The sequence below is a fragment of the Rosa rugosa genome, chromosome 2 (assembly GCF_958449725.1).
Source record: "Rosa rugosa chromosome 2, drRosRugo1.1, whole genome shotgun sequence".
NCBI classification, from domain to species: Eukaryota; Viridiplantae; Streptophyta; class Magnoliopsida; order Rosales; family Rosaceae; genus Rosa; species Rosa rugosa.
The window spans coordinates 23,649,287-23,720,237 of record NC_084821.1 but is presented as its reverse complement, the minus strand read 5'-3'; the positions used below and the strand labels follow the sequence as shown (position 1 = coordinate 23,720,237).

Below are 70,951 nucleotides of genomic sequence, written 5' to 3'. Positions count from 1 at the left end.
ATATTACTCAGGCTAGAAAGGACCATTACATATCCTCCCTCTACCATCTCTGGGCAGATAAAGAGTTTGTGGAAAAACCACAGCGATACATAGATTAGGTCCGATCATTTGACGGTACCCATGCTCACTTATTCAAAGAAAGCCTATAAACTATGTTACCAATGACCAGTAAATAGGCAGTGTTCAAATGGAAATAAAAAAACTAAATTTTCTCCTTGCCCTTAACACTAGGGCTTGGAGGTTTGCTAGGGCAGATGACACTCAGCACATCTTCAGCAGTCACTTTCTTACTCTTGGAGGGGTTCTTGTTTTTCGACCCTAGAGGCCTTCCTTTCTTCTTCTTGATCAGCTGCATGTCTTCTTTTTGGATAGGTCCTTCCTTAGGAATCAAGATTCCTCCTGGAGCCTCAATCAGGCCAAGAGACTTGGCAGAGAATTTGGTGTGGAATTTCGGCACCTTCAGCTTCTTTTGGAGCATAGATGGGCTTGTAGCCTGACTACTTTCTCCAAAAAGAATTTTCATCTTTGTAAGGGATGTGAATGGTGAGGATGGATGTCCTTTCTTGACCCCAGCTTGGTCTGTTTCAATAGGAGGTAAAGCTAGCATAGTATTTGCCGCTTCAGGCTTGACATCTTCATTCCTAATGACAATTGGACATCGAGGTTTGTGTGCAGAGGGAGCACCAAACAGATTTCGAGCAATAGATGGCAGTATGGGGGCCTGAACTCCATGGAACCGAAAGGTCCCATTTTGAAAGCGAAGATCAGATAGGCCTGGAAAGTGAGACGCTAGAGAGGTCCCAATTGCAACCTGTGCTTCAGTGTTAGTCTGCTACTTTGGTGTAGCCCCAAGAGGGCATTCATCCTATTCGTGAATAATCAGATTACAATCCCTGCACTTTCCATCCAAATTCTCAAAGAAATATATTATTTCCTTCACCACACCAGGAATCAGTTTCAGCGTACGTTTCAGAAAGAAGGGTTGGGATATAACATGTGCTACATGAACCCTAATCAGGCCTTTGTGATCAAATAGCTTCTGATCAAAATCCAGATACTTGCCTGCAATTGAAGCGACATTCATAATAATTTTCCTATTCTCTAGGGCAGGCGGAATACCTGAAATCTTTACCCAGAAGAAGAGATGATTCATGGATACCTCCAGCGAATTCGCAAGCCCATCGTATTGTTACAGCAGCACAAGAGATCGGCTAAAGTACCATGGTCCTCCCTTGATAACTTTGTTTCGATCTCTCTTCAGGTCAAAGGTGAAAACAAACCTGCCCTGCATGCTGGCTTGCACTTTGAATGTGATGCCCCGGAAATTCGTTATTATTTTCTGAGGATTTTTCGGAATCTAATTTGTGATTATTGGACGGTTTCATGGATCGTGGACGGAGCGGAAGTGTTTCGGACGAATTTTTATTCGAAAAGTGTGGATTTAGGGGGGGCGCAAAGGTTGACTTTTGATACGTTGGGATTCTCCGAAAACTTCCTTCATGAAAGTTGTAGAGCGCGTCGATACGAGTTCGTGGACATGTGGAACGCGAGAATCGGAGTTCGTATGAGAAAGTTATAAGCGATTGAAAATTGGGAAAATTTTATAAATATGAGAAAATTCCGGAAATTTGCAAAGAAGGACAGAATTTTCCAAAACCAGAAAACTGACCATCTCTCTCTCCCGAGTCCAGATTTCTTCCTCTCTGGTTTTCCGGCCATATCTTCCTCATCCGGCCACCGATTGACGTGAAACAAAGTGGGCTTTTCTCGTCTCGACCCCCTTTACGAGTTTGTAGAAGAAATCGAAGTGAAATACGAGCTGTAGGAGGCGCTACAAGGCCGAGAAGAGAACCTCGTCGGGGACGAAATCGCCTCCATCGGTTCTTCTTTTTCCGGCCACCTTTGCCGGTGATTCTTGAGGGCTTTTGAAGCCCATAGGACGTTTCACTTGTGGAGGACGAATCGAAGCTTTGAAATTCTAGGGTTCATCGAATTTCAGATATTGCGACGTAAATTCCGGCCAAACGGCTATGATTTAGACTTTGTGTTAGTTATGAAAGTTTAAATTGGAGTTGAGATGAAGAACTTTGGTGTTGGGAGTTTTGTCAAATTCCGACTTTAGGCCGGCGGCGGCGCCGCCACTGTGGTGGTGTTTTCCGGCAGTTTCCGGCCACCTCAGGGATAGTTTCTGTTCTTGAGTTCGATCTACTCGTCGATACGAGCATTTCGATATATAATACATAATTTTTGGAGATCGTATGAATATGTTGTGATTTTTACGGTTTCGGACCGTTCGATGATTCGATCCGTGAGGATTCGAGCGTCCGATCGACTTGTGGTTAGGACATATCGATCGTATAAGTATTCCGGAGACATTGGGTGGTCTCGGATGTGGTTTCACCTCATTTGGCGTCACTTTGGGAATTTTGGTTCGATTTAGAGTTTCAAACGTTATTCTTTGTGATTCATTAACTAAATCAGAGCTGTAATTCCTTAGGTACGTGACGAGGTATTCTTTGGACAGCTAAATTGGGTGGTTTGGCTGCCTTGTTCTGTATTGAAGACGCAGCGGGAGTTTCGAGGTGAGTAAATCTCGCGATATGTGTTATGAGCCTAGTTACCATATTGTCTTGGAGTTATGGGATTAACTGTGACTATAGATGGTATTAGTGGCATTTCTGAATGGATGACTATGTGTGTGTATATATATCTTATGGGGTGTATATATATATACATATGTATTCATGTATTAGTGGCATTTCTAAGTGGATGACTACGTGTGTATATATATATATTATGGGGTATATATATATACATATGTATTCATGTATTAGTGGCTTCGTGATGAATCTTTGTGATGATTGTAATGTAAAGCTTGTGTAGAAATATTTGTGTAGCTTGTGTAGGAATATTTGTGTGATGATTGCTATCTGTGTGATGACTAGCAATGAATCTAGGTGATGATCGCTATCTATGTGATGACTGGCGATATCTGTGTGATGACTATTTGGATGATCGCGTTCTGTGTGATGACTGGCGATATCTGCGTGATGATTAGTTGGATGATCGCTATCTGTGTGATGACTGGCGATATCTGTGTGATGATTAGTTGGATGATCGCGTGTGATGACTGGCGACACCTGTGTGATGATCAGTAGGATGATGGCTATATGTGTGATGATCGGTGAAATCTGTGTGATGATCAGTGTGATGACAGCTCGGTAGCGGAGCTGAATTGTTATTAAGTTAACAATAATCGAGAAGACTGCTGTGATGGTCGGGGCTACCTACAGACGTCAGCGTGTGGGATTACGATGACTACTTTGACTTGAATTGCTTGACTTAATGTGACCTCCTAAACTAAATTATATGCAGGGGTTACTATGAATTGTTTTGCTTGTTTTGAATTGTGATTGCCTTGTTTTCTTCTTGATTTGATTGATTTTTGGTTTGATTTATCTTGAAGACCATAGTGGTGACGATTGTGCTCTGTGTGAGGATAGAAAGGTGATTCATTGTTTTCACCTTTGATGTCATGTTGATGACAAAGGCTCCTAGTGGGGAGGAAATGAGCGTGGTTTGGGATTCGTCGTAGGGCGTTAGAATGACATCAAACATTGCTTGAGGAAGTCTTGTTTGATTGAATTTGTGTAATGGGACGCTAGTTGAGAATCTAAGCATGAGGCTGTAGTCACCAGTTGACTTATGTAGGCACAATATAGAAGATTTTGGAATTGATGGCCGTAGGTGTGAGCTATGTGTATATCGTGTCTAGGTTGAGGTGACTTAAGAAATGTGTTTTGCTTTGTGGTTTTGAGTTTACTCATACGAGCTTCATAAGCTTACCGGGTTTGTTGTGTGGCAACCCGGTGCACTATTCAATGGAATTGTGTAGGGTTTAATCCTGCAGGTCAGGGAAATCGTGGCTGAAGCTGAGGTGGCGTGCTGGCAGCATTTCGGTAGGAAGCCTATTTTGTGACTTTACCGTGTTTTGACTTTCGCTTGTAGCAAAACTCTGAGGAGCATTTACGTTTTATTTTGTGATGGCAATTTAATTCGTAAGCTTATGTAATATATGACTCTGTGGGTGGGTCAATATTGATATAGTGGGTTCAGGGCATCAATATGTATGTTGTATAAGGGAAAAAGTTTTCCAGGTATTTGGTATTGATGGCTGAACGTTCACGCATGTATAATTATGGGGTTATATATCGATTTTTATTTGTGTTAAAAATCAGGGGCGTGACATTGAAGCCTCCATCAAGGACCCAAATTCGCCGAAAGTGGTGTTGAAGGTCCACAACTTCATGCATGTTTCTTCTTCGCCAAAGGCTTGGCTAGAAGAAAAGCTTGGGTGTTGGATCTGTTGCCTCCATCATTTAGGTGAGAGATGTCGACAACGTCAGAGCCCGCAAGAGCGAGCGAAGCAGCAAAGCTTGTCTTAACATCCTCGATGGATGACATGCTTGCAGTGAGGAAGGTTGAGATGCCGTGAAGAGAAGGCTAGGGTTTTTGGGAGCGGCTAGGGTTTTTTATTTTTTTGAGAATGTATAAGTTAATGTCATATCTGTACTTTAATTAGTAAAAGTGCGTTATTGAAAATTAAAATTTTATATTTCATTCTTATAACTTACCAAACACTACATTAGGAATGAAAAATTAATTCCATAATTTAATTTTCAATAATGTTCCAAACACCCACATGGAAATACCAAAACATATTCCATTCCACATCGGTTTGGAAAGGAAAATAAATCATTTTCCTATTTTGACATTCCTGCTAATCAAACGGGGCCAAAAAGAAAAGAAAAATTAAATCAGTGTTTGTTGGTGAGGTTTCTCTATCTTTGGCCACGAAGCTTGCCCGAACTCCCATCTCCCATCTCCCATTTCATGATTTGAAACTAGTTCCATCACTTCCATGCTTCTGGTGATCAAAAGCTTTCCGGTGCTCATCCTCTATGCTTGGTGTGTGTGACACATTTTTCTCTTCATTCAATCCCCACAGACAAGCTTGCCATCATCATGCACGAAGTTGTAATCCAACTTGGACTATAATATTATCCGAGATGAAGATTATTACTTGACGTTGCCCAAAAAAAAAAAAATTCTCCACTGAACCAAAATAAGTATTAACATCCTACAGCTCTGTAAACTATTGTCTATAGGGTAAAACCATACAACTATGCTCACAATAATAAATATACATGCTTGATAATATCAGAACAAGGATCAAGGCTTACCTTATACAACAATAGGTATGACCTCCATCTTTGCAGCACTGCAACATCACAATCAACTGGATATGGCCTTCTGCTAATCACGAAGCTCAGCTTCTCAATGGACAGAACTAATGTTGTATGTCGCGGTGATAACATGGACCAATACCATCAATTTATATAGGGTAGCTTAACCTTAAAGTCCTTCCATAAAGGTGATTTTTTAGGAATAAGTCCCTTACTTAGATTCCTAATGTATTACAGACTTATAGCCTTTCTTGTAGACTAAGCAATGGATTTCTATCCTTAATGAATAGATACACAGTTTCATTAAGTTACTAGATTTGATGTACAATTTGTATCTATGTTAAAGTAGGTTTAGCATTTTGTAATACCCTGAATTTTCGTTATTAATTTCTAATGATTTCCAAAAATTAATAAGTTGTTGATTTGTGTGATTAATTGTTTTGGGTTCTTTTCGTTGGTTTTGTAGTGTAGTGAAAGTGTTTCGGACGAATAATTACTTGAAACGTTTTATTTTCGAGGAGTCAAGAGTTGATTTTTTATTTGTTAGATTTCTCTGAAAAATTCCTTTAAGAAATCGTAGAGCGCGTCAATACGAGTTCGTGGACATACGGCACGTAAAAATCGAAGTTTGTATGAAAAAGTTGTGATCTGCGGAATTTATTTCCTATTATGGAAATTTTAGTATAAATAGGGAAAATTAGAAGGAGAAAAAATATCAGGTTTCCAATTTCATAAATGAAAATTCCAAAAAATTTCGGAAACTCTCTCAAAGAAACCCCCGACCAGACCCGGCCGGAACTCCTTCCTTCTGCGTTCTTCGGCTTCGCCACAGGCTCAGATTGAAAGCAAGTGTTGTGACTGATCTTGAGTGTGTAGTAACTTCGGTTTTGATGAAACCCAAGTACCTATACATTTATTTCTTACACAAACTCAAAGAACTATGTACAAGTTATTAAAAACCAAGCTAAAACTAGAGAAAAGAGAGATTTTTATGCTGCAAAGTGGGAGAGCCAAGGGTATGAATCGTTTTGGGGGAGAGGACGACCTATTTAAAGGCCAAGGCAATTCATATGAAGGGTGGAGATCAAAAGAAATGAAGGATTAAATGTAATGGACAGATGTGTAAGCATAAAATGTGGATATTTCTTTTGACATGGATTTCCAATTACCTAAAAGCCCTAAGATATTTTTATAGAAATGGAAAAGTAAGGGCAAATGTTTAATTGGCTAAGGAGACAAGGTCAACAACTCAACATTAAGGGGATAAAAGGTGAAGATGTCCCTTTCACTTGTCTTATTCCCATTTGAATTTGAATTACGGTTTCACTCTTTCCCTCCTTTGCCTTTTGACTTGTTGACCAACAACCATCACATTGACCTCCGTCCAACACCTTGCCAGCCACCATGTGGCCGGAATTGCCGAATTCCGGTAGTACGAATTTTTGTCTATTTGCTCAGTTTTCTTCTTCTTTCTTTCTTCAATCGTATCTCCACCAAGAATTTAGAATTAGCCTTCGATCTCTTCATACCAAATCTTCCTTAATGAGTGTAGATCATTCTGGTAAAATTTCAGGGCTTAGTTCACCGTGGTTTGGCCGGGAACTCTGCCAGAATCCATATAGGTCGGTTTTGCAGTTTTTGTCTTCTAGTGCAGAAATTTGCACTGATCTTTTGAAGGCCTTTTACTCTGAACTAGCTCTTATACTCATCATAAGAATTATTCTCAAGATGTCTAAAATTCCTCTGTAAAATTTCAGCTTATTTGGAGTTCTTTTCGTCAGGCTGCCGCCCCTCCATCTATGTCTGACTTGATTTCTCCTAGCCGGAGTAGGAAAAGGTGATAAGATTGACTTTTTAGTGCATTTCCAAGCTTCTCCATCAGTTCCTAGTGAAACATAATAAATATATATAAATAAACACAAAGATTAAACATAAGTCTAAGATGAGGGAAATAATACTAGGTAATTATGGACTTAACAATAGGGCTTGAAATCGGTTGGGTTTCAAAGCTCTCCTCATGCTGATTCAATCCATACCAACTTTGCAACCTGATTTGAAGTGTAGTGATCGGAATTTTGATTTGTCCAGTCAAAATTGAAAACTTTCGAATGTGAGCTAGCTCTATCTAGGCCGAATTGGCCTTAGCTCTAGGTATAAAAGTTGCTTCTCTCACCATGATCTCCACTTTGACCTGTTGGATCATCCTAGTTTTCGCTATATTCTTCAAAGTTGTGAAAGTGGGTTGTTCAAAGGGGATCTACAAGCTGTATGAGTTCAGAATCTAGCGAAGTCAAGTTTGGAATGGAAGTCTATCTAATATAAATAGACTAGCTCACCCGCGAAGAAGAATGCTACCATCCTACCACTCTGAGCCTAAAGAGAAGAGAGTTCAGTCTACAAGAAGCTGGCAGAACTTTAGCCATTGGACCTACGAGGTTGATGTGGCGGCATGTGGAGCCCACACACAGCTGCTTGTGGTGACCCGTGGTGGTGCGTCCAGACTCCTTTGGGGCTGTTGTTTTTTCATTTATCTTCTACTCGTTGATACAAGCATGTTGATATATTGTGCCATGTTGTGATCATTTGAAGCATGTTAGGTTTAATGTAGTTTCTGTTTTCGATCCGTGAGGATCTGACCTTTGGGTGGTTTTATAGCTTTGACAAATTAATCCTAGAAGTGTTCCGGAGACCTTGATTAATCTCGGATGAAGTTTCCTCTCAATTAACGTAACTTTCAGTTTTTAGTTGTCACGCCCCTGATTTTTAACACAATTAAAAAATCGATATATAACCCCATAATTATACATGCGTGAACGTTCAGCCATCAATACCAAATACCTGGAAAACTTTTTCCCTTTATACAATATACATATTTATGCCCTGAACGCACTATGTCAATATTGATCCGCCCACAGAGTCATATATTACATAAGCTTACGAATTAAATTGTCAACAACAACATAAAACGTAAAAGCTCCTCAGAGTTTACTACAAAGCGGAAGTCATAACAATGGCAAAGCAAATCAAATTGCTTCCTACCAGTTCTGCTGCCAACAAGATACCTCAGCTTCAGCCACGATTTCCCTGACCTGCAAGATTAACCCCTACACCGTTTGAATAGTGCACCGGGTTGTCACACAACAAACCCGGTAAGCTTTTGCAAGCCCGTATGAGTAACTCAAAACAACTCACAACAAATTACGGGATAAAAGCCCGCACAACTCACGCCAAACACGAGGAAAACCTTTCGACTCGAGAATAAGGAAAACATACCATGCTTCCCAAAACAATACTCTTTTCCCAAAAAGGAAATCACAAAAGTCACACTGTGACAAAATCATATAAATCGTTAACCTAACAATTCAAATATGATTGATCGATCCAACCTGGATAAAACACATACGCACATCAATCATACCTATCGTTAACCTAACAAATAGCATATGATTCTTAGTCCAACCTGGACAAAATACGTACCCAAGAGTCATAAGTAACCTACTTAGATCCATGAGGTACCATGGCAGACATACTAGCGCTCTAGCTTATCGTAACCACTCGCACGGCTAACTGCGTGATTCCTTATTTCTTGCCTTGGTCGCTATCAGCGACCTGTCACCATCTGTGACATATGATCTTCAGACCCCATCAAATCTCGGAATCAACCATTGGTCACCATCTGCGACCTATCACCATCTGTGACATATGATCTTCAGACCTCATCTGGTCTCAGATCAACCATTAGTCACCATCTGCGACTTGTCACCATCTGTGACATATAGAATATGATTCACAAGTTCTCCCAGGACATTTAAAAGAAAGAATCCCCGAAACTCTCTTTTAAAAACACGTACTCATGAGCATCAGATAGCTCCCCACGAACCCCATGATGTACCAACAACAAATCAGTCTAACCTAGACACACAACACATCAACACAGATTCACCACGAAGCCACTAATACATGAATACGTATGTATATATATATATATATATATATCCCATAATATATATATATTTACACACATAGTCATTCACTCAGAAATGCCACCAATACATGAATACATATGTATATATATATATATCCCATAATATATATATGTACACACATAATCATTCACTCAGAAATGCCACCAATACATGAATACATATGTATATATATATAGCCCATAATATATATATGTACACACATAATCATTCACTCAGAAATACCACTAATACCATCTAGTCACAGTTAATTTCATAACTCCAAGACAATATGGTAACTAGGCTCATAACACAGATAAATCATTGGTCACCATCTGCAACCTATCATCGTCTGTGACTCTTGGTTTTCATACCCCGTCTGGTCTTAGAACCAACCGTTGGTCACCATCTGCGACCCATGCTTTTCAGACCCCATCTGGTCTCAAGTCAACGTTAAGTAAGTCACACCTGACCTAAAAACGTTACGACCATCTAGTTCCGGCTTTCCCCATCCCTGCTCACCATCTGTGACCCTTGGTACAAGGACCAATACATTTAAAATGAGTCACGCTTGACTCCAAAATGTAACATCAAACTCAATACTTTTCAAACAATAGAAAACATCTTTTTCCACAATATTGTTTCAATGAAAAGTCGCATTCAACAATAATATGAACACCATCATGCATATTATTCATCACACATCATCCACAAGAATATATATATTTCACGTAAATATATATATACGTAGTCATTCGCTCAGGAATGCCTACTAATACCAACTATAGTTTGCAGTTAAATAATTAACGCCAAAACAATAATGGTAATTCCGTTCATAATGAACCTTGTGAGATTACTCACCTCGAAACTCCCGCTGCGTCTTCACACCACTAGACTGCTTACAGAACGTCCTCTGTCAAGCACCTAAGGAAGTACAGCCTTGATTCAGTCAATGAAACACAAGGAATAACATTTGAAAACCCTAAATCGAACCAAAATTCCCAAAGTAACGCCAATCGAGGCGAAACCACATCCGAGACCACCAAATGTCTCCGGAATACTTCCACGATCGATATATCAAATTCACAAGTCGATCGGACGCTCAATTCCTCACGGATCGAATCATCGAACGGTCCGAAACCGTAAAAATCACAACATACTCATACGATCTCGAAAAATTACAAACAATATATCGAAATGCTCGTATCGACGAGTAGATCGAACTCAAGAACAGAAACTATCCCTGAGGTGGCCGGAAACCGCCGGAAAACACCACCACAGTGGCGGCGCCGCCGCCGGCCCAAAGTCGGAATTTGACAAAACTCCCAACACCAAAGTTCTTCATCTCAACCCCAATTTCAACTTTCATAACTACAACAAAGTCCAGTTATGAACCAATCGATCGAATTTTACCTTAGAACAAAACAGCTCGATTGAAACCCTAGAATTTCAATTCCAAAATTCGACATCCACGAGTTGAATCGATGCAAGCCACCTTGTGGGAAGCATCAACGTCCTCCAAGCTCCAAAAGCTCTCAAGAATCACCGGAAAAGGTGGTCGAAATCGGAAGTTCACACCTGGGTCCGACGCAGCTCCGCCGCCAAACTTCTCGGCCTTGCACCGCCCTCCACAGCTCGTTTCATGCTCCAATTCTTCCACAGACCTCAAGAGGGGATTGAGGCGAAGAGAACCCACTTTGAATCGCATCCTATGGTGGCCGGAGGAGGGAGAACGACGTCGGCGAAGTGGAGAGGCGACTCGGGCTCGGGGAGAGAGAAAACAGAGCTGGATTTCCATTTTTGGAAATCTGGCCTTTTTTGCAATTTCCGGAAATTTCGTCCTTTTATACCAAAATGGAAAGTTTTTCCGAAGCCCATAACTTCTTCATACGAACTCCGATTCTCGTGTTCCGCATGTCTACGAACTCATATCGACACGCTCTACAACTTTCGTGAAGGAAGTTTTCAGAGAATCTCAACGTATCAAAAGTCAACCTTGAAACCCCCCCTAATTCCACACTTTACGAATAAAAATTCGTCCGAAACACTTCCGCTCCGTCCACGAGCCACGAAACCATCCAATAACCACAATTTAAATTCCGGAAAATCCTCGAAAAATAAATACGAATTTCCGGAGCATCACATTAGTTCAAATGCAGGATTCCAACTTTAAATCGCTTTGTGTGTCGATGTACTGAGTTGTGACCTTATTTTTCTTAGGTGCTTGACAGAGTGTGTTCTCTAAATTATCTCGTTCTGTGTGTGAAAACACAGCTGGATTTGGAGGTGAGTAAATCTCACAAGATTCATTTATGAACGGAGTTACCTTATTGTTTTGGATTTATTTGCTAAATTGTGAAATCGTTTTCAAAAATAAATATTCGTTTTGAATTATATGAACTTGATCGTCTATAGTTCATGGGTAAGTTAAAATGAAGTTTTGTTATAAAAATGATTTTCTCTGATTCTGTAATTTGTGAACTTTAGTTGGTATTAGTGGCATTCCTGAGAGGATAACTACATATGTCTATATATACACACACACAAACACACACGAAATATATATCTTGGTGGTGTGGTATTGTGGTGAGGATACTATTTGTGATTTTATTCATGATATTGTTTTGAGACCTTACTCGTTGTGGGAAACAATATATTATGAGAAGGGTCCGGATCATGGGACACTATATTTTACACAATTTTTAACACATCTTGTAGCCATTAGATTTAAAAAGGTTCAATGGTTTAGATTTGTTGTTTGAATGATGTCAACACAACACCAAGTGATGTGGAAAATGACATGGCATTACATTTCATAAAAAATTATAATTAGATTAAACTTTAGTTTACTAAAAGAAAAAATAAAATCAAAATTTGGAAAAATACTATTCTTATCACAATTGTACACAATTAAAAAAAAATGATGCCAAATGCCATGGGATTTGAATGCTGAAGTGATGGATAGAGATGAAGACTAACCAGACTCTGGTGTCACCAATTTTTTAAGGCAATTTGATCCCAACTGACCAAGAATTGTTAGGATATTACCTTCGCCACAAGATTTTCAGAGATCCATTCATGCATGAGACACAAATCAAAAGCTTTGATCTCTGTGGCCAGACAGAGCGGCAGAGCCATGGGACAAATGTAGGAACCGAGCTAGACGAAAGTGAAGACCTCTATTTTTTCACCAAACTAAAGGAGGAATGACTCAGCATCTATATATGCTTGAAAATCAGGTTCTGGGACGTGGAAAGGTAAGTACATAGGAGTCATAATTTATGATTCCAAAAATAAGACGAAGGTTTAGGGACACGCAAACTGTTTCAGTATGAAAATAATGAAACAGATCAAAACCGTTGTTAGATCATGCATGAGTATAGGCATTCCTTCTTCAAAGACTAGCAATCTTCCTCATGAATATGTGCTCTGCCGAATCCGAATCAATTAATGTGGATATAAATATAGAAGGAGAAATATGGTTGCATCCAAAATCATGGGATTTGGATCAAAATATCATGGCGTTTGGTGTCCTTGTTTTTCTTCTTTTTTATGAACTGTAATTTCCAAAATTTTGATTTTGTTTTTTCTTGTAATAAAATAAAGTTTAATTTAATAATTTTTTTTTTATGAGAATATGTAATGCCATGTATTTTCCACATCACTTGGTATTGTATTGACATCATTCAAACAACAAATCTCAACCATTAAACCTTTTTAAATCTAATGGCTCATAAGATGTGTAAAAAATTATGTAAAATATAGAGTCCCATGTGTTAGGCCATGTCATTTTTCAAATCACTTGGTATTGTGTTGGCATCATTCAAACAACGAATTTCAACCATTAAACCTTTTTAAATCCAATGGCTCATAAGATGTGTAAAAAGTTATGTAAAATATAGTCCTTGATCTAGACCCTATGAGAATGTTGATTTATGTTGTTTGGCAAGAGTGCTTTAAGTTGTTGTGTAACATTTAATCTGGTAGCTCGATACAGGCCGAATCGGACTAAGTGACAGGTATTAAAGTTTCTCTCCTTTGTGTGATTTACAACTTACAAGTTGAAAGGTTCTGATCTTGTTGTTTGTGACTTTCATAGGTGGGGCATGAGGCCCACGCAGCCTTTTGTGGAGGCGTACAATGGCGCATCCGACCACCTTCGGACTTAAGACAATCTATAATTAGCATTGGAAGTACTACTAAAAATTGTCGACGATCAAAATGTATCTTCAATGCTTAGTTGCACTCCTTGATCTCTAAACTAATGATGTAGAATTTGAATAAAATAGGGCGCGGCTATTGCCACCGTATCATTTTCTTTGCTCACCCTACTTGCTCATTATACCCTGCATTTCAATTTCAATTATTATATTTACTTATCTAGCCAATTTCTCTTTCCAGAAATATCCTTATATGACATATCCAATTAAAGAATTTTTTTAACGAAAATCTCTCATTTAATAATTCAAATTTGGGTGGAGAAGATGAAAACTAATGTTATCCAATGAAAAATTAAGTAGTCTTTGTATTTGATTAATTAGTTATTGTTTAAGGATATCTCTATTTGTGTTTGGCCCAAACTCTAGGTTACTTGACCTAGTGGTAATAGTGTTTAATTAGAAGAATCTAGAGATTATCTTTCCTTGTATGATTCTTACTCTATGCATTGTAATCCTCTATATAAAGAGGCCCCTATTATCAATGAGAATACACAGCGAATTTCTCTCAATTTCTGATTTCCTAAAACACGTTATCAGCACGAAGCCCTAACCCTGAAACCCTAAAATCGTAGCCTTCAAAACCTAGCAACTACCGACCCCCATATTGAAGCTCTCAATCTCAGGAGCCCGAAACCGCCAGCGTCGTCACCTGAACCGGCCGGAAGAGCACCGAACCGGCCCCCTGAAAAAATAAAGAATTTCTGCCCGGTTCACCACCTTCCATACCGCCATCTACCATAATATTTGACCACCACCTGCATCCTGACTGCAGAATTCGTGAACCGGTGTCAGACCTCCAAGAACCTGCCGGAAAGCAACCGGACCGGCCTCAAAGAAGTCTGCACGCCCTTGAACCGCCGGGCACCCCTGAAGCAGTCTACAACACCTGCACGTCGTCCTCCACTTAGCCCAGCCCAGTGCAGCTATCATCCACAAAGGCCCACACGTTTTGAGTCAAAGCAGCAAAGAAAGAAAAAGAAGGGAGCGGGCCCCAGACTACAAGAAAGAAAAAAAGAAAAAAAAAAAAGGAGTAAGCCCACGTGAGCTAGCAGAAGAAGAAAGGAAGAAGAAGAAAAAGGGGAAGCGGCCCCACTGCCAAAAGAATAAAAGAATAAAAGGAAGAAGAAGAAAAAGGTCACGCGGCCCACCTGCCAGAAGAGGAAGAAAAGAAAGAAAGAAAAAAGAGGCCTGCGGCCCACTGACAGAAGAAGAAGAAAAGAAAGAAAGAAAAAAAAAAGTGGCCTGCGGCCCACTGAGAGAAGAAGAAGCAGCCCACCAGCCAACTCCGGCCACCGGCGATTTTTCCGGCGACTTTTTCCAACCAAATTCCGGTAATTTTCTACACTTTTCGAAGGCATGTTTTAAAGGTTCCTTTAGTTCCCGTTTTTGAAGTTTTTATTATTTTTCTCTTCTTTTTCTCGGGGACTTGCAACCTCCCTCCATCTACCCCCCTTTCTTCATCATAGGGGAGACCTAATTAAGCCGACCTGTGGGGGTTCGTGCTCACTCCAAGCTTGAAGCTTGTTGAGATCTCCAAACTTAGAGTTTGTAGAGAATTTATGATCGACCACTTACGTCATTGTTTCGGTCTAATCCAATATCTCTTGGAATTGAATTTCTTGGAAGCGATTACGCTCAGAAATCCCTAATTTCTTGGAAGTGATTACGCTCAGGAATTTTATATGTTTTCGTGGTAGCTTTTTCGCTCCGAAACTAACCCTTTTTCTTGTTCTCTTTCAGGATGAGTAACCTGAACAAATTAGACTTTGCTCCATTGGGAACAACTGGCTCTGGATATCACAGGTGGGTTCGTGATGTCCGCCAGCATCTCAAGGCCGATGGAATCCTGGATACGATTCTCGAGCCTACCTAGGACGTGCTAACTGTTGAGCAAGCTCAAGCTTTGGAAGCAAATAGAGCAGCCTTAGAGGCAAATAAGGCGAAAGCCATCATCCTAATGACTCGTCATATGGATGATTCGCTCCAGTACGAGTGTATGAATGAAGAAGACCCCAGAAGGTTGTGGGTCTCACTCGAAGAAAGATTTGGCAACGTCTGTGACTCCCTGCTTCCTGACCTAGAATTGAGATGGCATAGCCTCCGCTTCTGTGATTTCAAGTCAGTTCTTGACTACAACTCGGAAGCACTTCGCATTAAATCCTTAATGGAATTCTGTGGTAAAGAGATCACACATGCGATGTTGATTGAGAAGACTCTCTCTACTTTCCCCGTCTCTGCATTGATGGTTACTAAGATCTATCAAATCGATGTTAATGCAAGACGAATCACAAGGTTTCATGAGCTCATTGGAGCTATGAATGTCGCTGAAAAGCATGACAACATCCTTGTGAAGAACTATAATTCGAGATCCGTGAGAACAGAGCATATTCCGGAATCCAATTATAGTCGCGCCCCAAAGAGAGGGCGCCAAGAGCGAAACCCTAATCTTAGGGATACTTCTAGACGTTCTGGTCCATATAATCGCTCTACTTGGGAAGGTAATCTCCAAAATAGTCGAACACGGAACCGAAGAGGTCAACGTGGAAAGAGAGAGGGAGGCAACGCCTCTGGCCATGTTGGTGGCGCCACCAACACTAAGAGCCATCTAAATGACGCTTTCAAAGCGCCTCAATCAATGGAGTTTGAGCAAAGAGATGTATGTTCTCGATGTGGAGTGTCTGATCATTGGACACACATTTGTAGAGCTCGTGAAGAAATTGTCACCGCCTACAAAGCATATTGTGAAGCAAGAGAAACTCACTATGTGGAACAAGAAGATCAAGAAGATGATCTAGAATGAAGGGTTGAAGACTACAAATCTGGCTGGGATCGATAGATCGCCAATTCTGTTTAAGTCTTTATTTTTCCAAGAGATGTAATAGGCAATTTCCATACTTTGTAGTAAATGTCATTGGTTTAGTTTTTCTTCACATAGGCTCATCCAAAATGAGTGTGATGTCTAGGAAGGGTTTGAGATAAGTGGTACTTAAGCGAGCTTTGCTCCACCGACATCTCTCTACTCACCTGGTCATATTTATTTTGGAGTTACCGAAAGAAGTCAAACGACTACCTTTGTTTTGCATTAGCTAGTATTTGGATTAGATTCTCCTAATGGTTAAGAGACAATGATGTACTCCGTTGGCTTATGAATAAAATTCCGAGTTCTTTTCATTATGACTCAACTTTGATTTTGAGCATATTACTTTGTGACTACGATGGTTGGGCCATCAATATTAATTCAAGGACATGGAATAGCCCAAGTTCCCATTGCCAAATGGCACCTTGATTACTGTCACAGAAACTCTCTACGCTCTTAGGGCAAATTGCCCTATGAATAGCCAACGGTTTTCGCATGTAGAGAACGGAGATGAGTTACTTTGCAATACCTCTAACGATTGCGAACAAAGTCGCATCTTAGAGAAGTTTATATGTCTCTCTAGTGGACTCTATGTCACTATTTGAGCTATTAAATCCAATAAAGCTATGAGAGAAGATCTCTTGGATTTAGACACATATTGGCTTTGTCACGACAGGATAGATCATCCTAGTCATGACATGATGATCCGTCTACTGAAGACTTCACACGGACATCCATCCTTTTGAGCAAAACGAAGCAAGAATCTAATGACGCCATAAAAGGCGCCAACCATGAGCATAACGCCATGGTTGTTCCTCCTAGTGGCCATGACGCCATACATGCTAATTTCCATGGCTCCATCGCCATGATGGGAGATGTAGTCACACATTTTGCTTCTAAAAGCGTTACAGACGCTCAGGCCCAACCAAAATCCTCATTGGTTGCTTCTAAGGCCTCTCGCTCATTTTGCAAAGCCAGTTCCTTCGGGAAACTAGGACCGAGACCGTCCTATGCAAAGCATATGAAAATACTCATTCTGTTCTTACATCAAATCCATGGGGATTCTATGGACTGATTCAACCAACTTGCGGACGTTTAAATATCTCATGATGTTGGTTGACACACAAACACGCTGGTCACGTGTTGTGCCATTGTCCACTTGTAATGCTGCTTATGCTACACTCCTAGCACATATCATATGACAACGGGCTCACTCCCCGAATCATCATATTCAGTCAATTGGATTTGACTATGCTGGAGAGTTTACATCGAAGACTTTCGATGGTTATTGCATTGGGACTGATGTTGGACATCATATTCCCATGTACACACCCAATTGGTCTCGCGGAAACGACTACAATGATAGTCCGGACATTGGTAATGCGCACCACTCTCCTTATATCCGCTTGAGGTGATGCAATATCGCATGCAGCTATGCTAATTCGTCTACGACCTACCGCCACTCAATGTACCTCTGCGTTACAGCTAGTGACTGGGTATAAGTATTTTGTACTTACGCGCATTTGAGTGAGCCATTTATGTGCCCATTGTGCCACCACAGCGCACTATGATAGGTCCTTACAGACGAATGGGCAACTCAGTTGGATTTGAGACTCCAACAATCGTCCGCCACTTAATGCCTTTGCAAGGCGATCTCCTTACCGCTAGGTTTGCAGATGTCACTTTGATGAAACAGTCTTCCCGTCGTTAGGGGGAGATAAGAACACAGATGTTCAGCAGGAACGACAGGAATTGTCGTGGTCTGTCCCCACTATGTCTCATCTTGATCCCTATTAAAGTGACGAGATCACACAAATATGCTGCAAACATTCCTGCAAGGAAGGACGTCCCTACGAGAGGACGTAGCGCCACCCTACACGGAGGTAGGCATGGCGCCAACGCCAAAGAGAGTGGCACTCTGGCATTACAGGTCATGGCCCCAGCTAGGATGCGTGGGAGACCCGTGGGTTCGAAGGATACCTTGGCACAAACCAATCCTTAGATCATCGACACTCAAAATATGTCTCATGAGTATCTTCCGGGTTATGGTTATCGTTGGGGGACGCCTCAACGTCAGAACCTATTCCTGAGAATATAGAGCTCTATGAAACTTACACTAGTGTACATGAGACGTGGGATAGAAACTCCATCATAATTAATGATGTAGTCGCGCATTTCGTTGCGCATGAGTTTGTTGAGTCCGATGATATCGAACCACACTCCGTTGATGAATGAATGCCAACGTAGAGAGATTTGGCCTAAATGGAAAGATGCGATCCAGGTTAAGTTGGATTCTCTAACGAAGAGGAAGGTTTTTGAGCCAATGATGCCAACACTTCCTAACATAAAACCTCTTGACTAATGGGTCTTCGTTAGAAAGCGTAGTGAGAAAAAGAGATGGCAATCTCGCCTTATGGCGCAAGGCTTCTCACAAAACGCCCTGGAATCGACTACGATGAGACATATTCTCTCGTAATGGATGTCATTGCACTCCACTACCTTGTCAGTTTGGTAGTTTCAGAATAACTGATCATGCAGCTTACAAATGTGGTCACTACGTATCTCTATGGGGATCTAGATACGAAATATACATGAAGGTTCATGGTGAACTTCATCTACCCAAGTCAAGTGGCTCTAGACCACGGAGCGCGTTTACAATAAGATTGAAACGCTCACTAAAGTGACTACTTGATTGGGAAGGGATATGCCCACGCGTTTCTATAACAAGTTTTGGATTCTATCGCGGTTCATGTTGGACATGATCTTCATTAGAAGCCCTTAAAGAGTTAAGGGAAACCGCTGAACACTTGAAATCCGAGTTTGAGATGAAGGATTTTGGGAGAACACGATTATGTCTCAGTTTGGAACTTGAGCATCGTGTTGATAGATGCTTAGGCATTTTGACAAGGTCAAGCCTTCAAGCACCTCCATGATCGTCCGTAGTCTTGATCCTGAAGAGGATCCTCTTTGTCCAAAGGATGATGACGAAGATGTGCTAGACACAAAAATGTCTTACCTAAGTGCAATAGGCGCATTATTGTACTTAGCTCAATGCACAAGACCGGACATCTCATATGTTGTGAACTTGTTAGCTAAGATATAGCTCTACGTCAACGCGACGCCATTAGGATTGGTGTAAAATATATCTTTCAGTACTTGAGATGTACGATTGATATGGGCTTGTTCTATCCCTACAGAAAGATGATAGATTCGGACCCATCACACACCAGGAACGCCGCCAACACTGGCTTGCGTTCTCTATCCCCATCCCAAAACGATATAAGTGTTTTGGAAGGTTTTGCTGATGTTGGGTATCTCTCTGACCCACACAAAGGTCATTCCCAAACTGGTTAAGTGTTCGCCATGGGAAAAGACCGTGACATCTTGGAGGTCTACATAATAGACCCTAGTCGCTATATCTTCGAACAATGCAGAGATCATTGCTATTCACGAAGTGGTTCGTGAATGTATATGGATTGGATCCATAATTACGCATGTTCGAACAATTGTGGTTTGAAGTCTACCACAGATGAGCCTACGAGCATTTAGGATAATGCTGCTTGTTTTGAACAAATGAGGCAAGGCTACATCAAAAGCGATAACACCAAGCATAATCAGCAACAACAGACTCTCCTCGAGATCAAAGTGAACTAGGTTCGATCTGAGGACAGTGAAGCAGACTTGTTTACTAAGTCATTGCCTAAATCCACGTTCGAGAAACATGTGGCAAGAATTGACTTGCGGAAATTATCTGAACTCCCATGATCGTAGTCATCAGGGGGAGGCGCAGACATCAGGGGGAGATGTCTACATGTTCACCTCGAAACGTGAAGGGTGTGTTGTGCTCTGTTTCCCCTTCGACCGAGATTATTTTTGTCCCACTGGGTTTTTGTTACTCGGCAAGGTTTTTAACGAGGCAACGAGAGAAGCACCGCGTTTGGACAACACAAGGGGGAGTGTTTAAGGATATCTCTATTTGTGTTTGGCCCAAACTCTAGGTTACTTGACCTAGTGGTAATAGGGTTTAATTAGAAGAATCTAGAGATTATCTTTCCTTGTATGATTCTTACTCTATGCATTGTAATCCTCTATATAAAGAGGTCCCTATTATCAATGAGAATACACAGCGAATTTCTCTCAATTTCGGATTTCCTAAAACAGTTATGTATTCAGTTTTCCGTATAGATTCGGATTTTAGAAAATTAGTGTATTTATTAATTATTTTGCACTTGGATAATATAGTCATTCAATAATTCAAATATTTGTAGAGTGAACTAAGAAAATGATAAGATTTTGCAATAGCCACACCCATAAAATATTGACCATACTTTTTACCATAAAATTAAGATTTTATTAGATAAACAAAAAAAATGTAAAAGAGAAAAGTAATCATCTAGAATTAGAATAAAATATGACTATTATTTGGATAGTGATTGACCTCAGACAATATAAATACTTTGTATGGTATATAATATCCTACTGTAATTTTTACGCCTATATCTTCAAAATGATTACCAATCATGGAACCATCAGATTGAATGATTAAGGAGAAAAACTGTATCTTGCTCACATTAGAAATTTCATAACTAGTAATGAGATTTGTTCCAATAAGACAGTAACAACCACTAATTATTATCATTATCATTATTGTTATTATTTCTTTATTTTTTTTCAACAAAAAAGAACACCTAGTTGGTGGACTAGTATATATGTGGTTCATTGTCCATGTTTTGATGTACAACATTGCTTATAGTTATACTTTGTTGTACAAATTTTTTATCAAATGGAAAACTCTGCACTTAGATCAATTTTCTTGGTGATCATGACCCTTTTACTTGTTGTTTGTTGTAAGTGAATGTCTTCCCCTATTGCTCACACACACATGTGCACATAGTATATACTCTGCAATATCTTTGCGATGGATTCATTAATTGTTAGTTAAAGTTGTGAGAAACTGTCAAATAGACTTTCAAGTTTTGAAACCCTTATTTTACGATACCTACACCTCTCAACTAGATTAGCCCAAATTCAATTCTATGTGATGGATCTATTGTTAAAGTATAGATTCATATTTGTTTCGTTAAATTTAGCTAGGTTAGTACATTTGAATTGTAAACCACCAAATACATCCCAATACAGCCACCAAGTACATCATTTCATTGACAAAAATGGTCTTGCAAATAAAAATGAAGCCAGTCATATAAAAATAGACAAGAACAACCAATTTGAATGTGTATATCATGATCATTGAGTACTGTGTTGTGAATCACTACATTTGTCAATGTTTTCTTATCAACCTAAATATTCATGCTTTGCACCTGAGCCATTCTCACCCTTACCATTGATGTATAATGTGAGGAAAGTATATGTTTTGTCTGTAAGATATCGCATCAACAAGCTAGAGATTTATATGTCAATAGATGTAGGTGATCGTGGTCTTTCTATTCTTAATTTTAATTGTTATATCCTATTATGGTGAAGATGCAAACATTAATGAAAAATATTGATTGATTGATTAATTAATTGGGTGCAGGCTTGATAGATTTTGGAGTGGGTTGTAATTTTCCCTGGGATTGCGGAAACGCCTGCCCGCCAAAGTGCAACCCTTTGAAATGTGATGGAGGACATTGTGTATGTACGTGCTGAAAAAAATTTGGTCGGTCAAATAATGTTTGTCATTTTTTTTTAATAAAATTAGAGACAGTAGTTCTGGCTTTCTTGTCGTAGATCTACCTCTGTCTCTTAATTGATTTGTTCTAAATAAATTTTACTATTTGGTTGGAATGGAGATTATGATTTTGATTTGGTTCACAAGTACTGATCAAATGATTCAAATTTTTTTTTTTTTTTTTGATCAAATAAGAACTTCATTAATAATGAACTGCTTACAACGAGTTATAGGCGACATCTCTAACCCAGATTTTGATCAAATAAGAACTTCATTAATAATGAACTGCTTACAACGAGTTATAGGCGACATCTCTAACCCAGAAATGGCCTCTAGACTTCACACTGGAACTCTATAATGACTGACTCTAAACTTGCACTACAACTGTATGACAAAGACAAACGCGCAGGAGCAGTGACCCCTTAACATCTCACCTCTTGTCCAGCCAGTAATAACTCTAAGACTAGACAACTCACTTGTGTCGACATTAAACTCACCAACCAGAGTCCCCCTGACCAGCATTTGATTGACCAAGTCAACACTCGTTGTGACCTAAACTCAATCAAATGGATTACCGGACATTCAGACCTGGGACTAAAAAAGCCAACACCATCACCTCCCTATTGTCAACACCATCCATCCACCACTGCTCCAAAACGCCATCGCCTCCGACCCGATCCCAGACAGGAAGGACCCACTAGAAGGCCAAGGATGATTGTCTATGCCAGACTTTTTCGCCACCGCTGCTGACCCAACTCCAGAACAGGAACGACCCCCAAGACTGCGAAATAGAAGATTGTCTCTGCCACACCTTTAGTAGTGTCTTATTACCAAAAAACCAAACCCTAAAACACTAGTGACAGCCAATCCCGCCACCATGGCAAACCCGATCTTATTGCCAACAAAACAACTTAAAAAACAACATTAAATAAAAAGATAACCAGGGCAGGGCCCAAAATTGAGCCCAAACCCCACATCCAGCCCAAGTAGGAGAGGGCCCAGCCCAGTTCCTGCACAGCCCCCCATCTTCGTCCCCCCATTCCTGACGTGCCACCACCTGCGACGAACATCCACCGTCAGCGCGCCCCGAAACCAGTTGTCTCGCACCATCGCCGACCATCCACCAACCCGGTCGCGCCACCGCCAGAAATCCACAGCCCACACCCCAATCCAGAAGTCCACCCAACCCAGATCGAGTCGAGGACTCGTAGCGCCAACCCAGAATTGATCGACAATCCACCACCATCTCTGACCATCCAGGACTCGACCCGCCACAAATCCCATCTCCTTCACCCTCTTCATCCCCAAACGTGCCGCCCAACCAACCCACAACTTCCACCTGTAAGGACTGAACCACCACCCCCCAGCAACTCTGATCTCCCCTACCACCAGCCATCAAACCCAACGATCAAGAACTAAGCCACCCCGATAGAAGGGACCACGCGCGATTACCCAGCAACAAGGCCCGTCCGACGACAACGTCCGTTGACGCGCCGCCGGACGGAGGTAAGAGAGTTTTTTTGAAAACCCTAGCAGAGAGTTTTCTTTTCGTTATCTAGCCCTTAAGACAACTTCAAATGATTCAAATTGTTGTGGCCATTTATTGAGCCCCGATTCTAAAATTAACTTAATTACCTAAAGGGACCAACATCATTACGTGGTAGTAACGATTTTCTGGTTCGAACTGATCGAAATAAGGGATATATACAATAATTAAGTAACGTTTTTCCGATTTTTCAACCTAGAAAATAATCTCCAAGACATAACTTATATGGAAAGAGATTTGCTGCTTGGGGCCAAACGAATACATTTAATCAATAGTGCAATAAAGAACTGAAGGGAACATGGGTCTCTAAGATTACAGCGATTCTTGCTCTGATTGCCTCAAAAGCTTCTGATTTTTTTTTTTTTGAGAAGAAATAGAATCCATTAATATCCAAAACAATTACAAAGCATTGGAATAACCGGTTGTGGTATCAACACCACGACACATATTCCTACCAAGATCCCTAGTTATGGGTCCGTCACTAATAGTAACTTCCATGAACCGAAAAGGTCCAACCCCTAACCAATTTTTACGCCTATCACCCCAGGCTACAAAGAATGATAACCAATCCCGAGTGTCCCGATAGTCCGATACGACCTCGTCACCAATATCCAGACAAACCACTCCACCCTCTTCCACACCGTGTCCATAAACCGCCAGACCACGTGCAAGGGAAATCCACCTTTCCGTTGATAACCAAACAGCATCGAAATTGTAACATATTGTTCCCAGGAGTAACACCATATAGATGGCTCCACCCCACGACCAAAACCTCCAAACCCTAGCTCAATTGAGTAGGGATGATTTATTTGACCTAACCAAAAACCTGAAACTAAAACCCTAATAAAAAACTGAAACCTAATAAAACAAAGTACCAGGCTATGTTGAACCACTTCCATCTGCCTCACCATTGACAACAGACCGACGGCAAACCACCAGGAGTGCAGCCAAGTGAGCACACCCCACCGAAGACACCCAAGCCAAGTACACTGCCATGACCAGCTTGGGATCTCAGGCCACCACCATCCTCCTTGGCTGAAACTCATTACCGACCATTGTGCAAATCCATCCCAAATTGATCTGAAACCAATCCGGCCTCCCATCAATTCGAGAATCCCTTTCAAACACTCGATCCTCCACCCAGCCACACGCCTCAGAGAAAAGACCAGTGCCATACGATCCATGGCTTGCCGCCGCCACGAACTGGTCACTAAGCACCTTCCCGTCGCCGATAGCCGAGCACCCTTCACCACCGCCTGCGCCGCTGCTTGAGATAGATGAAAGAGCCTACACAGCCAGGAGCACCTAAACCCAGAAAAAAAGAAGAATCCTAGAGCCCCAGGAACCCGTCCGGCAACACCCACCACTCGTCGACGGGGCAGGAAGCCGCCATCAACGCGGGAGGGCCGCCGGACAAGCCTCAAAGCCAGCCTCTGTCTTTCCAACCCTAGACCTCTCTCGCCTGTTTTCTCGGAGCAGAGAAAAGTCTTTTTTAAAAGCTTTTGATTCATGAAGCACCACAATACCATTCTCCCTCTATTCGAAAAATGCAAAACCATGATTAAATTAAAACAACTAGATGGGTTGATGGTCACTACCTCAGTCTTCAACAATGTCATCCCATTGAGTTGGCTTATTGATTTTTGTGCAAATCTAAGACCGGGAACCTTTGGCGAAGTGGGACGAATAATTACTCGAAACGTTTTATTTTCAAGGGGTCAAGGGTTTACTTTTTATTCGTTGAGTTTCTCCATAAACATCCTTCACAAAATCCACAGAGCGCATCGATACAAGTTCATGGATATACGGCACGCAAATATTGGAGATCGTATGATAAAGTTGTGGTCTGCGGAAGTTTGTACTATTCTGAAAAATTACTATAAACAGAACTTTCCGTAATTAGTTTTCATGATTTATGTTTTTGGAAAGTTTCCAAAAATACTAGAGTTTTTCTCTCTCATATAAACCCTAGCCCGACCTGAAAACCCATCAACCTGACCGTAATTCTCACCTCTGGCCTCCGGCAGCGCCACCAACCCAGAAGTGATTGCCTCCTCATCGTCGTCCTCCCTATGGTGATGGTTTTGCTCTTATTCAAGCTGTTGATAGGAGCATATTTATGCGACATTTTAATAGTTAACTCTTCATATTTTGCTTAATTATTTCCTTTACTTAATCATTTTTAACTTAGTTCTATTTTCCATGTACATTGCAATAAATGACAAGGAAATGAGTTTAAAGGCACCTGAGAAGGATGTGAGACGTTGAAAATGACAAGTAGTAGGCACAAGGGACGCAGAAATGAAGAAATAAAGTATTCCTGATCCAACTAGGAAAAGGAATCTCAGTCAAACTAGGAATCCTGAGTCAACTAGGAAACAAACTCAGAGAAATGATGAGAAATAGCGAAAAATGCAGAGTCCTAGTTAGACTAGGAAACCTACGCCTGCCAGGAAAATGAATCCTAATGAGACAAGAAGTCCCAGTTGAAAAGGAAAGCTCGAGAAAGTCTCGAAAATATCTAGAAAACATTTGGACTAAGAGTCTTTTTTGGACTAGGAGTCCTGATTGGACTAGGAAACCTGATTGCATAAGGAGTCCTGATGACATTAAGAAACCTGAGTGGACTATGAGAGCCCAAGAACAATCAAGAAGCACCTAGAAGAAGTCCAAAACGTCCTCTACAAAGGTGATATGGATTGGGAGTCATTTTTTACTAGTAAAGATGGATAAAGATCAAAATTTGGAGTTTGTATTGAAGAAATATTGATTTTGGACGAATTTCCAAGTATTTATCTGGATAATGACATTTCAATTAAATCCTAAATGCATCTAGACATGATTGTCGCCAAATGGAGACTCCTAAAGATAATGAAGGGGAGGCATGAGAGGTTTAAGGAGTTTACAATCTAAAAATGATGGAATCAAGTCCAGATACATTCTTTGTTGCCCACACTCCTTGTTTGCCGAATTTGAAGAAGAAAATCAAAAAATATCTCTTATATTTCGGCCATTTAAAGACTCATGGTGAGAATCCACTTATTTTTAGAGGATTCTCATTGGTTGGATGACGCAGGAGAGGTGACATGGATTTATTTGATTGGTTTAAGTTATGTGGACCAATTTAGATAATTCCTTGAATTATTAGAAGAATCCAGAAGACTTGGAACTCAAGCCTAGACGTCCCCTATATATACATCCCATTCTCAACGTCTAGAGTATCAATTTTTTCATTCTTTCACTCTCCAAAAATCACCTCCATTCTCTAGTCTTCTAGTTCTGCGTTTTCAAGCGAGGAGGAGAAGAAGCCATGCAATACATCAAATTCCTAGGCATCATCCATCCTTGTGCCCTTCCTAGAAGATTGCTTGCTTTCAAGGATTTTCAAGTTCAACGTCTCAAGGCTTTGTCATTCATCTTTCACGGTGTATTTCATCTTTTTCTTTGTAAACTCTTTTATTTCCTTTGTTTGATTTTGTAAAGTATGGATTCTAGTTAACATTATGTTAAGGGCAAAATTTAAAGCGCATTTATATGTTTTGATAATAAAGTTGAGATTTCTATATGTTGATTTCTATGTTGCTTATGTGAGATTGCTTAATTGATTTTGGATTACAGAAAACTTTTGCATGCTTATGTTCTTTGGTGGCCAACTTAGGATATATGCATGTAATTTGAGCTAGATTTAGGTAAACAATTTACCTAATAGTTTTGTGAACCTATTTCATAAATAGTAGTACAAGTTTTGGACAAAAGTCGAAATCAATTAAAGAGGATTACAAATAGATAAGTGATAGGAGCATTTCAATGCGACGTTTTAATAGCTAATTCCGCATATTTTGCTTAGTTATTTCCTTAAATTAGAAAATTGTGAGTTCATGGACTTTTGAGATTAAATTAGAAAGGCAGGGACTGAAACGAGGATGAGGGCATACTTCAGAGACTAAACAGTAGTTTGCCCTATATAATACCATATTGTAATTTTTACGCCTATATCTTCAAATGATTACCAATAGACTGTCAAATAGATATAGTCTTTCTCCTTAATCTCATTAATTTTTTATTTTTTAAAATTGTGACAAACTGTCAAATAGACTTTTGATTTTTGAAACCCTTATTTTTTATCTGTAAGGCGTCGCATTAACAAGATAGAGATTTATATGTCAATAGATCATCTACTCTTTCCATTCTTAGTTTTGATTGTTATATCATATTATGGTGAATATGCAAACATTACTGAAAAATATTTATTGATTGATTCATTGATTAATTGGGTGCAGGCTTGATTGATTTTGGAGTGGGTTGTGCGTTTCCCTGGGATTGCGGCAACGCCTGCCCACCAAACTGCAACCCTTGGATATGTGATAGAGGACATGTGTGTGTACGTGCTGAAGAAAATTTGGTAGGTCAAATAATGCTTGTCATTCTGTTATAATAAAACATTAAAATGAGAGAGAGTAGTTCTGGCTTTCTTGTCTTAGAACTCTCTCTCTCTCTCTCTTAATTGATTTGTTCTAAATAAATATAATATTTGGTTGGAATGGAGATTTTGATTTTGTTTGGTTCACAACTGGTCAAATGATTCAAATTGCAAATACCTTATCATTCAGCAAATTCCAGAAGTTTCTCTCTCGAGAAACCCTAATCTCGGCGGCAGTGGCCATTTGAGAAACCATTCTCGTCCAGTGGCGGCGCTGGCTTCTCTGCTGGCCTTGGCCTCGCTGACGCCATGCGGTTTTGCTGCCGGACGGGGACTGATTGAGACAGCTTCAAGTGTTCCCTTGTGTTGGATGTTGCTCAAGCTTTTGGCGGGAGGTGTTTGGTTTCGGGTGTGGTTGCGACATCTCTGGGAGGTGGTTGTTCTTGTTTTGATGGTGGCTCAGATTGACGACGCGGCTCGAAATCGGAGGTGGTGTGGATCGGAGTTGCCGAAAACGGAGCAGGTTTGTGGTGGTGTTGCATGTGGAGGTGAGGTCGTCGTGATTTGGGTCGTGGGGGCGGAGTTCCGTCGCGATTTGGGTAGTGGCGGTCTTGGCTCAGGGCGGCGAAATTATGGCGGTGCTGTCACGGTGGCGGAGTGGCGCTGGGATGGTTGGTGGTCTGGATGTGGAGGCTACATCCTGGGCCAAGCTGGGCCTGCCAATCCTTAAGTGGGCCTTCTCTTGGGCTCCCTTGGACTACACAAGCTTTGGGCAGGGGTTTCTTGGCCCATACAATTTCTCTTTGTTTTAGGGATACTATGTTAGTAGTTTTACTTTCAATAATTCTCTGAGTTTTTAGGGATTTATGCACTTGATGTGTCTATAATGCCTCTAGAGTAGTACTGAAGGAGGATTTACGCTAGTCTCTACGAATTTAATGTATAATGAGTGGATCTATTTCTATGTACCACCGTGGGTGCTACCACACCTTGATCTGTCTAGTTGAAGGCAGCAAAAGGATACGTAATAGTCATTCTGGCATGTATTGCTATTGGCACCCGTTTTGGGTTTGATTCAAAAAAATGATTCAAATTGCTGTGGCCATTTATTGAGAGCCAATACTTAAATTAACTTAATTAGATAAAGTGATGTTGGTCTTATGTGATAGTAACGATTTTCTAGTCGAACAAAAATAAGGGATACAACAATTAAGGCAACGTATTCCCGATTTTCCGACCTAGAAAATAATCTCCAAGACATAACTTATATGGAAAGAGATTTGCTGCTTGGGGCCAAACGAATACATTTAATCAATAATGCAATAAAGAACTCAACGGCAAATAGATCTCTAAGATTACAACGATTCTTGCTCCGATTGCCTCAAAGGCTTCTGATTCATGAAGCACCACGATATCATTCTCTCTCTATTTGAAAAATGCAAAACCATGATTAAATTGAAACGATTACATGGGCTGATGGTCACAAGTCACAACCTCGGTCTTCGACAATGTCATACCATTGAGTTAGCTTATTGATTTTTGTGCAAATCTGAGGCTGGAAACCTAAACTATGCCAAGTCTGTTTTTCACCGAATTCATCGCACCACGACAAATCTGGTGGTGGTGGTGGTGGTGGTGGTTTACATGTGGTAACATTCACAAGTACTTGAGCATCCTTCATATTCACCCTAGCGGTAACACTCAATTAGTTCCCAAAATACATTGCTAAAAGTCCATTCAGAGCTTCAGACCACTCCTCATCCAGATTTCTAAACTAACTACCATCTCAGGTAATTAACATACCCCTCAATCATTGAATTGTATAGCAGTAGATCTTACTTCCTTCAAAATTCATGCAGACCCTTGATAGCAAGCATTCAAAAGCAAAATTTATATTCAGAAGAAAATCGGATACTCGGAATGGACCGGGAAAAATAACTAGTTTTTTTTTAAGGAAACCGACACAGAAGTGACAGAACCGATATATACGGGCCTGTTTTTTGGGCTCAGACATAAATATTTATTCCAACAACAAGAAGCTCCCAATCTTTTTTGCCCACCCATACATGTGTCACCTATTCCAAAATTTGTTTCAGACATAACGAAACCCACAGATCAGAATACTAGTAATGGGAATAGCATTTTATCACAATTGTCCTCGATTCCAGTTTGTGGTTATTTCAAATCCGTTGTCACCTTTAGGCTTAATGGAGAGCAATTTCAATTTCAATGTTCACGAGGACACTCCCTTGATTTGATGCATTTTGTGCTAATGTGCAGTTACCAAATTAAAGCAACTGGTACTATTCCAAATGCAGGACAAGTGGTAGCCAATTTCTGTGTCACAGTATCACTTTATAAAGATGTACACCGAGTTTGATAAAACAGTAAAGCTCACAATATTCACTCCGCAATTTCTCTTATTGAAAAAAATACTATTCATTAACAAACAAATACAAACTATTACAATTAGCCTACTTGATCCTCATGCAATATCTTACATTCGCCTGTCAAATACCGTACAACAGAAACCAATCCACCGAAATTGGTTAGGGAAAAAATGTGTAAGAATAGAATAAAAGAAAAAAAAAAAAAAAAACCCCTCACCCCAAAACCGAGAGAAATATCTCACATAGGCACAAATTGTACAGAAAGAATCTGAAAACCCCAATCAACCTGTGCAGATCCACAACACCAAGCCGTTCACACAAGTTAGCTCATCCTTGATTCCGACAGCCCTTGCATCAGGATTTTTGTTATCCACATTTTTAACTTGCGCGCGAGACCCTTGTAAGGTTGTATAAATCAGGTTTACGTGTATAATGAACAAATTCCTCACTCATCAATCATCTTGACTTTCTCACAGCAAACCGGCCAGCAGAGCACCAGGATCCGTTAATGCTGCAGCTGGACTGGTCGGTTGAGCTACTGGAGGTGCTGGTGGCACTGGTCCAGGAGCACGAGGAGCTACAGGGATGTTAACTATTTGTTCCTTGATGAACTCCTTCAACCTGCAAATCAGAGGTCAGTGGACTCTTCCATGGTTGTAAGATTTTAAGTCAACAATATATGTTCTCAATACATACTCAAATGTTAACGTAGGATCCCCTGAAGCAACCGTCATACGCAACTGGGTTCTGTCTGCTGGATCTGTTTCTATTCTAGCCTGTGTAGCATGAAAGACATGTGGTCAGACCAATGACCTCTCAAATTTTTTAAGCATAACAAGGTGCAACGTGTGTATCATAATCTCTCTTTATTTGGTCACACTACGGGGTGAAGCAAACATCCCTGATATTTCCCACTGATATCCAAGAAATATAGACTAATTCTGAATATTGTCATCGAACTTATCCATAGTTCAACCATATTTGGCTGAAATCAAAGTTGAAGAGGAGATGGAGAAAACCTAAAGTAGCTACCAGCTTACCACTAAATTTCAAATCAAACAGCAACCACTCCTATCAATAGTTGGTACGTTAAAGAGAAGATGGACAACACCTAAACTAGCTACCAGCCTACCACTAAATTTCAAATCAAACACCCACCACCCCCATTGCTAGTTGTAAGTAGGCAGAAATAATTTGTTAACAGCGAATGGAAATAACAATCTGGCATAGTCATTATGTTCATCATGACTACCTTATTCATAAAGAATTATTAGAGAGCTAAAGAGGGACATGCGTATTTCATGTTCAAGCATAGAATTTAAACTATTGCTTCTATAACTTGGTATTACTATTGTGTCTATGTAGATGGATGCTCATCTACTTTCAACTTAAGAAACCTCTTGCTAGTTGTATATTGATTTACCATCTACAACCATCTACATTTTGTACCTCAGCTGTATACTAATCAAGATATGCATAACTTGTCTCTGCCGACATATTTTTAAATTGGAAAGCATTTATATATGACATGGCCAATAATTTGAAACTTGATAAAGCAGAGAAAAATCAAATGATTCCTATTAAAAGCCCCAGCAACATAGAAACCTAATTTCATTTACACAAATACCAATCAAAAGTTCTCAACAGTGCTAATTTTATTCAGTGAAGCACAGAACTAGAAGCTTTGCTTTAATAATGAAAGTGGTTAATATCCCTCAATAAATGGTCCTAGTAAAAAATATACAATGCTTACCAAGCAAAGCATCGCCCGTGTACTTTCTGAATAAAAGGTTGTGCTTGCAACAAGATTATTTGGATTAGGGTCCTAAAAGAGAGAATACATTAGGGACCACCAAATATAACAGCTAATTCCAAGGAAAATTTCAAAACATAAAAATGAAACTTACAAGTCCTGGACAAACCATCAACCGGAAGCTGTTAATTAGATTTGCCATTTCTGCAAGTGGCAGTGGTTTGACGCCTCTAACCTGCAAAATTAACTGGACCATGTCATCACATTGACAAATAAAGTAGCTTGCCAATGTACAACTATTTGGTCTTAACCAGGTTTTGCAATAAGATAGCTGATCCTGTTCTACAAAGTGGATCGCATAGAGCTCCTATTTTGGCAGTAACTTAACAATGTTATCATCCTGCTTTGAAGCTGATTATGAAAATGACTCCAAAACCTTTCAACCACAATCAGATGGTAATAAAAAATGTCGATCACTGAACAGAGGAATTCAAAAGTATATAAATATGTGACTAAATTATGCAGTCGAAGAGAATGAATAAGAAATCATGTCATTTAAACTCTCTTGTGAATATAAACTATAAAGGGATGTCAACTTTTCAATCATAAAGAAACCACGTAAACAATCTCTCATTTAAGTAAAAAAAAAATAGAAGACAAATGTGACATATTCCTAATACGCACCACTTCTTGAAGCTTCAGAGGTGGTCCTGAGAGTGATCTCCACTGAGGAAAGAACTCTTCAGCAGACACTGGTATAGGTTGAAGAAATTTATTCAAGACAGCTGGGAGACGAAGCTTGACATTGACCTATGAAAACAACATTCATGATATAAAAGAACATACATACAAGGATGAAGTTTTGATTCATTTTGACCAGAAAAAACCACATATTCGAGATTCAAGTACCATATTGTGACCAAACTTGTAAGAGAAGTCGAGAACTGCTACATCCCTACTTGGGCGGAGATTCACAACTTCAAGGGGGCACTGTACCTACACAACCAGAAAGAAAAAAATAAACATAGAAAGATAATTAACAAATTTGAGGAGAATTGAAGCAAAATAAAGAGGGACAGAAAGAGCGACTAAAGGTTCATCAATGACAGCAAATTAATTACAGGAACAACAAGTCTTTACCTGTGCCCTAGGAGGAATAGTCTCTGGCACTAGTGAGAGCTCCATTTTAAAGTGGGAGGGAGGCATTATTACAGCCTGAACTGATACAAGTGGTGAAGTATTTTTGTTTCCCAAGAAAAGAACAAGACAACCCTGATGTAAGCGCCACTCTGCTTTAATTCCGATCTAGAATAACATCACACGAATGCACTCATTAGCCATAATGGTGCATATGCATAAAAAATAATAAGAATAATAAGGTCAACTCAATACCAAAAACTCTCTTTCTCAGAGAAAAGAGGAAACTTAATGAATCTAAAATCTAATACAAATAAATATGGATATAATTTTCAGGGAAAACCTGAATATTAGGATCTTCATACAGAACACCACTATCTTTCAAGCACAAGGCATGAAATCTTTCTGCAATATTTCCTATAGGCTGCAGGCAAGATTATAAAGTTAGTTAGATGTATGAGTAGCACAGTGATGGAAAGTAAGATCTTACGAGTTTCCTACTGGTGATAAAGTGACACAAATCACTGAAACAAATATACAGTAAAGTATAATGTATAACCTTGTTACAAGCAGGGACTTAAAAAAATATATAAAATAAAAATAATAAATAATATCTTGGATAAAACTCCCGAGATGAATTCACGCACAAGAGTCAGTAGAACTGACAGAGGACATTAATCAGATACAAAAACCTTTACTCACCAAATAGTTCATTATTAAACAATAAACATGTTTACCTACTCACCAAAAACCTTTACTATGGAAAACAAAATAAGTAGGTCACCCTTTATGAAAGATTAAGTTGGAATTTATTCAGGTTGCACCTATGTCATAGAACTCAGAAACAACAAAGCAGCCACCAAATATCAGAGATAACAGCTGAAGAAAGTACCTGAACAGAACTTGGCTCATCGCCAACAGGAACTATGGCCGTAGCATCCACTGCATTTGGATCAGCACCAGATCCAGGGACTGCAGTTTGATGTGATTGAACAGCAGTACCCGGAGGGCCTTCAATTGCCAGCGGACCCAAGAGGTCACCAAGGAGATCCGGTGAAGGAGTTTGAGGATCAACTTTATTCAAAGTACCATTTTCCTGAGACAACCCTTGATCGGTTGAATTGTGATCCTGTATTACACCAATTTCAATCAAACCCAATAATCTTTGGAATTTGAAAAAGAAAACCCTAAATTTCAAAAGGAAAAGTAAAGCCATAAAGCTTAAATTAAGGGAAAAACACTAACCACATTACTGCTCATGTTGGGTATCTTCACAAGACCAAGCTGGTGGTTGGCAGGTGGGGTACCATTAGCGGGACGTTGGTCGGTCACAACCAAAGCATTTGATGTTTGCTGCTGGGCGCGCAACTTGATAGCACTTTGTTCTGCGGTATCAACTTCAGTATCTTCAGCCTTTTTGATCAATGCAGACTACACATCAAAGGAGAAAACTACCATTAATTTCAGTAATTCCAAAGTGACTTCAATAGACTGAAACTATAAGCTTCTTCTGAAAAATTAAGTAACAAAATAAATAAATAATTGCAAAGCAAATATACCTGCCGCTCAGGGAATTTAGGCATTTCAGCCAATATATCAACAAGAGCTTCACCTCTCCTACTTAAGGCAAGGTATTCAGCAGCTCGTTGTTGTATCTCAACATCGATGCAACTCTCGTATCTGGAAGACAACAATAGTGAGCTATAAACATTTGAAACAAAACGAAACCAATTGATTACAAGTAAAGGTGAAGTGGTGAATCTCACTTATTGAATATTGCCCAAATCTGATTCTGTAGTTCTTGGTCTGGAGGTTGAGTGTGCATAAAGATCTTAGCATATGTTGAAAGAAGAATAGGTATTGTAGAAGTGCTGCAAATATAATACATACTCTAAGATCTATGAACGATAACTGTGAATAGGAATCAGAGGAAGAACAAAGACTAAGTGCCCTTACGATACAGTAGGAAGCTTCTCATGTATGACGGCAAATAATTCTTTTGGACTACACCCAGGCCGTCTGGCTAAAAGGTGACCAAATTCTCCAATGATATATGCACTGACCTGTTGCATGTGTATCAATTTCAAATAAATCAAGATACTAATTTTAATTATATGGTGAAATTTTGGTAGATATAAGAATAAACACAAAAACTCTAAAGGGCAAGTTGATACTAAAATGAACTCTCCTACAGTAAGAGATACACTCCTTCATATTAAAAAAAAATAAAACTAAAAAACGTTGTCTAGTCAAACCATAGTGTACACACCTTAACCATTGTCTCATGTATAGCAGGTTTGTCAAGATACTCCCTGGCTTTTGCTGCAGCATAAGGCTGATCAAGTGCATAAAATTCTATCAAAATAAATACCAAGATAAACATATCTTTCAAACAAAAATGCTAATCCACTCTGACCTGTAAGTCTTCATTATTTGTAACAAATTGCACAACACGGAACCATATATCATCACTAACAAAATCTCCTGCCTTATCAATCAATTGAAGAATCACATCTACATACCTGTATAATATCAACATGCACCCAAAAAAAATTAATGGATTTAGCAACTTGGTGGATAATAATTCCTATTTAAAGAACCGCATGTAACAAACAAAAGGCCCAGAATGAACCGGAAGTAGAAATTACTGGATCAATCATACAGTCAAAAGCACAACTATCAAATCTAAAAAAATTTCAATTTCTCATGAATGAAAAAAATTAATGGAAACACTGTACATTCCATTGGGCCTAACCCAACTGATATTGACCTTTTTCGCTATTCAGCCGTATCTTACTAATTGATGCTGTCCTTGATGGAACTATTGTATAGTATATGAAAGAAAATCACACATGATGGGTGGAACCGTTTCGATTCTGGATTAGCTATTTTCCATAGAAAAATGTACAGTTGTTTCTAATTTTTTATCACTAGAAAAAGAAAACTACATAGCTTATGACCGAAATTTATTGGTTCGGTCAGTCAACTTTGATGGTGTGTGCAGTGAAATTCCAATGTTTATGTTTCAGTGTTCAACCATAAACTTCAGAAATGGCAACACTACATCCTTGCTAGCTATTATACATTAAGAATTCTTTCCCTGGTTCAGTCATGTGTAACAAAAACCTCAGATGCAACGCTTACGAAGAGTCCTTGCCTCAGTTATCATTTTGTCTTTCCCACTACCTTAATATTTCAAAATTTGTCCAAAACTACACTGAACCTACACGACTTTTAATTTGATAAGAGCAACCTAAATGACATTTTTTCTGCCAAGAGAAACCTACATGATTTGAAAACCTCATCAATTTGTCAACTATAAAAGAGGGTGTATATTCTCTGAAATTAGAAGAACATATCTTGTATCAACCTTCTGGTCAAAGTTCTCAATAACTATATTAACAACGTTATTCCAGGTCGCTAATTCCATCCAATTTCCCTCAAGACAAAAACATGTCATGGGCAGGTGTAAAACTGTCATCTCTACATGAATTCATCATGGGTCCTTGACCCTCACATGGGCCTCTTTTGACAGAAATTGGACTGAAATTGGTTATGACGCTAACCACAGGTGTTTTAAGATCCTTTGACCACAAGAACACTGCAAGAAACCATCTACCACATGGATTATTCTTGACTGTCAGCCAATTATATTCATAGCAACCAGGCTTTGCTAATGACCAATAACTTCAACTCATCAAAAGCTCCAGTATCCATAATTGATATATGTCAGCTTATATCAAATCCTCCAAAAGAGGTCAACAAACAAGATATGACAGCATATCTTGATACAAACACCAATAGTCACATTTTATTCTTACCGACTTTATCATGTAACACTGCCAACTAATAATCCATTTTAGATCACACATGCATGCAATTAAAAAGCTTCATATTCCATTTGAACTAGTCATATGCCTGTCTTCATATTTAATCTAGCATACTGGTTCCATGACCACTTTCTTGCAAGGGAGATCCATATTTATCACACAATGAAAATGAAAACCATGTTTACCATGATAGATCAGGAGCAAATTTTTCTGCAAGAATGGCAGCCTTAAGTGACAATTCCTCGCGCATTGCGAAGTCTGCTGTACTAAGATACTGAAATAAAGATAATGTGGTTCAAAAAGAAACCGAATCAGCGTGCTAAATAAAGCAAAAAAAAAAAAAAAAACAACAACAACAAGAACAACATCATCATCATCTACAAAATTATATAAAACAAAACAAAGGAATGCAGAGCCAGTATTTGATGTACCTGCAGTAATTCTTCAACTATGTCTTTTGCATTTGAAACATCACACATGCCATAAAGCAGGTCAAGAGCACGCCTACGAATGCTGAGAATACAATTTGCTTTTAGTAAGTAAACAAATAGTTTTAAACATCTACAACTGAAGCACAAAAAACAAGCTTCTGCTCATATAATTATCTATGTACGAAAACAAAACTCTTCAAGGAAATAATTAACTACAGGACACAAACTCAAGCCTCAAGGAAAGAAAAATGTTGATAGTTGAGTCCTCATATGTACTATGTAGCAGGCAGGAATAGATAATCAAAGTGAATCGAGTATAGACAACAGACTGAGCACAGTGCAATAATCAAAGAAAAGAATGAATGCATGAAGAAAAAGCATCTTATATGCAATGCAAGGTACGATGTGCATATGTACAACCCGAGCTCAAGAAAACTTGCACGGTTTTGTGGTTTATTCCAACAAAATAACCATAATTAAGGATGTAACAAAATACTGCCAGACAAGAATTTTAACCTGACATCTGGATCCTTCAATGAGGTGATAATCTGGGCTTGATGTCTCTTGATGATATCTTGCACATCCGTTACCATTAGCATGCGGGTCATATTTTCCTGCACCAAAGCAATGTGTTCAGTATTACATATGCAGTCGCCACATATGTATCCTTTCAAGTTTAGATATAGTTTTATTTGCATGCCTCAATAATGGGTTGTGATTAAAATATGAACAGAAAAAAGAAAAGGGAAAAAGTTTACAGAGCTAAAAATGTTGCTTTACTGAAGCCAGAAGTAATTCACTACTTACCAAACCAAGATATCGAATATTTGGTTCTCGCACAGCAATAAATTTTCCCAGAAGTGCAACACATTGGGACATCATCTCCTTCTCAGCATCAAGATGCATGACCTAAATTGGGAAATGATTAGACACAATACATAAGAGACACTTGTTTTAAAAAATAAATAAATAAATAAATTTAAAAAAAAATGTGTAACCGTTACTGTGAAGCACTTACAAGTGCGAGGGCTTCAAAAAGAACAGCGTGCGATGCGTTGTTCTTATTAACATTTTTCACAACATCCGTACCCATCAATATACGTTGTAAGACCTGAAAGAACCAATACATGGTTTAACAGAAGCAAAAATTATAACAGACTACTGATAATAAGTTTTTTACAGAAGATGAACCTCAAACAATGATCTTCTTGTATTTGGATCTTCAACAGTGGGGAAATACTGCAGAACCCTCATTGTCTTGACCTGCGTGAACAAAATATTTGTAAGCATGAAATGTTCTATATCCATCAAACACTACAAACTACTGAATGTGGCATTCCTATTCCCCACTGCACAAATTCTTAAGCCAAGGCTCAAGGGTAGTAGGAATTTCCAACAGTTATTATGTTAAAAGGCACTTGCCTAATGATGTTCATTAAATCAAAAGAAAAGGCTAAGTCAGCACTAGACTTGCCAGATTTTGTTGATTAGCATGCCCCAAATATTTAGCTAATCAATGGCACATGATGGAATAAAAATAAAAACTTTTCAGAAGGCTGGTTGAGTTAAAGATGCTGGGCATTTTGCACTGTGACTCGTGGAAGAGTAAAATGACGACATCCACTTAATTGGCGGAAGCTTCCTGAACAAGTAGAAGAGTTGACAAAGACCGCAAATGGAAAAGCAGCAAGCTACTATCGATTTACTAACGTAGTGTAAACAAAATCATGTTTCAGACAAAGGATAAATTCAGGCGGCTGATATTTTGGTGTCCCAGAGATGCAAAGAATTCTTAAAAAAAAAAAACAGAACAAACTTAGACAGTTTATAAACCTGGAGCCAGGGAGATGGGATGCCATAGTAGGTGTACTCTTGTGGAATATCCTGGTTCCTCGCAAGCCGTTCTAGTATTTTAACACATTTTGGAAGACAACTCCAGTAAGCATCGTGGTGATTTGATACAAGAGCAACAAGAAGGCTCATAGATGATGTCAAAACACCAAGATCACGTTCATCTAAAAGTTGTGCCATGCGATCGGCCCTAAAATTTTAAAAAAATAATAATAAAAAGAAAAAGAAACATATTAATTCAATAAGCACGGAATGAAATGATTTTGGAATAAATACTTTCATGAAGAAAGTAACATTCATACTTACCAGCCATCTATATTGACAACATCAGGATTTTTCCTATACAAGCGCAAAAGACATAGTGCAGCTTTTTTTCTCACAAGCGGTCTGTAGCTGCTAGAAATCTAAATAAAAAAACTCAGTCAACAAAATCGTTTTTATTAATTTCTGCCAAACACTAAAGACATATTGCCTCTTACAAGCAACTTTTGAACATCAGGTGCTAAGGACTCCGCAAATTCTCTGCCTCCAATATTCCCAACCTATATAGTCAAATACAAATTAATTAGTAGAAGTAGTTTGATCATACAGCAGTTACACTATATTAGAAGATACGCAGTATTAACATAACTAGAAGATACGCAGTATTAACATAACAGATATTCATTTAATATAATATATATTCCAGAATTGTCAGACACGATTGAAAAATTAATATGAAAAACAAACAGATATTTATTGCCATACCATAGTCAATGCCAAACATTGGAAAGTTTCATTACGACCAATAATATCATTCCGTACAGTATTGATCGCTAATCTCAGAAAATCGTGGTTTTCATTGAGTAGACATGATGTCACAATGTACCCAACCTGCAGCCATGTTGAAGTCAATTAGACAGTGAAATGGCACTGAAGTTACGGTAACATTTAAAGAGCTTACTACCATAGAGGAGCACTCACATATGTGAAATAACTAAACTACATAGCAGCCATGCATATATATTACTTATTAAGTACCATATGAAAACTTTCTTTTGAAAGTAAAAATATATTAGAGAAGCACAAGTCATGACCATAATTAAAACTTTCATGCCTCTACAAATTCATACACCACATTTACTTGGTACGAATGAATGATAAGCCCCAGATGTACAAAATATATCACTTTTTCCATCAACTAATATAGAAAAAAAAAATCCATCATTTTTTTTCTTACAAACAGGAAATGTTAAGAGGACCAAGATTAGTACAAGTAAATTTATGCGTCGTTGTGGAAAGAAGGCATTACCTGCTTTTCTGGATACTTGGGCGCTGATATAAGAGAGACTGCTTCCATGTGACCAAAATCCACATCATATCCCAACATATAAATGTAAAGCATTTTCCAGACATATTTCTTCTTCTCATACGGTGTCAAACCCTGATGAATAATCAAAGAAAACTTTGAGTAACCATTCACCCCTTTTGGTGTATAGGGTTCAGAAAATCAACCACCAGCAAATAAGAAAAAGAAAAAGAAAAAGATGAAACTATCCTACAAGAAACATTTAGAATCCATCTCCAAAGGTATGCATGTAATTTTTGCAATCCGAAGTGAAGACAGTTTAGGCTTCATTCTAGATAATTAATGTCAATTTTCATGACCATTAATGAGAGACAGAGGGAGCACACAAGGACATTAAATTTTACATTTACAGTTCATGAGAAACAAGATTTCATTAAATAAAATTATAGGTACAATACAGAGGGCAAGATGACCACTTTACTTTACACAGATCATGAGGACAAATAGACTTATAATGCAAATACAGTAAACAGCGCAAAATCCCCTAAATAACAGCAAAGCCAATAGCAATTGGACATTCAGCATATGTACCGGTCATGAAGTTCATTTTATATTTGAATTCAGCAATCAATAGCAAAATTTCATTTTCAAATTACGGGAACCAAAATGTGCGTATCGATTGAGTCTGAAATTCAGCATATGAAAATCTATGCATAGGCTACTGAATGACTGCCTTTCAGTCTAGCTTGAAGTTTAAAAATGGATGTCATATGACTGAAGAACTGCAAAATGATTTCAAAAAGAAAAAATCTTAATCTGGAAGATGGAATTGCCACAACCAAATACTTTGTTACTGTCAACTATCTTCATGTATTCCCAAATCAACCTAGGCACAAACCAGGTCTCATGTACCTCTTATATACTTTCTTAACGAGAATTTGATTCAACATTTCAAATACCATCTTATACCTGCCCAACCAATTTCATGTCAATTTAACTTTCATCAGGTTGAATAGAATTAAAGTGAATGCCTCCTGGTACTTCACGCATATCATTTGAAGTTCACTAAAACTCTTGGCACTAAAAAGCTCCATTCATAAAGTCATTATTCAAATTCTATGAGTTAAATGCCTATAGCGACTCCCACATAACAAATCTATACCAAAACACAATTCTAAATAAGCTCAATAGCCACAAGGACAGTGATGGTGCAACTAAACTCTACTTAATGATCATAAAACTACATATATGTTTTAATATCCAATAAAATAACCAGCTCAAACGACCTTCAGTGAGTCATTAACCCTATGAACAATGCTGGTGCCACTAAAATGTACTAGCATAATCGCAGAACTACATATATGTTTGTTTCCCGGTAATGCATTCACCTCAAACTAAGTTTGCATTTTCGCTTCCGAGTACTATACAAACCGAAATTTAAACACCTTAAATCACCATTCACTTCCCCGACTATCTCAGCGGTCAACCTAGCACCCAAACAAACCCTAAATTTGAGCAATGAAGCCATTCTACCACGGCCTAGATCGATTTTGCACCATGTGTACATATAAAATTAAGAAAACGGAAACCCTAAGCCCTAAGGCGGGCGCACCTTTTCGTTTTTGAAGCGCGTACGAACATTCCCGAGCTCCTTATCGACGCGGAGCCTCTCCTGCTCTTTGTTCTGGCAATTCCGAATGTCGCTGATGAAAACAGAGAGACCTCGCATGCCGGACAAAGCCATGGCCGCTCAGATCCAGTGCCGGAGAGGACTCGTCTCAGCTGCCCTAAATCCCCGAGATCCTCTGGTCTTTAGTGTTGGATCTAAGACAAATTGAACACTGTGTTGGTGGTGGAAGATCAGCTCCGACTACCAAAAATTCAAAAATACCAAACGGAAATGGGGTTTTGTTTATCGGAGCTAATGAGAGATAGAGAGAGAGGGAGGGTTTGATCTAATGCTAATGGCTTCGTTTGTTTAGAGAGAGAGAGAGAGAGAAGGAAGGTGGACTGAGACGAAATTTAAGAAAAGGCGTCGGTCAGTGCTGGAGGAGACGACTTTTATTCATCGTAGCCCAATTGAAATCATTTCATTTCAATGTCATTTTCCACCTAATGCACACTCCCTCTTTTGTCTACGCTCCTCTTTTTTTCTCAATTTCTTCTTTTTTTATTTTAATTATGACTAACCTTTTCTTTTAAACTCTTAACTTTCATACAGACAAAAAAAAAATCTGTCAATTTTCTCACTATCATTTTTGAGTCCTTGACCATAAGGTCCAATTATAAGAAAAACTCAACAACAACAAATCAGACCCACTAATCTCATGAGCAAAATTATTATTTTTTAATATAATCAATTAGTAAATTACAAATTTGCCACTCTTACAACACCGTTCTAACACCACCACCACCTCTCTCTCTCTCTCTCTTCCCCCACCTTTCGATTCTAATCACCACCTTAACCATTTCCAATTTCAACAAGGTTTGGGTAGAGGAGGACAGTAGCGGGAGTCGACGAGGACGTCGTCGTCTTCTTCTTTTTCAAGGCGTCATTCCAACCCTCACCACCTCAGTTATACCCAAGCGTGCAAAGAGAGTGAGTGCAATCGCCTTGACACCAGTAAGTGGTGGCGGTGCCTCAGCTTCGGTTGAAACAACATCATGTCGACTGGACTGAGTTAGTTTGGTGATTAATACAGTCATGGCCAAACAGATGGCGAGCAGAAAGTTGACTACGCCCCACAAGTAGTTGACCCCGCCAAGGGCACCCGCCAAAGTCTTAATTCCGAGAGATATGTAGCCCAATACGACAAAGCTGTACTAGTACACCGACTCTGACCCCCAAGTCATACAGCTGGCCTTTCTCGACCTCCCATTTGTACACCTCTTTTCCCATCGAATCAGTGTTGAACAGTAGGAAAGGGAACCACATGTTTAGGGATGATTTCGCTGAGGGTGTTTCTGATGGAATCCTCCATATTCCTACTCGCTGAGTTCCCTATAGACAGAGAGAGAAGCCGTTAAGAAGAAGTATGGAGTTATTCGGACCAGTGGCGGAACCAGGATCAAATTCCTGTCTAGGCTAATTAGAAGGGCACAATAATTTTTTTTTTTTTTTTTTTGAGGTTTGGAACCCAGTGGGAGGCTCATCCTCACGCCTTCATTATTTTGGATCAAAACATACAACGGAGGGGACATAAAACCAAACCCCGTAAATTAAAAACTACAAGCATACATTTGTTGTAAAATAACAATAAACTAACTAAATCGTACCATCCTAGACCCACTGAGTTCAAACTCAGCAATCACAGAATCATTATCAACCGCATTGAACAATATTAGCCTACTGCACAAATAAACTGACTAACTACTTAAGCCGTGATTGCCATGATTGCTACAATATTTTAAGCCGTTCAAGTAGTTGACCAATCAAGATAACACGATTAAGCAGGTTTCTACTTATCATAAACAGGATTCTGATGTAGTATAACAATGTTACTACATAAATTGGTATATTTTGTTGCTCCGATGATCCTATCATCCAACAATCTTTAAGACAAGGTGAAAATGTGTATAAATCACTGAAATGAACTACTTCAGTGCTTGTATATAATGAGAAGTTCCATTGTGAGGTTATTAACTTATTATGCACCTAAACAACTTCCGAAAAGATAGGCATTACGCATAATTGCACTAGCTAATATGCCAGCTGAACTCACATTTCCAACAGTCTTCTGGACAGTAGCAACTCGCTGGAACGCCCTCTCAGATTCTAAAGTCCGAACTCTAAGCTTCAGATCACCTTGCTCCTATAAATTTAATAGGGAAATCAGTCTAGAATCTATCATGGAGAAGCTGTCACAAAATATTCAAAATAGTCGTATTAATAGCTCAATAGAAAAATTATCAATGAGTACCAATCTTTGGATAATTTCAGCAAGCTTTTCAACTCTGTCTGCCTGTCTAAATAAGTTATAAAATGCCTGAGATTGCCTGTCCCATCGCTTTCTGATGTCCTGTAAATAAGATTGACTGTAAGAATAGGAGTTTGCATTAAAAGATTGTTAACATGACATTATAATACAGAGGGTCCAAATTTTGCCTTCCAAACGACTTCAACTCCAGCTTCACGAAATTTTAGCAATTCCAGACCAGAACTCTTCCAGAAACCCAGGCAATCAGCCAACTCTTCGGTCACTCCAGTCTACAACTCTGCAAGAAGCCAAGAATCTCTGCAAATCTGCAAATCGAACAAGATACCCAGTGAAATGGAATATACCCAGTGAACCCACATTAAGAAAATCGAACAAGATAAGAAATTGGCGCAAAGGAGACTAGGAGAGTGAGAGAAACCTTGGGCTGTTGGGCAGTTGGGCATTAGATCGGGCAATGGAAGGGAGAGGTGGAGATTGGAGAAGAAAAGGCGGACCTGAATCACCTGATACTCTGATACTTCCGATCTGTGCAAAATAGGGGAGGACCAGTGGAGGCGAAGTCGCGAAGAGATGAGAGGAGTCAGAGGACTGCTTGACGTGATGACGTCTCAAACTCTCGAAGATGTGGCTGGGGGAGAACGCGGAGAAACCTCTTACCTCTCTATTCTTTTTTTTTTTTTTTTCTTTGGGTATGGGCTGAAGTCAGATAGAATGATAGATACATATATACTTTGTCGTTTTTTGGCCAAAAAGTTGTCTAGGCTTGAGCCTAGATAGCCTACCGTGTAGATCCGCCACTGATTCGGACTTCACTCCTCGGACGCTCAAGTCAGAACATAACAAAGGGGAAGCCATTATTTAAATGGGTGAGAGTAAGAAATGATCAATACCTAGTGAGACCCATATATATAAGCGCTGACGATGGCTGGGGTCCAGACCAGCTGTCAAACTGACTCGACCTAGAGACATCGCACTCGTCCACATGTATGATCGCACGCTCTTCCCCTATGGGATCGTTGTCCTTCCTGTGTCGGGTCGCCTACAATCACCACACAAGCAAGGGCCCGTACTCTCAGTGTGGGCCCACCGATAAGTCCCTAAAGTAAGAGGATTGGGGAGTTTCGACTAAAATGAGGTATCCACTCACGCTAAACATACGTTGTGTGAATGCGGTGCATATTAGCCAAACACGCGCTTCATCCTTTCGGATGGGCCTCTCATTAGGCCCACCTAGGAGTCCCCTACTCCCTGGTCAAGAAAAGTCCTCATCATGAATACATATTGTTCGATGAGGGGGAGTCTGCCGAGAAGCAATGGGCATCAGGTACTGATCCTTACATAATGGCCTAAGTGTCGGGGATTGACATACCGGATCAATGATGGCATAGTCAACCTGTCCCTTGCACATTTTGAGTGAGCGTTAGAGCTCAGCAGATATCCTGGGTTATTCGGCAGATGACCGCTTTGAAGGAATCTCAGTCATTTATGGTGATTGTCCGTGAGGCAGAGTGTTTACCTGTATTGGACACGTGGCATTACTTGATTCGCCGGACTTGGGGGGTGGGGGTAGAAGGCATGTAGGAGTGAAAAAACCCTGTCTCAAAAACCGCTTCAATAACTGCTTAGACGTGGGACACATGGCTTAATCTTAGACACTTCTTGTTTTGAACTGTGCAAATTTACCCAAAAAGTCTGTATATAAAAGCGGTTTGGGTCATCAAGACTTACTTTTCGACTTCTCGAACCATAAAACTCCATCTTTAAAGCTTAAACTTCTTTCAGCGTAATCAGAGATTTCACCGTCCTTGAAAAGCTTCATGTCCCATAATTTAAGATAGGTAACCAATTGTTTTGTAGATTTGCTCCTCCTTTGTTTCGATCTTTAATTCTTCCATGGTTGTGTACTTTGGCGATTCTGAGTTACATGGCTGCTAGGTTTGTTGAATGTATGCATGCTTTCTGGGTTTAATTTTGAATACACTGTTGCTGTTTCTATTCAATTTTGTGGTTTGTGTTAGCTAAGTCTAGGATTATGCCTTGCTTCAAATCTAAAACGAGTACGAGAATACAATTTAAGTTGCCTTTTCATTTCTAGGTTTATGTTCATGTTCTTGGTGTAAAATTTGAAAAGTCTGAGAATGGAGGGGAAAGGAAAGGCAGTAGATCTAACTTAGTGTATGCTAACTACATCTAGGTTGTTAGAGGCATGTCTCAGGAGGTCATTGATTTATCAAGTACGTGACAGTTCCATAGACACCGCAGCGCTTTTAGCAGATCTTGCCAAAACTCATGCTGAAGTTACCTCTCCTGCTGGTGTAGGTAGCTCATCCCGCAAAGCACAGGACAAGCGGCAGAACCCAGATGGCCCAAGCTCTGCGAGTAGGGAATCTAACAACACTGATAGAGAACCAAGTAGTGTAGGGAGTGCCCTTGATCTTGACCATCCGCTTACGCTAACCCTCATTTAGTGAATATACCCTCTATTAGAGTTAGAGTATATGCAAGCTAGCACCTGCGATCAACCAGAGTCCCCCATAGAAGCTCATCTTAGGAAACCTGCAAGAGGAGAAGCCTTTCGCCCAAAACAAATGGCAAGAAAGAAACTAGAGTTTAAGGTTTCAAGGAAACGATCTAGGGGAGTCAGAGGCAAAAGGTTCTTCAAGCGAAAATGACGAAAGGGGCTTGAAGAGGGACACTAAAGCGAAAACGAGCATGTTGGGTTCCTTGATGACGAAACACCCATTAATCTCCTGGAGAGATCAATGACGGAAGAAGAACTTGATGCAATGAGGGCACAATACTGTATTCCAAGTACTGTTGGTCTCCATCCGCTGGCAAAAGACAAATTCGCGCATGACCCTCCAGCCGGGCACATTGTCATTCATCATACCCAGTTTAAAATGGGGTTAAGACTTCCGCTTAGTTCCTTTTTTCATCATGCTCTTCGTGATATAAATATTGTCATAGGTCAAATTTCACCTATAATGCTACGGGTACTACAGTCCCTCTATATTGTATGAAAAGCAACCGGCTCAATTACCCAACCCAAGCGAAAATAATGCATCATTATCTGCTCACTTACTCACGGAAGCAGAAATATTCTTGTCATTCTTGGGCAATACTCTTGATCGAACTTGTCATCCTTCTTCAGGTACAACGTTTACATGTTAACGAGTAGTATAGCTAGCGTAGTTAATTTTCGTATGGAATGCTTAGAGCATCTTTAACAATGCTAGCAAATTTTAGTCAAATTTTAGCTAAAATAGCATTATGAATATTTTAACTAGTTTTCTTTAAAATATGTTTGTAGCAATTCCCACTTTTTTTTTTTTTTTTTTGAGTAAACATCATAGAGATTTTCATTTAAATAAGGTAAGGCCAAAATGACGATTACATATCATTCCGCTACCATCTACAGATAGACAAGAAGTTGTGGTAAAACACCACGGTGATACATAGGATAAGACCATTCATTAGACGTGTCATGCTCACTTATCAAAGTAAGCCTCTATACTATGAAAAGACATAGTAAATAGGCGAAGCTCTGAATACAAGAGTATTTGAAACTCACTTACCCTCATAAAAGACTAAAACAAGCATATATAGCTCCCTCAATATAAATAGGGAATTATTAAGAAGAAAAAATTATCTATCTAAATAGAAGCCCAACAGGCCCATAGGAAAAAAACCAACCCTGAGGCCTAAGCCGAGCAGCCATCCCGGCCCAAGTCCCGTCCTTGACCACTTCTGTGTAGAGACATCCATGACTGCTCCGCCGCCATCACAGCACATAAAGGACACCACCACCGCAATGTCACCACCAAAGCCACCAATGGACTGGTGCTTGAAAGATCCGAACCCACCCGAAGAATGAATCCCAGCACACCGAAACCACCAACAAACTCCCTGATGCCGATACAATCTGCTGTTTGATGCAGAGCTGGGACAAAGAAGCCCAGCCCAACACCGACGTCCCTTGTACAGAATGTTGATCTCACCTGCCTCAGAGATGCATTAAGCTAGGAAACCCAAGCCATAGTCCACTTCCGTCAACCTTCGTATCAAAATTCTTCCTACAGCCAAGATCAAGGTCAAGAAAAAACATCGCTTGTTCGGCTGTGGCATCACCATGTCGCACGACCAGGGCCACCGCCGGGCAAGTACGCTAGATTGTGTCAGAGATCAACCTAGGGTTTCTTTGTGGGAGTATTGAGAAATTTGATTCAATTTTTGTTCACGTAAAATTTCACAAGTTTGTATCAGTTCACTCTAGTTTAGCTAGTTTTGAATTTATTATTTTATATTATGACTAAATTCAGTTTGCACCCTCTAACTTTGTGGCAGACATCAGTTTTGTCCCCCCCCCCCCTTTTTTTAATCATGATAGTCTCTCAACTTCCAATTTCCATCACTCGCGTCCAAATTTCAAATTTGACAGCTAAATCCCACAACCCTCTCTCTAACCCCAAAAGCTCAGATCCCTTCGCAGCTCCACTCAACCGCCACCATGAGCGTAACCCAACCCTCCTCTCCTACCTCACTTCCCACTCTCAATCCTCTTCACCATAAAAACCAGTCTCTGACTACACAATCTCTCTCCTCTCTCCAAACTCACTCTCTCTGCACTCTCCAGAGGAATCCCCACCACCACCCAAACGATCAAAATCATATTTGACTTCGATCACCTTCGCCACCCAAATCATCAAAACCAAAATTCAATTCTCCTTCACTATTAAAACCAAGATTCATTTTAGTGATTTTACTTTCATGGCCCAAACCCTCCGATTCAATCCTTGACTTCAATTGCTCATTCAATTGCTCTTTGGACTTTGGTCGAAGCTAACAACAGAGTTCATTGGTCGAGTGATTATAGTACCAGTGCTAAAAGAAAAAAAAAACCTGATGCTTCAACTTTCTTGGTTTTTCTTCTGGGGTTTAGAACTGGGTCTATCTTCAATGAAGACTAGAGTGATTTTGCCGTTGCAAATCTTCGAGTTCCAGTACCGAAGGATGATGCACTCGCTCCTCCAGACCGATCTCTGATTCGGCGTCATCTACAACGATGCCGTCTCCACCACATCGGCGACGTTGTCAAGCACGAGTGGCTCGTCGACGATCGGTTCTTCTTAACGTGGAACCTATTTCCAAGGCCGTTTTCATTCTTCATCGGAAGCACTTTCAAAGGCACACCGAGGGAAGCACTTTCAAAGGCACACCGAGGGAGCAACATGCCTTACTGGAGTTGGAGGACATGAGGGCGAGGCTGAAGAGCGAGAAGGAGATGCTAAGGAACACACTCAATTACAACGCCGCCGGCAAAGATGTTTTTTTGTCGTCTTTGGTGGTGAATTTGAAGGGAGAGAGGAAGAAGAGATTGAAGCCTAATGATTTTTTTTTATTTTTTTTTTTGATACGGATTGAAGTAATGTCCTCCAATTTTTTTTTCTTCGTTTAATCTTTTTATTGTGAAAATGTTTGCCTTTCTTATGGGACATGTTGTCGGGGTCAACTCAGCTTGTGATGTCATGTTTGGCGTCAAATTTAAAATTTAGATGCGGGTGATGGAAATTTGAAGTACAGGGACCATTATGATAAAAAAAAAAAAATATCAGGGACCAAACTGATATTTGCCACAAAGTTGGAAGGGGCAAACTGAATTTAGTCCTATATATTAAATGAAGAAATAATAGTTTAAATGTATTTATCAATCACATCGAAGTGGGATTGGAAAGGAAACAAAACTGCGAGCAAACCCTCCGGCGTCATGCCCTCGTGGCGGCGGCGTAGGACGGGTTAAAGGGGACCTAGTGTCCGGTGATGATTATTCGTGGAATAAACCCAGTCAAATAGACAGTGGCGCGGTGGCTTCGTTCTCCAAACCGCAAGGTGGTCATGCCAGGGAAGTGCAAATCGGGCTCAGCTGTTTGTGGGTCGGGCTGCGGTCGACCACCCCATAGTGGCTGTTGACTTCGCCTGGTGGTGAGAGGACGGGCTTTAAAGGACTCAGATAGGATCAGAGTGATCCGATTTGGTCTGTGTTACTTGGAGCCGTCCGGTGGAGAGGGGTGGCGGCGATGCCTATTGGGGTGTTGGGGAGGACGGAGGGATGGCGGGTCGGACTGAGTTTACTCGGAATGGCGGGTTGGCCGCCGGTGGGCGGACGGCGTGGATCTGGCTTGCGGGAAGGGGGCAAGGTGGCTGTTGTCTACTGTTCTCTTGGATTGGGCTAAGTGTGTTTTGGGCCTGGGCTTGGGCTCTGGGCCCAAACTCCCCTTATATTTTGTTTTATTGTTTTTTGTTATTATTAGCTAAATGTGGCTATATGCCAGCAATAAATCCCTGCCATTTTAGGGCAGGGCGATATGGGCGTTGTCCCGGTATGCACACTCAGTGTGCCTTGTCTGGTCTAGCGAGACGGCGAGCTGTTTGGTTAATCAAATAGACACAACCTCTTAGTGCCAGGATGAAATTGAGTACCGCAAGATTTTTCTCCGTGCGGCAACATAGTGGGAAAGTTGTGCTATTTGTAATTATGCTTCTTCGTTATAAAGTTATATTTCCGATATGTCACCGCTATGTCAAAGCAAATAGAGTAGCCATTCGTGCACTCTTTGCTAATCGGTGCTTGTTAGAATACATAGATTTTATAGAGAATCTTGGTATTATTTCAGGATTTTCTCTTTATGCTTATTGTACTTTGGGGTTCAGGCTCTACGTCTCCCCCCATGTATTCTACAATTTCATTAATCAAGGCTTGAGAGCAGTCGCACCAGCCCCATTTCAAAAAAAAAAAAAATAATAATAATAATAATAATCAATCACATAGAATAACTAAAATGAATGTTAATTAACAAAATTATTTATCACACTATTTAAGAGCGAGATAGTTAAAAAATAAAATAGAAAGCCACTTAGGAGTCTGGTGCAAATTTTTCACTTAGGAGTTTGATACAGTTGCTAAAATTGATACAAAAAACTAAACATATTCTCCAAAATAATTTAGCCAAGACAGAGTTTGCTAAAGATGCTATTATCTTTTAGTGATATTATATGTGATTCGTGAATGAGGAACACTCTCATGAGGAGAGGATCTGTGTCCCCTGATGTTTATGTTTGGCCAAAGTGAAAAAATTGCCCATAGAAAAAATCATCACCAGAATTGCCAAGGGAAAACAGAAATTTCTGTGCCAAAATCCACAAAAATGATCTATCCCCTCTTTGGAATGATCTATACCAGACAAAAGCTGCGACTCAAAAGTATGAAGAATCTCTATTGTATATATGGTAACTGAAAACATCTATTTTGGCAAGCAATACTAGTCCTATTGCACTCCACTCAATTTGGCCCAATCTACAAATTGCATACCACCATAGATATTGTTGGCAAATCGGACACCTATAGTGAATGCCATTGCAACTGGTGGAACACGCTTCGCCAAAGGCGATGCTTCAACCAGCCCTTCCAGTCCATTTACAATCTGATAACGAGTGTTGGACGAGAAAGCAAGAAATACACCTGATTAAGAGAGCAACACAATTAGTGGTCACAAGTTGATGGAGGATAATTAAGGGAACAATGGAAGTACCAAGCTGAACCCATATTTGAATTGCATCATACAATTTAGAACTTTTCCTAATTAGATGAACGGGGTTTTCACATGAAAACATATTACTAGAGAAAATATAGCTCAAAATTATAGATTTATGTATACAGGAGCAAAACAAAAAGAAATAAACTGACAAGTATATTAATATTGCTTTTTGTTCTTAGTACAAACAATATACATCTCCTCAATTCAAGATACTAGAAACAGAAAATCGATTGGCAGCAATTGAACAGTCAAGAGCAAAAACAGAAAGTTGTGTGTCCACAGGCATCATATGGCAATATTTCCATATAATAAGATATAGCCTATCCTTGGCATTGTTTGTTAACATACATGTATTTCTTTTCAGACAAGCATGTCTATCAATAATTCCCTTTTTTATTTTTTCCAGAAAAAAACCTCTCAATTATGGTTTTCTAAAATCATTTAAACTAATTACCAATGATTACTCGCTGAGGAATATATTTCCTCTTTAACCATTGCGTTTCTTTACAGGTAACAAGAAGTTCGCCACATATTTATCACAGCATGAACAAGGAATTGATACTAATGTCTATGCATATCATTTATTTCTGGACCATTCCATGATTATCACAACTAGCAGACAACCATTTGCATTACACATATATTATTGTATATACTTGAAATACTATAGCGGTTTAGAATTATGGAAGAGTTAATGATTGAAAATTTAAAATCTGATCAAGAGAAGGACCTACCCCAAAGAGCAGCACTTTTCACAAGAGGAGGCACAGGTATGTCCTCTTCTGACTTCTTAATGCTCCTGACAACATGAGAATAACAAAGTGAGTTGGGGAAGAGAACTAAAAATGCCTTGGCTAGGGCTTTTAGTAAAATTCAGTAAAAATTGAGAAAGGAAAAAAAAAAATTGGAAAATTAAAAATTATCAACATTATGAACATTAGGACCATAGGCCCCTTATCTCGGGGCATCAAGTGACCATCCCCACATTCACATAAGTTCCTCCACTTTAAATCTTTTCTAACCTATGATAAGGAATGCAAAGTAACTAAATAAATTTCTTTGATCAATCTGAAAAGGATGTAGCTTTCCTCGATAGAGTAAAAGAAAATATTCCACTTAGAAGTATGAAAACTTAAAAACATATTCAACTGCGGGGACCAAACTATCAACCAAGAATGACTATAGTCTTACAAAAAAAAAAATACAAAAATAAGTAATAAATTAGAAAGATACATACCGTTTGGCATTCATGATCAGGTTAGCAATCCCTTGTCCAATAATACCACATACAAAACCAACTGAACCATACAACACACCCTGGATACACATGTTACAATCAATTAAAAAGAGAAAATACCATACCTACAAGCAAAAATTAGGGTCTATAGATCTACGAATGGTTCGGAAAACTGGCACACAAACCTTTTGAAGAGGAAAATCTTAGGCAAGAACATTTAAAAAGCTAAGGAGAGTGAGAAACTCAATCATGCCTCCAATGGGGACACATTTCTTTGATAGTTAAAGTCCACAGAGCAACTACTAATTATCAGTTATTAAAAAATAATAATAATAATAATAATAATAAGATGTTGTACCTTATAGAAGAATGAGGCTACTCTCTGCTTCATTGAGAATCTACATCCTGGCCTTTCAGCTTCAAAGACGCTGCATAGGAGGAATGGTATACAGTTCTTCAATGACTAGACTCAATAGGATCAAACTACTCCTTCATTTTAGAGGAAATACAGGCACGTACTCCCATATTCTAAGACTCACGGCAAACCCTTTCATGTTGACTCTACTTATCCTAAAGCAGACACATTCAGTGTCTCTGTATCCTCATTTTAGTCTGTGAGGATGCAGCATTGACAATTAGACTCTAGTTATGGCACATTTGCAAGTCACATGACACAAAGACCTCAAAACAAGATAAATATAATTTTAGTGGAGCCAACAATAGGCATCATGCATCTAATTGATGATCCTGCTCAATTCAACAGGAGAACCGATATAACCATAGGAGAAACCATAATGAGCAACGATTCATGTTTCACAAGAGGTCAGCCCAAAGTCTTTTGTAACATTGAGCAAAATATTGGTCCTAAAAAAATTCTTCCTTGCAGTGCGTACCTGCTAGGGAGAGCCGCACAAGCTTGTTGTATGCGTCCAAATAAACCATGTGATACTGACGGTTTTCCAATTCGAGCATAGGGTGCCAACATACCAACCAAAGCAATGTCAACAACAATTCCAACCAAAAGATCCGCTATGTCAAAGCAAGGCGGCGAGCTGTTTAGTTAATCAAATAGACACAACCTCTTAGTGCCAGGATGAAATTGAGTGCCGCAAGATTTTTTTCCGTGCGGCAACATAGTGGGAAAGCTGTGCTATTTGTAATTATGCTTCTTCGTTATAAAGTTATATTTCCGATATATCACCGCTATGTCAAAGCAAATAGAGTAGTCATTCGTGCACTCTTTGCTAATTGGTGTTTGTTAGAATACATAGATTTTATAGAGAATTTTGGTATTATTTTAGGATTTTCTCTTTATGCTTATTGTACTTTGGGGTTCAGGCTCTACGTCCCCCCCATGTATTCTACAATTTCATTAATCAAGGCTTGAGGGCAGCCGCACCAACCCCATTTCAAAAAAAAATAACAATAATAATAATAATAATAATCAATAATAATAATAATAATAATCAATCACATAGAATAACTAAAATGAATGTTAATTAACAAAATTATTTATCACACTATTTAAGAGCGAGATAGTTAAAAAATAAAATAGAAAGCCACTTAGGAGTCTGGTGCAAATTTTTCACTTAGGAGTTTGATACAGTTGCTAAAATTGATACAAAAAACTAAACATATTCTCCAAAATAATTTAGCCAAGACAGAGTTTGCTAAAGATGCTATTATCTTTTAGTGATATTATATGTGATTCGTGAATGAGGAACACTCTCATGAGGAGAGGATCTGTGTCCCCTGATGTTTATGTTTGGCCAAAGTGAAAAAATTGCCCATAGAAAAAATCATCACCAGAATTGCCAAGGGAAAACAGAAATTTCTGTGCCAAAATCCACAAAAATGATCTATCCCCTCTTTGGAATGATCTATACCAGACAAAAGCTGCGACTCAAAAGTATGAAGAATCTCTATTGTATATATGGTAACTGAAAACATCTATTTGGCAAGCAATACTAGTCCTATTGCACTCCACTCAATTTGGCCCAATCTACAAATTGCATACCACCATAGATATTGTTGGCAAATCGGACACCTATAGTGAATGCCATTGCAACTGGTGGAACACGCTTCGCCAATGGCGATGCTTCAACCAGCCCTTCCAGTCCATTTACAATCTGATAACGAGTGTTGGACGAGAAAGCAAGAAATACACCTGATTAAGAGAGCAACACAATTAGTGGTCACAAGTTGATGGAGGATAATTAAGGGAACAATGGAAGTACCAAGCTGAACCCATATTTGAATTGCATCATACAATTTAGAACTTTTCCTAATTAGATGAACGGGGTTTTCACATGAAAACATATTACTAGAGAAAATATAGCTCAAAATTATAGATTTATGTATACAGGGGCAAAACAAAAAGAAATAAACTGACAAGTATATTAATATTGCTTTTTGTTCTTAGTACAAACAATATACATCTCCTCAATTCAAGATACTAGAAACAGAAAATCGATTGGCAGCAATTGAACAGTCAAGAGCAAAAACAGAAAGTTGTGTGTCCACAGGCATCATATGGCAATATTTCCATATAATAAGATATAGCCTATCCTTGGCATTGTTTGTTAACATACATGTATTTCTTTTCAGACAAGCATGTCTATCAATAATTCCCTTTTTTATTTTTTCCACAAAAAAACCTCTCAACTATGGTTTTCTAAAATCATACCAATGATTACTCGCAGAGGAATATATTTCCTCTTTAACCATTGCGTTTCTTTACAGGTAACAAGAAGTTCGCCACATATTTATCACAGCATGAACAAGGAATTGATTATATTTAAGTATGTCTATGCATATCATTTATTTCTAGACCATTCCATGATTATCACAACTAGCAGACAACCATTTGCATTACACATATATTATTGTATATACTTGAAATACTATAGCAGTTTAGAATTATGGAAGAGTTAACGATTGAAAATTTAAAATCTGATCAAGAGAAGGACCTACCCCAAAGAGCAGCACTTTTCACAAGAGGAGGCACAGGTATGTCCTCTTCTGACTTCTTAATGCTCCTGACAACATGAGAATAACAAAGTGAGTTGGGGAAGAGAACTAAAAATGCCTTGGCTAGGGCTTTTAGTAAAATTCAGTAAAAATTGAGAAAGGAAAAAAAAAAAATTGGAAAATTAAAAATTATCAACATTATGAACATTAGGACCATAGGCCCCTTATCTCGGGGCATCAAGTGACCATCCCCACATTCACATAAGTTCCTCCACTTTAAATCTTTTCTAACCTATGATAAGGAATGCAAAGTAACTAAATAAATTTTTTTGATCAATCTTAAAAGGATGTAGCTTTCCTCGATAGAGTAAAAGAAAATATTCCACTTAGAAGTTAGAAGTATGAAAACTTAAAAACATATTCAACTGCGGGGACCAAACTATCAACCAAGAACGACTATAGTCTTACAAAAAAAAAATACAAAAATAAGTAATAAATTAGAAAGATACATACCGTTTGGCATTCATGATCAGGTTAGCAATCCCTTGTCCAATAATACCACATACAAAACCAACTGAACCATACAACACACCCTGGATACACATGTTACAATCAATTAAAAAGAGAAAATAGCATACCTACAAGCAAAAATTAGGGTCTATAGATATACGAATGGTTCGGAAAACTGGCACACAAACCTTTTGAAGAGGAAAATCTTAGGCAAGAACATTTAAAAAGCAAAGGAGAGTGAGAAACTCAATCATGCCTCCAATGGGGACACATTTCTTTGAAAGTTAAAGTCCACAGAGCAACTACTAATTATCAGTTATTAAAAAATAATAATAATAATAATAATAAGATGTTGTACCTTATAGAAGAATGAGGCTACTCTCTGCTTCATTGAGAATCTACATCCTGGCCTTTCAGCTTCAAAGACGCTGCATAGGAGGAATGGTATACAGTTCTTCAATGACTAGACTCAATAGGATCAAACTACTCCTTCATTTTAGAGGAAATACAGGCACGTACTCCTATATTCTAAGACTCACGGCAAACCCTTTCATGTTGACTCTACTTATCCTAAAGCAGACACATTCAGTGTCTCTGTATCCTCATTTTAGTCTGTGAGGATGCAGCATTGACAATTAGACTCTAGTTATGGCACATTTGCAAGTCACATGACACAAAGACCTCAAAACAAGATAAATATAATTTTAGTGGAGCCAACAATAGGCATCATGCATCTAATTGATGATCCTGATCAATTCAACAGGAGAACCGATATAACCATAGGAGAAACCATAATGAGCAATGATTCATGTTTCCCAAGAGGTCAGCCCAAAGTCTTTTGTAACATTGAGCAAAATATTGGTCCTAAAAAAATTCTTCCTTGCAGTGCGTACCTGCTAGGGAGAGCCGCACAAGCTTGTTGTATGCGTCCAAATAAACCATGTGATACTGACGGTTTTCCTATTCGAGCATAGGGTGCCAACATACCAACCAAAGCAATGTCAACAACAATTCCAACCAAAAGATCCGCGGCATACAACTCAAACTCATTCCAGAAGTCCTTCCCCCTTTTCTGAACTTCTGCAAATGTTGCACAACAAGAATCTATGACTATCTGCATTACAAAAGAAGCAGCGAGGAATTTCATCAGTAACTTACAGGTAATCGACAATGCAAAAAATACATGCAACTGACAATGCCACACAACCTAAATCACCCGATTGACAGAGATGATGAACACAGTGCTGTTCAATCATATACATTACAGAAAATTAGTAAAACCAAGATACTATTCATAAAGGAAAATTTGCAAAACAAACCTCCGTCCCAACTTTAAACAGAAAGGAAGGATCAGCCAACATTCGATTACGTAGCATAGAGCAGTACTTCATCAAAAAGCCCAGTGGCCAAACTGACCCCTGAAATTCAGATAAGCAAATCAATAATCGCAGCGAAAACTACACAAAGCCATTCAAGAACAATGAAAAAGATGCAAATGGAGACCTGTAAAGCCAAGTAGCGGAGAAGAAACTCTTTACGAAGGCCAGTAGTCTTAGCAGCCTCGAGCATATCCAAAGGAAGCTCCACTCCGCGAGCTTCAGTCTCCTTCATCACCTCATCAAACCTCAACAACGGCCCAAACTCCTCCCCCTCCGCATCCTCCTCATTGCCACCGCCCTCTCCTCCACCTCCACCACCACCACCACCACCACCGGAGGAGGAATCCCCGCCGTCACGGCCTCCGCCGCCGCCGCCGTCGATTTTCGGCTCGGTGAAATCGCCATTCTGCGGCGCAATGGAGATCGGCGTATCTGATCTCAGGCAATTGAGGCGGAAGCCGCGGTTGCGGACAGGAGCCGCGAGCTTTAACGAAGCTGAGGGCTCGGGAGAGGGTTTAGGGTTTTGGGGACATTGGAGAGGGAGGTTAATAAGGTCGGGGCCGTGGTAGTGCGAAACGACGGCGTTTGAGAGGTGAAAATGCGATGGTGGCGAACAGAGTGACATATTGTGTTGGTGACGAGGAGGAGGAAACAGGGGAGTGTTTGACTGGGGTGGAGGCCTCCCCCGGAGGGAGTGTTATTATTAAGTGAGGTCGAGTCTAGGGGAAATGGAGCACGTGGCAAGGGGTTAATGGCTGAGAAACGAAATGAACAAAAAAGTAAAAAAGATTCGACGCCTGAGAGATTCGAACTCTCGCGGGGAAACCCCATGTACTTAGCAGGCACACGCCTTAACCACTCGGCCAAAGCGTCGGTTAATGGTAGCTTATCCATCTATTTCTATAAGATCTATAGACAAACTGTTTATGCCCTTTAAACTGTTTATGGAATTAGAAAAATCATGGATAATCATTGACTTTGTAATGTTAACTATACATATCAAACTCCAATAATTTTCCAGCCTCCAGACCAAAGATTTGAAAAAGTCTATCAAAGTTCCCTCTTAAAAAAAAAGTATGTGCGGGAAGAGGTTGGTCCTTCATCATCTCTCTTTCTTGATTTTTTGTCTTTTCTCTAATCTTTTATGATATCAACATTTTTGGATATCCAACATGCTCATTGTAGTTGTTGAATGTGATTTTTTTTTGTTTTTCAATTGTGATACTTCGAACCCTAATAGAAATAAAAAAGATTTATGAAACCCTAAAACCCAAATATTGTGGTCTACCCCTAAAACCTTGAACAGTGTTGCTATGACATACTGAATTTTATCTTATTAATTATTCTCATCTATTTGAATTTATATTACTGTTCAAAGAAAAAGTTGAACAATTGAATTTCAATTGATAGATTATAGATCAAGACATGCATTGACCAATATTGTTATGATATATGTTAATCGGCGAAAACAAAATTGATGAGAATAATTAACCATAAACATCAGGTGATTTCTATTGTATCTTTATGTTGTTGAGAGATTAGGAATGAGAACAAACTAGATAGACAAAGTAACAATCATTCATTTGAGTCAAATTCTATTAGAAGATACTTGAGCATTGAAGAGGCAACGAGTTATTATCTTGTTTTGTGTTTGGGCTGCATTGGTTTTGTTTTTTATTTTTATATTTTGCACATGCTAGGAAATCTGTAGAAGTCATTCATATGAAAGTATATAGATTTTCATGAATCAATAAAAGTCTGTGGCTAAAATCAATGGTTTTAAGAAATCAATAACAGTCTATCAACTTTTTAAGAGTCTACGGACTTTTTAAAAAATCAGTCATTTAAAAAAAGTCTGCACAAATCCAAATACAATACACCCTCCTAAGAGTTCAGAAACTTCTTGCGACATCAAGCTCAGGTCTTGCGACAAAGACTTTTCCACAGCTTCCTCAACTTATGCTTGTTCATCTTCCTCTTCCTCTTCCTTTTCTTCTTCATGTTGTCATCCCAAATCGTCCCTGCATCATCAGATTCAACTGCATCGGCCTCACACAGTCCATATTGGTCCGACCCAATTTGAGAAATCAGATTCAAGCAGTACCTGAATGGAAAACTGGAGAAAATTGGCAACGACAGTTCGACCTTGTCAATGCTTATAGGACCCAAATGGGGAACTTGGGATTCAGATTTAGGAGGGCCCAGATGATTGTGATGGGTAAGGGGATAGGGTTTATGTTCAGGGAAAAGATGAGTTCTTAGAGAGCTTGAGTTTCTGGTGAGTCTCCGGACATGGCTAGCAATTTGGGACTCTTCTGAAGCTTCTTTGGAATGGCAACCATTATCATCTATGAAAATCCTCCTTCCATTAACTATTATAGACTTGTACTCATTAACCTTGCATCTCCACAATTGACCAAATTTAATCAATGAAAATTCAACAAAGGTATGAGGGAGACGGGAGTTGATTTCAGCTTGAGATGCATTTCATTGTGTTTCTGGGTTTGGAAAGAGAGAAGAGAGAGAGAGAGAAAGGTGGGCATGAAAGCCAGATTTGGGAGATAGTGGGGTAAACTTGGAAATTCATGAAAATTTGGTTGAGAATATATTAAAATAGGATTAAATACTTGTTACTCCTCAAACTTTTCCCTGAAAAACAGTTTAGTCCCTCGCCTTTCAAATTAAACTGGATGATCCTTATTCTTTCTAATTCTCACACAACAGGTCCAAAACAGGTCTAAAATGACTATTCTACCCCCAAGATCCTTTTTTTATTTTTCTCTCTTTTTTTATTTACTTTTTCTGCTTTTTTTTTTCTCTCTCTCTCTCTTTTCTCCTTCTTTCTTCGTTCTTCTCTACTATTTTTTTTTCACGAGCCCAACTAGTTTAGCTTCTTTCTTCGTTCTTCTCTGCTCTTTCTTCGTTCTTCTCTGCTCTTCCACGAGCCCAACAACTTTCATACCTGCAAGAATGTCCAATTCCAAACAAAAAGGCCGGAAAACAGCCCAAGTAAAAGGATTTCCGGCGAGCTACTGTTCACCTTCGAATTTCTCCTTTACCGGTCGATTCAAGCTGCAATAAGCATACCCACAAGATCAGTGTTCTTCCAACAACAAGATTCACCAAGGTTTCCAACCGAAAAATCACTGGAAACCAAAAACCAACCAAGAAATCAAAAAATTTCGGTTTTTCTCTCCTCTTCGATTTGCTTCAATCCAAGCCTAATCACCTAAAATCCTTACCAGAGATGGAGGAGGAGGAAGAGAGGAAGCTTCGATGGCCGGCGACGAGTCCAACTGGGGTCCGGTTGCGGTGATTTTGCTGGAATTTGGGTCCGATCCGAGGAGAAGAGAAAAGAAAGGGGGAGGGGGCTGGAGGTGAATTTGGGTATTGGGTTACTCTTGGATTTGGGAGTGTGAATTTGGAGAGTTGGAGGAATTTTGTGGGGAGGATTGGCTCTAGATTAAATTAAATTGGAATATGGAGTAGAGTAAGAAGGGGGGAAAAAATAGCAGAGAAGAAGAACGAAGAACGAAGAAAGAAGGAGAAGAGAGAGAGAGAGAAAATCAGAAAAAATAAATAAAAAAGAGAGAAAATTAGAAAAAGAGAGAGAAAAAAATAAAAAAATGATCTTGGGGGTAGAATAGTCATTTTAGACCTGTTTTGGACCTGTTGTGTGAGAATTAGAAAGAATAAGGACCATCCAGTTTAATTTGAAAGGCGAGGGACTAAACTGTTTTTCAGGGAAAAGTTTGAGGAGTAACAAGTATTTAATCCATTAAAATATTACGAAGGGAGTGTGATTTGTAATTTTTCTTTTAAATTTTTTTTTTTGGCGATGAAAGGATTTTTATTCAACAAGAAACAACATTACAAGCGAAAGACCCAAACCGGGCCCAAAGAGAAAGAACAAACAAACAAGCCCAAACAGCCCAACAAGCTTCAACCACAGTGCAGATCGACCAGGAGAGAGATGACACAGTGACGTCGCCGCCACCAGCCAAACCCAAGGGTGACACAGAGACGTCACCAGATCGGCTGGCGAGAACTTGGAGTCCAACCAAAACAATCCCATACAAGAATAGCAGCACAGAACCCATTGAAATATCTCCATAACCCAAATCTCTAAACCATACAAAACATCCTCCAAAACAAACAAAGGAACCAACAAAGAAGAAAAAAATAAACGATCCGCAGAGGGATCAAAGGGACAGACAGCCAAAGACCATGCAGACCCTTGTTGCACTACCGTATTCATCGGATTTTCGCGCACTACCGTATTCATGTGATTTGTAATTTGGGGAGTGCAAATTTCACTCCCCTAATTTTATTAGGTAAAATTTATGGGTTTTTGTCAATTTACCCAATTTCTAGGGATTTGTTTCCCATTTACCCCATTAAGTTTTTTTAATTCCCTCTTACCTAAAATCAGATAATCTGGGTATCCAAATCAAATCGGGGAGGGAGAGAGGAAGAAGAAGGAAGAAGAAGGAGAAAAAGGAAGAAGAAGAAGAAGAAGAAGAAGGAAGGAGAAGGATACCCAGAATTGGGTGTCCGTATGTGTCACAGAGAGAGAGAGAGAGGTGAAAATCCAAAATTACCTTTTGAAAATTGAATAATTGCATAGATTTAACGGTGTTATTGACGTCATGTACTAAAAGTAGGTCGGGATTGGAACTTCATGTACCAAAGTTAATTATTTGAAACCAAATACACCGAACTTCGGAACGACCTATACTTCATGTACTGTTCTTAAAATTTTTCCTTTCTGAAAACCTCGCCGGAGGTCCCTAAAGAGGTCGTCGGAGATTTCATAGGTCACCGGAAAGGTTTATTGCCTCCAATAGACGTTTATTGCCCCCAATAGACGTCTATTGCCCTCAATAGTCTATTGCCCCCTAATAGACGTTTATAGCCCCTCATAGACGTCTATTACCCTTCAATAGAACTTTCGGTAACCGACATGGGAACTAATCTTCCTAAAATTAGACAAAAAAACTTTGATTAAAGAAAAAAACGAAGAGATTATATCAATTTAAAGGCCTCTAGCCCTCCAATAGACGTCTATTGCCCCCTAATAGACATTCAATTTTTTTTTCTTTCCTTCTGCCCTATTACTTAAAATAATAATAATAATAATAATAATTGATTTGGGCACCTAGAAAATGCTCTGGGTACCCACCCCTCAACCTTTCTTCACCGGGCTGGGTTTCACCGATTGCAGACCCTCAGATCGAAGAGGCGTCGTGCTGGAGAGAGAGAGAGAGAGAGAGCGAAGAAAGACGACGACGTTCAGATCGACCGGAAGTTCGGCCTCTCTGTCGGCAATCTCAAAACTTCGTCAAGGTAGCTTTGAGGTGAGGCGGTGCTGTTTTGTGGCTCTGATCGAGACGAAGTTCAACTCTGGTAGCTTGACCGGAGCTTCAGGCTTGGACGCCATTACGGTATGTCGTCCAAGATCGTGATGCTGGAGTCCGACGACGCGCCGGAGGTGATCAGAGAGAGAGAGAGAGAGAGACCGGATGTGGAAATTAGGGAGAGGGGAGTGAGAGAGAGAGAGAGTGAGTGGCATATACTGTAGTTTGTTAATTATGTTAAGGGTAAAATTGTCATTTTGTTTGAAACAGGGTTAGTGCGAATAAAATTTTGTTGCTGGGGTAATTGGCATAATTTTAATAAATTTAGGTGCTTTGGGTCAAGAAACCAAAATTTATATTTATATTATAGGAAATTATATTTATTACTCTAATTATACTTTAATTTCCTATAAGTGATTAATTTTGGGTCTATTGCTACTTTTAATTTTTTTGAGTCGTAACTTAATTTTAATTTTAATTGTAGTTAATTTCATTTGATTATTTGTTTTTATATTTCTTATAGCTTTAAATTATAGAATAAGCTATAATATATTTATATCTATTGTCTTGTTGGTCTTTTGATGTATACATTCAGTCTACATTAAATTTGGGTATAATAATTTTGTTTAGATAATTTTTATATATGTACGATTACAGTTGAAAAAAAAAACAAAAGTTCATTAGAAATTAGGATTAAATCAACAATATTAACAAGGTAAACTTGAGTAGACCGAAGAAACAAAAAATCCTAAAACTATGGCTATGCTTCTGCCTCTCGTAAGAGAGTTTTCTCCTCCATTTCTCTTCTTGGCTGGTGGAGGTAGGATATCTACGATCTGGCAGGATGGGTTATCCTCCTTGTGTGATCTAAATTGTGGTGGTGAAGGCGGGGTTGTCCGACGATATTTTCCTAATTTCCTTTCTTAAGCCCCGGATGTTGGCCATGGGGATGATCTGGTGCCTAACCAGAACGGGATATGTGGAAGCGGGTTCGTGGTTGAAGTGGATGGTCGGCGGTGGGATGGTCTACGACGGTGGCTGGTGAATGGGAAAGGATGCTAGGGTTTCCTTGTGTTGGGCTGTACTGGGCCAGTCTCTACTGGACTTTGACTGCCCATCTGATGTGGTTTTGGAAGTTTTGGGTCTCTTTGGCCCATATTAGTGCTTAAATGTTATAGGTCGCAAAATCTAGTGCTCGGTTGTAACTGTTATTTAAACCTCTTCTGAGTTTCTAGGTTTTGTTAGAATAAAGGTGCGTAAATCTCCTTAAAAGGTGGGTGTACCCGAGAGTGTGAGGTTCTGTTTTTTAGAATAGGTCTTTTGTATGTCCTAAAGGACGGCTCCTTCTGTCGGCCCCTCAGGGGTGTGTCGTTTTTTGTACTGCTTGCTGAATTATAAATTAACTAACCTCCTTCGATTCAAAAAAAAAAAAAAAAAAAAAAACAATATTAACAAGGTTAAAATTAACTGAAACCAAGCCGAACCAAATTGGTTTATCGAATAACCGAAATAGTTGGTTAAACGAATTGTGGTGCGGTTTCAATTAGCAACGAAAAACCGAACCGATGAAACAGAGTCCATGTTTTACCGCCAGAACCAAGTTTGAAAGCACAGAGATTCTCAAAACCATTCACTTTAATCTGGCAATCATTGAAACATAAACAAAAAGGGCAATCTTTATTTGTAAGCAATGAGTAACTTTTACCGTCTGTGCCTAGAACCTAAACATTAGCCTCAGATACCAATCAAAGTTTCAAACTGACATCAAATCATCATTAGACCATCCATCATTGAGTGGAGAGGCATATTTAAGTTTGGTACTATGGCTATTCATAGGAATATAGTAAAAAGGGCTCCATGGTATTTTGTCACCATTAACATATTTTGAGAGTTCTTGCACCTACCTTCCCTGTTAATATATTCTTAATAAGAATATCTTTTGCAAATGACTTGAGATTCTTAAAACAAAAACTTCCCTCCACTAAACAAATGCTTATTTGTCTGATTCTTCAAAGCCAAGCCTGCTTGGTTGGATTTCATTTCATGAACGTGACTATAATACAGATTCAAAGTCTGGACATGTTTGATCTTTTATTCCTGTCGGAAACTTAAGATCAACTGACCAAACGTAAGCCAATCAATTTTCAAACACACCACTGATATTTTCCACTATTCCAGACTAACAAGTTACAACTTGATTCTTGACGATGTACATGTATAAACTCACTGTCAAACTAACTAAAAACTCAAGTACAACATTTCTTTTCTCTATGGGAAACTAGGTGTATCTCCTTATACCAAATATCAACCCTAGGATGTGGAGCACATATTCTGAGTTCAACCTTTGGTGGGATTGGCAGCATTCCATGTAACAAATATATATATTTACTTGTTTTCTATTTCTTCATTTTTATGATTTCAACAGTTCTTCCTGCCAATCCCTACTCAAAAAGAATTTCTCTCAGTACTTGAACAAAATCCAACCGTAAAAGAACAATCTTCTATGGTATGAAATAAGTCATACCGTCCTCCATCCAGACACTGCCGATACAATTCTGGTTGGTTCACAGAAATATGAAGGAAGCTCAAAACATTCAAAAGATCTCGATGATGATGTCAATTTTGGAATTTCCCTTCCTTTTTCAGATATTTTCTGAGGACCAACCAGAACCTCTAGCATGGCAGTGTTCCATTTTCTTTGTACTATCTCTCAAAAGTCAAAACAATGAAAAACTTTTCTTGTGTCTAGAATGGCAGGAAAAACGTGCCTGCTCAACTGATGCTCTTGGGGAGGGCCCGGTACTTCCAATGGTCACTGGTTTATCATCTGAAGGTCGTGAAAGAAGATTGCACCCAATTCTCCTGGCAACCACACGAGGCGAACTGAGGGAACTATGTGATTTGGACACCTTTTTCATCTCTTGCTTTATTTTACTAAATTCTTGTTCGAGCTCTCCAACTCTAGATCTCATCTTGTCCATATCCACCTTTAAAACCCGGTTCTCACGCACCATAGTCACCCACCCATCCCTCTGTATAATCTGGCCAGCCATCTCAGCTTGGACATTAACAGGACCTGTAGGGGCACTTTCTGTTTCCAAGACATTCAGATGACCAGCTAGAGCAGTTCTCAAATGCATCTGCTCAAAGAACAGGACTTGAAGAACAACTCTAAGCGGCAACCTTTCATTTTGGGATGCATGGGCACATGCATCAATAGAGAGTTTCTGGAAGTCAATGATGTTGCAAAGTTCTTCCTTCTCCTTATCTGTGAGCCAAGGATGCGCCTGAAAAAAGAAAATCAGAATTTATATTACATCAAAAAGTTTTTGATATGGAAAGAGCAGCTTTTATTTAAAGATGTGGTCAAGTAAAATCAAACCTTGAAGTATATATCAAGTGACCGATACAGCCCATCATGCAAAGTTCTTGAAGAATCTGGAAGAGCCTCTGCAAGAGAGCGTATCTTTCCAGGCTTTAGAGCAACATCTGAAGCAACCTCCGCAATGTAGCTATCTATCAGCTTTGCCACTAACCTTAATGGTCCCGATGATGGAGATGTTTCCAGTTCAACTGATGCTGGAGAAAATGGTGTAACCTTCGATTCTGATGACATGAAATGTTGGATTATCCGTTGAACAGTGTCAATATCATACAATGTCTCAGCATCTGAATATGTAGGAATCAGAAGACCATCTAAAGTTGCAAATTCCAGTTGCCTGCCTATTCTCTTCTCTAAAGAGTCCTTGCAGGTTTGACTGGCTCCCAATATTAATGCAACACGAAGAAGTCCAAGCAAAAACCGGCAAAATGATTTACCTTTCTTTTGGGGAAGAAGTTTCTCAATGCTTTCTAAAACTACCCTTTGATCTAGGGCAATGGGTGTAAAACTAAAACTTGTAACTGTCCTGGGTATACCCTGTTGTCCACCCTGCCATCTGCCCAGGCCAGGTAGGTATTTTCTGGTATAGTGCATTACAGCACCTAGAATGTTTTCGGGTCTTATACCCTTCGTTTCCATTGCCTTGATGAGTCTCTCAAACAAACTCACACTGAGGTATGAGATGTCTTCAAACCACCAATCAGACTCGGAGCTTCGAATCCTTGCTCCAGTATTAATTCCATTCCATAGGATGCTTCCACCAGGACTCTGTAAGCTACCATACATCATCATGGGCCACCCAAATAAACTAGGATCAGTACAAACCATCACCGATAAAGCATTTACACATTTGTTTATTATGTGAAGTTTTTCTGCCCTTTGGAGAACAGGCTCAGAACTTTGAAGAGCCAAGATACAGTCTTTCCAGTTGTGAAGTATATTCTTATAGAAAAAACTCTCCGACTTTGAGAGTAAGTTTTCTTCTCCAAACTCATCTATCATTTCAAGGTAGTCCGCTGCACAGTACACCATTACTATGTTTCTTGAAGTCAATTCCACCCGCATACCATAGCAGAATTTAGCTGCGATCAGGAACATGTCAGGGCCACCAGGGAATTCCTCAAGAACTGTAGTGAGAATCTTCTCATGTTTCCTTTCGGACTCTTCATATAAACGTGCTATCTTCCCACATTTTGATATGAGAGGAAACTGGACAGTGACGAATTGTGATAAGTGATAATTCTTACTCAAAGTTCATGGTAAGAAATACGATATTCCATTACAAAACTATTCTTAAGGGTGGAAGACGACAACAACAAAACTTCAGAATATAAAAAAGTCACAAGTAAGGTAACAAATAGCTGAAAACACATAATAGATGAGTCTTATCAAAATGAAGCTATCGCAAGACATGTACGACATATTCTATTCTTCAATTTCCAGAGAGAAAAAAACAAATAGATAAATCAAATCAACTTTGCATGCTACATATTAACAAGACAAAAATTGGGGCTGAACAGCTAAAATCCAGCCTTAAAGAAATTGCTCTGCTGTAACAACGGCATCTATTGAAAGCTTTAATATAAAAGTTATCTACCTATATATTGCACATATGCAGCAAAGAAAGGAAAAACAAGAAGCTGAAGAAAAATTCTACCATGATCTAATAAACCAGTCAAACACTTATGGGAATAAGGTTTGCGATTGTTATCAACTTCTATCCATATTCAATCCCATAATTCCATAACCACCAGAGCAATTGTAAGTACATACCTTATGAAGATGGAAGCTTACACCATCCACCACAACAGTAATATCACTCGGCAATCCGGCTTTGCAAAACCTTGTAAGAAACAGAAAAAATGACTACATCAATACCATAATCTCTTCAACTCATATAATCCCACGATAGAATCAGTCATCAATTCTAACAAGAAAATGGTTTAATTGAGATTGAATGATAGAGATCATCAATTCAACTCTTAACTGGGCCTCCGGCCTTTTAAGTCTCATAAATTCAACAACCCCATAAATAAGACTCGAAACAAATCCCAAAAACAGAAGAATTACTCCGAGAATCAAAGCATTAAAAAAAGAAAAAGAAAAAAAAAAGGGATTTGAGAGAGAGAGAGAGAGATTACCAGTCATTGCCTTCTCTGAAAAACTCAGAAACCTTCCTAGCAGGAGGCATAGCTGAAGAGAGGAGCTAGCTTGAGTGGGTTCTAACAAAGCAGGTCCATTTGGGTGGAGAAGAGAGACCCAAAGACGATTTCTTTAACCAAAAGTAAAGGTGGGGAAGAAAGGAAGGAAGGAACTGTAAGTAGGAATCCAAGTCCAACAGAGTCAAATAAACAAAGAGTGGGCCTTTACAGCTATGACACCCCGCTCTCCTCTCTTCCCTCCATCAAAGGACAAAAAAACCCCAACCCCAACCCCAACCCCACGTCACCACTCACCACCAAAACCAAACCAAACCCAACTCAAATTCCTATAAATCAAACCCACAAAAGTGTGCACAGATCACGACGCAGAAAACGACCCCCAAAGTGTGTGCGAGCCAATTAGCAAATTCATATCGAAAAATAAGCGCCAGAAGAAGAAGAGTAGGCCGGCGTGTGAGGGAACAATGACATGGGATGGAAGCAAAGGGGGAATGAGTGGTGTTGCGGTGTTGCGGTGTTGCCGGCCGAGAAGGGAAAGGAGTTTTGGGTGTTATAATGAGGATTTGGTTTTGTCTCGGGCTTTTTGTCTGAACAATCATTTTCTTTTTTTTCTTCTTCCGAGACGCGTGGGGGGGGTGGATTGGGATGAGAGCTTCGGAAGTCAAGTACAGTTTTTTTCTGGGAGTTTCGTCAGCTCCGGTGTGGGTCCACTCGGAAGACACACCAGAAGAATGGTTTGGTTTAATTTTGGGGTCGGTCTGACATCATTCTTTATGGTTTGGATTTAATTTGAATTATATTCCTCTCATGGTTGTTTGGAGGGCTTTGGACTGTATTGAATATAGGAGTTCAATTGTCATTTTCACTTATTATTATTTTTTTTTTTAATTCTGTGCTTTGGATGCAAAATCTTTGGAGGTTGGAACTACTTTGGTCTGATCACTCTGATGTTGGTTAAACTTTAGGGTTAAGTCGTTTGGCTGATTTGATACCTCCCATCATATTTTCGTTGAAGTTAAATGACGATGCGGACATTATTGTTTTCTAGATAATGGTTGATCATCAAAACAATAATAGTAGTATTACAAAGTGTTTTAGAAAGATTGTAACCGTCATTTGTTAAACCGACTATGTTGGTGCTAGAAAACTCTAACAAGTTCCTTATGGGAATTGGTGACAATGAGCCTCCCTTGAATATAGAAAGTATTGGAGGTTTAACAAAAGATCATGACATGCACGGTCTCCATTGATCTCCTCACATAAATGTTGGATTCAAAGAATCATCAAGTTCGCCCAGAATTTTATGGTTTTACCAAATTTTATTTTCAACTATGAAATGAAACGGAATTGAATGCTCTCACTAAAAGAATTTTGGTCCAATACCAAACAAAATCCTACAGTTACAACTATTCACGAGCTAAGGAAAGATGATATAACCAACTCAAACTTCTCGAAGACTCGAAGTAAATGAAATTCATCGAACTCTGCAAATTCACCAGAGCTCTAATAAAGCTCCAATAAATTGAGGTATATTTCATATACGCGCCCCTCACCTGTACCTCATGATTCTCATACTGCTAGGTAGTCACACTTCTGAGTCTTAATTAGAATGCAATATTCATTAATAGGAATTAAGACATTAAGTAATTGACTGACAGGATTATATTATCATACATTATCAGTAATATAGTGGTTGTGATATAATATTTATTTGGTTAGATAAGTCATAATGGATACAATAAACATTACCATGCCAAAATGATAGCTCTGTTAATTTGATAAAGTTTTCTGTACCTATTTCTCACCTACAACGACACATGCATAT

At 39.2% G+C, this 70,951-nt stretch overlaps 6 protein-coding genes and 1 non-coding gene across 8 annotated transcripts; 1 reads left to right on the top strand and 6 right to left on the bottom strand.

The window, feature by feature from the left end:
- The first annotated feature begins 26,751 nt into the window (after positions 1-26,751).
- Positions 26,752-28,961, top strand: LOC133734824 (uncharacterized). Of its 2 annotated transcripts, none has more exons than XM_062162430.1 (3): positions 26,752-26,924; positions 27,780-27,901; positions 28,110-28,961. In XM_062162430.1, the coding sequence occupies exons 1-3, from the start codon at positions 26,810-26,812 to the stop codon at positions 28,647-28,649; spliced, it is 777 nt and encodes a 258-aa protein (XP_062018414.1). In that variant the 5' UTR covers positions 26,752-26,809; the 3' UTR covers positions 28,650-28,961. The 2 variants fall into 2 exon arrangements, with proteins under 2 accessions (XP_062018414.1, XP_062018413.1); XM_062162429.1 differs by having other exon boundaries at positions 26,752-26,945.
- Positions 28,962-30,243: 1,282 nt separating this feature from the next.
- On the bottom strand, positions 30,244-42,673 carry LOC133730175 (AP-2 complex subunit alpha-1-like). The gene is made up of 27 exons (XM_062157816.1): positions 42,212-42,673; positions 40,603-40,734; positions 40,059-40,184; positions 39,791-39,853; positions 39,618-39,715; positions 39,294-39,501; positions 38,652-38,723; positions 38,479-38,571; positions 38,268-38,369; positions 37,977-38,074; positions 37,461-37,542; positions 37,215-37,303; positions 35,616-35,721; positions 35,469-35,534; positions 35,156-35,262; positions 34,966-35,070; positions 34,759-34,879; positions 34,445-34,630; positions 34,092-34,328; positions 33,543-33,623; positions 33,203-33,367; positions 32,972-33,058; positions 32,747-32,872; positions 32,217-32,297; positions 32,063-32,134; positions 31,006-31,085; positions 30,244-30,930 (listed from the first exon to the last, which is right to left on the bottom strand). Exons 1-27 carry the CDS (start codon positions 42,341-42,343, stop codon positions 30,780-30,782), a joined length of 3,066 nt encoding a protein of 1,021 aa, XP_062013800.1. The 5' UTR covers positions 42,344-42,673; the 3' UTR covers positions 30,244-30,779.
- A 1,366-nt stretch (positions 42,674-44,039) lies between these two features.
- On the bottom strand, positions 44,040-47,001 carry LOC133730562 (protein ACTIVITY OF BC1 COMPLEX KINASE 8, chloroplastic-like). The gene is made up of 4 exons (XM_062158127.1): positions 46,840-47,001; positions 44,705-44,761; positions 44,520-44,618; positions 44,040-44,411 (listed from the first exon to the last, which is right to left on the bottom strand). The coding sequence occupies exons 1-4, from the start codon at positions 46,999-47,001 to the stop codon at positions 44,247-44,249; spliced, it is 483 nt and encodes a 160-aa protein (XP_062014111.1). The 3' UTR covers positions 44,040-44,246.
- A 4,674-nt stretch (positions 47,002-51,675) lies between these two features.
- LOC133730561 (protein RETICULATA-RELATED 1, chloroplastic-like) lies at positions 51,676-55,098 on the bottom strand. The gene is made up of 6 exons (XM_062158126.1): positions 55,091-55,098; positions 54,260-54,418; positions 53,725-53,794; positions 53,367-53,446; positions 52,864-52,928; positions 51,676-52,053 (listed from the first exon to the last, which is right to left on the bottom strand). The coding sequence occupies exons 1-6, from the start codon at positions 55,096-55,098 to the stop codon at positions 51,860-51,862; spliced, it is 576 nt and encodes a 191-aa protein (XP_062014110.1). The 3' UTR covers positions 51,676-51,859.
- On the bottom strand, positions 54,939-58,923 carry LOC133733996 (protein RETICULATA-RELATED 1, chloroplastic). The gene is made up of 7 exons (XM_062161663.1): positions 58,350-58,923; positions 58,166-58,264; positions 57,740-57,960; positions 57,205-57,274; positions 56,850-56,929; positions 56,340-56,404; positions 54,939-55,533 (listed from the first exon to the last, which is right to left on the bottom strand). Exons 1-7 carry the CDS (start codon positions 58,848-58,850, stop codon positions 55,340-55,342), a joined length of 1,230 nt encoding a protein of 409 aa, XP_062017647.1. The 5' UTR covers positions 58,851-58,923; the 3' UTR covers positions 54,939-55,339.
- A 93-nt stretch (positions 58,924-59,016) lies between these two features.
- On the bottom strand, positions 59,017-59,098 carry TRNAS-GCU (transfer RNA serine (anticodon GCU)). The gene has a single exon. It is a non-coding gene; the product is annotated as a tRNA-Ser (tRNA).
- Positions 59,099-65,575: 6,477 nt separating this feature from the next.
- LOC133731767 (BTB/POZ domain-containing protein At3g44820) lies at positions 65,576-69,383 on the bottom strand. Its single transcript, XM_062159176.1, has 4 exons — positions 69,106-69,383; positions 68,738-68,807; positions 66,965-68,173; positions 65,576-66,869 (listed from the first exon to the last, which is right to left on the bottom strand). Exons 1-4 carry the CDS (start codon positions 69,153-69,155, stop codon positions 66,300-66,302), a joined length of 1,899 nt encoding a protein of 632 aa, XP_062015160.1. The 5' UTR covers positions 69,156-69,383; the 3' UTR covers positions 65,576-66,299.
- Positions 69,384-70,951: the final 1,568 nt, after the last annotated feature.

Bases quoted from the DNA above. Each gene is read 5' to 3' on its own strand.
- LOC133734824 (XM_062162429.1), top strand. From the start codon at position 26,810: ATGCAATACATCAAATTCCTAGGCATCATCCATCCTTGTGCCCTTCCT. The intron at 26,946-27,779 runs GTAAACTCTTTT...AATTGGGTGCAG, and splicing joins TGTATTTCATCTTTTTCTTT to GCTTGATTGATTTTGGAGTG. The intron at 27,902-28,109 runs GTAGGTCAAATA...CTTATCATTCAG, and splicing joins TACGTGCTGAAGAAAATTTG to CAAATTCCAGAAGTTTCTCT.
- LOC133730175 (XM_062157816.1), bottom strand. From the start codon at position 42,343: ATGGCTTTGTCCGGCATGCGAGGTCTCTCTGTTTTCATCAGCGACATT. The intron at 39,502-39,617 runs GTAAGTATGAAT...TTAAAATTTTAG, and splicing joins GTTGTCAATATAGATGGCTG to GGCCGATCGCATGGCACAAC. The intron at 35,263-35,468 runs GTGTGTACACTA...CACATGCAACAG, and splicing joins TACATGAGACAATGGTTAAG to GTCAGTGCATATATCATTGG.
- LOC133730562 (XM_062158127.1), bottom strand. From the start codon at position 47,001: ATGAGGGTTAGCGTAAGCGGATGGTCAAGATCAAGGGCACTCCCTACA. The intron at 44,619-44,704 runs GCAAAATTTGGA...TCTTATTTACAG, and splicing joins GAGTTGAAGTCGTTTGGAAG to GACATCAGAAAGCGATGGGA. The intron at 44,412-44,519 runs GTACTCATTGAT...TTAAATTTATAG, and splicing joins CTGAAATTATCCAAAGATTG to GAGCAAGGTGATCTGAAGCT.
- LOC133730561 (XM_062158126.1), bottom strand. The intron at 52,929-53,366 runs GTATGTATCTTT...TCATGTTGTCAG, and splicing joins CTGATCATGAATGCCAAACG to GAGCATTAAGAAGTCAGAAG. The intron at 52,054-52,863 runs GTAGGTCCTTCT...TCTCTTAATCAG, and splicing joins GAAAAGTGCTGCTCTTTGGG to GTGTATTTCTTGCTTTCTCG.
- LOC133733996 (XM_062161663.1), bottom strand. From the start codon at position 58,850: ATGTCACTCTGTTCGCCACCATCGCATTTTCACCTCTCAAACGCCGTC. The intron at 56,930-57,204 runs GTACAACATCTT...ATGTGTATCCAG, and splicing joins TAGCCTCATTCTTCTATAAG to GGTGTGTTGTATGGTTCAGT. The intron at 56,405-56,849 runs GTATGTATCTTT...TCATGTTGTCAG, and splicing joins CTGATCATGAATGCCAAACG to GAGCATTAAGAAGTCAGAAG.
- LOC133731767 (XM_062159176.1), bottom strand. From the start codon at position 69,155: ATGCCTCCTGCTAGGAAGGTTTCTGAGTTTTTCAGAGAAGGCAATGAC. The intron at 68,808-69,105 runs GTAATCTCTCTC...GTTTCTTACAAG, and splicing joins TTCAGAGAAGGCAATGACTG to GTTTTGCAAAGCCGGATTGC. The intron at 68,174-68,737 runs GTATGTACTTAC...GTCACTGTCCAG, and splicing joins TAAGCTTCCATCTTCATAAG to TTTCCTCTCATATCAAAATG.